At 44.8% G+C, this 72,089-nt stretch overlaps 2 protein-coding genes and 1 long non-coding RNA gene across 9 annotated transcripts; 2 read left to right on the forward strand and 1 right to left on the reverse strand.

Annotated features, from left to right (window-relative positions):
- The first annotated feature begins 10,074 nt into the window (after window positions 1-10,074).
- On the forward strand, window positions 10,075-14,467 carry LOC123165453 (uncharacterized). Of its 6 annotated transcripts, XR_006483005.1 has the most exons (10): window positions 10,078-10,374; window positions 10,512-10,702; window positions 11,383-11,647; window positions 11,751-12,580; window positions 12,666-12,736; window positions 12,816-12,930; window positions 13,020-13,094; window positions 13,181-13,431; window positions 13,519-13,564; window positions 13,666-13,978. It is a non-coding gene; the product is annotated as an uncharacterized lncRNA (long non-coding RNA). The 6 variants fall into 6 exon arrangements; XR_006483006.1 differs by adding an exon at window positions 14,112-14,467 and having other exon boundaries at window positions 10,076-10,374; window positions 11,751-12,930; window positions 13,666-13,759; XR_006483008.1 differs by lacking the exon at window positions 12,666-12,736 and having other exon boundaries at window positions 10,079-10,374; window positions 11,751-12,426.
- Window positions 14,468-27,525: 13,058 nt separating this feature from the next.
- On the forward strand, window positions 27,526-36,278 carry LOC123164927 (centromere/kinetochore protein zw10 homolog). Of its 2 annotated transcripts, none has more exons than XM_044582537.1 (14): window positions 27,526-28,162; window positions 28,254-28,397; window positions 29,059-29,232; window positions 29,906-30,064; window positions 31,058-31,288; window positions 31,362-31,487; window positions 31,698-31,790; window positions 33,399-33,494; window positions 34,030-34,158; window positions 34,291-34,368; window positions 34,557-34,715; window positions 34,787-34,940; window positions 35,028-35,110; window positions 36,025-36,278. In XM_044582537.1, exons 1-14 carry the CDS (start codon window positions 27,626-27,628, stop codon window positions 36,106-36,108), a joined length of 2,247 nt encoding a protein of 748 aa, XP_044438472.1. In that variant the 5' UTR covers window positions 27,526-27,625; the 3' UTR covers window positions 36,109-36,278. The 2 variants fall into 2 exon arrangements, with proteins under 2 accessions (XP_044438472.1, XP_044438473.1); XM_044582538.1 differs by having other exon boundaries at window positions 27,527-28,162; window positions 31,377-31,487.
- A 2,712-nt stretch (window positions 36,279-38,990) lies between these two features.
- LOC123164737 (60S acidic ribosomal protein P2A-like) lies at window positions 38,991-39,329 on the reverse strand. The gene has a single exon (XM_044582284.1). It carries the CDS (start codon window positions 39,327-39,329, stop codon window positions 38,991-38,993), a length of 339 nt encoding a protein of 112 aa, XP_044438219.1.
- Between the last annotated feature and the right edge of the window lie 32,760 nt (window positions 39,330-72,089).

Below are 72,089 nucleotides of genomic sequence, written 5' to 3' on the forward strand. Positions count from 1 at the left end.
AACTTGTTGGAAGTAATACATTTTGATGTGTGCAGTCCAATGAGTGCTGAGGCACGCAGTGGATATCGTTATGTTCTTACTTCACAGATGATTTGAGTAGATGCTGAGTATATTTACTTGATGAAACACAAGTCTGAATTATTGAAAGGTTCAAGTAATTTCAGAGTGAAGTTGAAGATCGTCGTGACAAGAGGATAAAATGTCTATGATATGATCATAGAGATGAATATCTGAGTTACGAGTTTGGCACACAATTAAGACATTGTGGAAATTGTTTCACAACTAATACCGCCTGGAACACCATAGTGTGATGGTGTGTCCGAACATCATAACTGCACCCTATTGGATATGGTGCATACCATGATGTCTCTTATCGAATTACCACTATCGTTTATGGGTTAGGCATTAGAGACAACCGCATTCACTTTAAATAGGGCACCACGCAATTCCGTTGAGACGACACCGTATGAACTATGGTTTAGAGAAACCTAAGCTGTCGTTTCTTAAAAGTTTGGGGCTGCGACGCTTATGTGAAAAAGTTTCAGGCTGATAAGCTCGAACCCAAAGCGGATAAATGCATCTTCATAGAATACCCAAAACAGTTGGGTATACCTCCTATTTCAGATCCGGAAGCAAAAGTGATTGTTTCTAGAAACGGGTCCTTTCTCGAGGAAAAGTTTCTCTCGAAAGAATTGAGTGGGAGGATGGTGGAGACTTGATGAGGTTATTGAACCGTCACTTCAACTAGTGTGTAGCAGGGCACAGGAAGTTGTTCCTGTGGCACCTACACCAATTGAAGTGGAAGCTTATGATAGTGATCATGAAACTTCGGATCAAGTCACTACCAAACCTCGTAGGTCGACAAGGATGCGTACTACTTCAGAGTGGTACGTAATCCTGTCTTGGAAGTCATGTTGCTAGACAACAATGAACCTACGAGCTATGGAGAAGCGATGGTGGGCCCGGATTCCGACGAATGGCTCGAGGCCATAAAATCCGAGAGAGGATCCATGTATAAAAGCAAAGTATAGACTTTGGAAGAACTACTTGATGGTCGTAAGGCTGTTGGGTGCAGATGGATTTTAAAAGGAAGACGGACAATGATGGTAAGTGTCACCATTAAGAAAGCTCGACTTGTCGTTAAGATGTTTTCCGACAAGTTCAAGGAGTTGACTACGATGAGACTTTCTCACTCGTAGCGATGCTAAGAGTCTGTTGGAATTATATTAGCAGTTACTGCATTATTTATGAAATCTTGCAGATAGGATGTCAAAACATTGTTTCCTCGACGATTTTCTTGAGGAAAGGTTGTATGTGATACAACCAGAAGGTTTTGTCAATCCTGAAAGATGCTAACAAGTATGCAAAGCTCCAGCAATCCTTCTAAGGACTGGAGTAAGCATCTCGGAGTTGGAATGTACGCTTTGATGAGATGATCAAAGATTTTGGGTTTATACAAAGTTTATGAGAAACTTGTATTTCCAAAGAAGTGAGTGGGAGCACTATAGAATTTTTGATGAGTATATGTTGTTAACATATTGTTGATCAGAAATGATGTAGAATTTCTGGAAAGCATACAGGGTTATTTGAAAAGTGTTTTTCAATGGAAAACCTGGATTAAGCTACTTGAACATTGAGCATCAAGATCTATAAGGATAGATCAAAAACGCTTAATAGTACTTTCAAATGAATACATACCGTGACAAGATTTTGAAGGAGTTCAAAATAGATCAGCAAAGAAGGAGTTCTTGGCTGTGTTACAAGGTGTGAGTATTGAGTAAGACTCAAGACCTGACCACGGCAGAAGAGAGAGAAAGGACGAAGGTCGTCCCCTATGCTTTAGACGTAGGCTCTACAGTATGCTATGCTGTGTACCGCACCTGAAGTGTGCCTTGCCATGAGTTAGTCAAGGGGTACAAGAGTGATCCAGGAATGGATCACATGACAGCGGTCGAACTTATCCTTAGTAACTAGTGGACTAAGGAATTTTCTCGATTATGGAGGTGGTAAAAGAGTTCGTCGTAAAGGGTTACGTCGATGCAAACTTTGACACTAATCCGGATGACTCTGAGTAGTAAACCGGATTCGTATAGTAGAGCAGTTATTTGGAATAGCTCCAAGTAGCGCGTGGTAGCTGCATCTACAAGATGACATAGAGATTTGTAAAGCACACACGGATCTGAAAGGTTCAGACCCGTTGACTAATAACCTCTCTCACAAGCGAGATATGAACAAACCCCATGGGTGTTGGATTCATTACAATCACATAGTGATGTGAACTAGATTATTGACTCTAGTGCAAGTGGGAGACTGTTGGAAATATGCCCTAGAGGCAATAATAAAATGGTTATTATTGTATTTCCTTGTTCATGATAATTGTCTATTGTTCATGCTATAATTGTATTAACTGGAAACCGTAATACATGTGTGAATACATAGACCACAACATGTCCCTAGTAAGCCTCTAGTTGACTAGCTCGTTGATCAATAGATGGTTATGGTTTCCTGACCATGGACATTGGATGTCATTGATAACGGGATCACATCATTAGGAGAATGATGTGATGGACAAGACCCAATCCTAAGCATAGCACAAGATCGTGTAGTTCGTTTGCTAGAGCTTTTCTAATGTCAAGTATCATTTCCTTAGACCATGAGATTGTGCAACTCCCGGATACCGTAGGAATGCTTTGGGTGTATCAAACGTCACAACGTAACTGGGTGGCTATAAAGGTGCACTACAGGTATCTCCGAAAGTGTCTGTTGGGTTGGCACGAATCGAGACTGGGATTTGTCACTCCGTATGACGGAGAGGTATCTCTGGGCCCACTCGGTAATGCATCATCATAATGAGCTCAATGTGACTAAGGAGTTAGCCACGGGATCATGCGTTACGGAACGAGTAAAGAGACTTGCTGGTAACGAGATTGAACGAGGTATGGGGATACCGACGATCGAATCTCGGGCAAGTAACGTACCGATGGACAAAGGGAATTGTATAAAGGATTGATTGAATCCCCGACATCGTGGTTCATCCGATGAGATCATCGTGGAACATGTGGGAGCCAATATGGGTATCCAGATCCCGCTATTGGTTATTGGCCGGAGGTTGTCTCGGTCATGTCTGCATGGTTCCCGAACCCGTAGGGCCTACACACTTAAGGTTCGGTGACGCTATAGTTGTTATGGGAAATAGTATGTGGTTACCGAAGGTTGTTCGGAGTCCCAGATGAGATCCTGGACATGACGAGGAACTCTGGAATGGTCCGGAGGTGAAGATCGATATATTGGACGAAGGGTATTGGAGTCCGGAATTGTTCTGGGAGTACCGAGTGACGACCAGCGTGACCGAAAGGTGTTTCGGAGGCCCCGGCAAGCGTTGGGGGGCCTTATGGGCCAAGGGGAGGGGGCACACCAGCCCACTAAGGGGCTGTGCGCCCCTCCCAACCCCTCTCACCTAACTTGGAGAGGTGGGGGCGCCTCCCCTAGGGCAGCCACCCCTCCCGGCTTGGGGGGCAAGTTTCCTAGGGGTGGGGGCGCCCAAACCCATCTAGGGTTTCCCCTGTGGCCGCCGCCCCTCCCCTAGGGAACCCTAGGGCGCCTCCTCCACCCCCCTTCCCCCTATATATAGTGAGGGAGAGAGAGGGCAGCCGCACCCCTTCCCTGGCGCAGCCCCTCCCTCCTCCAACTCTTCCTTCTCCTCCGTAGAGCTTGGCGAAGCCCTGCAGGAATACCACAAGCTCCACCACCACACCGTCGTGCTGCCGGAGTCCTCCCTCAACTTCTCCTCTCCCCTTGCTGGATCAAGAAGGAGGAGACGTCCCCGGGCTGTACGTGTGTTGAACGCGGAGGCGCCGTCCGTTCGGCGCTAGGATCGGATCTTCCGTGATTTGAATCGCCGCGAGTACGACTCCATCAACCGCGTTCTTGTAACGCTTCCGCTTAGCGATCTTCAAGGGTATGAAGATGCACTCCCTCTCTCTCATTGCTAGCATCTCCTAGATTGATCTTGGTGACACGTAGGAAAATTTTGAATTATTGCTACGTTCCCCAACAGCCGGCCCCCCTTTCCTTCTCCCTCTCTCCTCCTTCCTTCCTCTCCTACTCCAACTAGGGAAGGGGGAATCCTACTCCCACCGGGAGTAGAACTCCCCCCTTGGGCGCGCCATGAGAGGGCCAGCCCTCCCCTCCTCCACTCCATTATGTACGGGGGAGGGAGGCACCCCATAGACACACAAGTTGATTGTTTAGCCGTGTGCGGTGCCCCCCTCCACAGATTTCCACCTCGGTCATATCGTCGTAGTGCTTAGGCGAAGCACTGCATCGGTAACTTCATCATCACCGTCATCACGCCGTCGTGCTGAAGAAGCTCTCCCTCGATCTCAGCTGGAGCTAGAGTTCGTGGGAAGTCACTGAGCTGAATGTGTGCAGATCGCGGAGGTGCCGTACTTTCGGTACTAGGATCGGTCGGATCGTGAAGACGTACGACTACATCAACCACGTTGTCATAACGCTTCCGCTTTCGGTCTACGAGGGTACGTGGACAACACTCTCCCCTCTCGTTGCTATGCATCACTGCTACCTCTTGAGCACTGCGTTGGTTTTCCCTTGAAGAGGAAAGGGTGATGCAGCAAAGTAGCGTAAGTATTTCCCTCAGTTTTTGAGAACCAAGGTATCAATCCAGTAGGAGGCTACACGCAAATCCCTCGTACCTGCACAAACAAATAAGAACCTTGCAACCAACGCGATAAAGGGGTTGTCAATCCCTTCACGTCCACTTGCAAAAGTGAGATCTGATAGAGATAATAAGATAAATATTTTTGGTATTTTTGTTGTATAGATTGAAAAGTTAAAGATTGCAAAATAAACGGTGCCAGAAATCGCTAGTTGTTGGAAGATTAATATGATGGAAAATAGACCCAGGGGCCATAGGTTTCACTAGTGCCTTCTCCAAAGATAGAATAAATATTACGGTGGGTGAACAAATTACTGTCGAGCAATTGATAGAAAAGTGCATAGTTATGATAATATCTAGGCATGATCATGTATATAGGCATCACATCCGCGACAAGTAGATCGAAACGATTCTACATGTACTACTATTACTCCACACATCGACCGCTATCCAGCATGCATCTAGAGTATTAAGTTCACAAGAACAGAGTAACGCATTAGGCAAGATGACATGATGTAGAGGGATAAACTCAAGCAATATGATATAAACCCCATATTTTTATCCTCAATGGCAACAATACAATACGTGTCAGTTCCCTTTCTGTCACTGGGATCGAACACCGCAAGATTGAACCCAAAGCTAAGCACTTCTCCCATTGCAAGAAAGATCAATATAGTAGGCCAAACCAAACTGATAATTCGAAGAGACTTGCAAAGATAACAAATCATACATAAAAGAATTCAGAGGAGATTCAAATATTGTTCATATATAATCTTGATCATAAACCCACAATTCATCGGATCTCGACAAACACACCGCAAAAAGAATTACATCGAATAGATCTCCAAGAAGATCAAGGAGAACTTTCTATTGAGATCCAAAGAGAGAGAAGAAGCCATCTAGCTAATAACTATGGACCCGAAGGTCTGAGGTAAACTACTCACACATCATCGGAGAGGCTATGGTGTTGATGTAGAAGCCCTCCGTGATCGATTCCCCCTCCGGCGGAGCGCCGGAAAAGGCCCCAAGATGGGATCTCACGGGTACAGAAGGTTGCGGCGGTGGAAATAGGGTTTCGTGGTGCTCTCGGATGTTCACGGGGTATATGAGTATATATAGGCGAAAGAAGTCGGTTGGGGGAGCCACGAGGGTGGGGGCGCGCCTACCCCCCTGGGCGCGGCTCCCTACCTCGTGGCCACCTCGTTGCTTCCTTGACGCCCACTCCGAGTCTCCTGGATTGCGTTTGTTCCAAAAATCACTCTCCCGAAGGTTTCATTCCGTTTGGATTCCGTTTGATATTCCTTTTCTGCGAAACACTGAAATAGGCAAAAAAAACAGCAATTTGGACTGGGCCTCCGGTTAGTAGGTTAGTCCCAAAAATAATATAAAAGTGTATAATAAAGCCCATTAAACATCCAAAACAGATAATATAATAGCATGGCACAATCAAAAATTATAGATACGTTGGAGACGTATCAAACATTCCCAAGCTTAATTCCTGCTCGTCCTCGAGTACGTAAATGATAAAAACAGAATTTTTGATGTGGAATGCTACCTAGCATATTTTCAATGTAATTTTCTTTATTGTGGCATGAATATTCAGATCTGAAAGATTCAAGATAAAAGTTTAATATCGACATAAAAATTAATAATACTTCAAGCATACTAACTAAGCAATTATGTCTTCTCAAAATAACATGGCCAAAGAAAGTTCATCCCTAAAAAATCATATAGTTTGGCTATGTTTCATCTTCGTCACACAAAATATTCAAATCATGCACAACCCCAGTTTCAGCCAAGCAATTGTTTCATACTTTAGAATTTTCAAACTTTTTCAACTTTCACGCAATATATGAGCGTGAGCCATGGACATAGCACTATGGGTGGAATAGAATATGATGATGGGGATTGTGTGAGAAGACAAAAAAGGTGAAAGTCTCACATTGACGCGGCTAATAAACGGGCTAGGGAGATGCCCATCAATTGATTTCAATGCAAGGAGTAGGGATTGCCATGCAACGGATGCACTAGAGCTATAAATGTATGAAAGCTCAACAAAAGAAACTAAGTGGGTGTGCATCCAACTTGCTTTCTCACGAAGACTTAGGGCATTTGAGGAAGCCCATTGTTGGAATATACAAGCCAAGTTCTATAATGAAAAATTCCCACTAGTATATGAAAGTGAAAAAACAAGAGACTCTCTATCATAAAGATCATGGTGCTACTTTGAAGCACAAGTGTGGAAAAAGGATAGTAGCATTGTCCCTTTTTATTTATTTTCTCTTTTTTTGGGGCCTCTTTTTTTGGCCTTTTTTGGAACAATGCTCTATGAATGATGATCATCACACTTCTATTTATTTACAACTCGATACTAGAACAAAATATGACTCTATATGAATGCCTCCGGCGGTGTACCGGGATGGGCAATGACTCAAGAGTGACATGTATGAAAGAATTATGAATGGTGGCTTTGCCACAAATTCGATGTCAACTACATGATCATGCAAGGCAATATGACAATGATGAAGCGTGTCATGGTAAATGAAACGGTGGAAAGTTGCATGGCAATATATCTCGGAATGGCTATGAAAATGCCATAATAGGTAGGTATGGTGGCTATTTTGAGGAAGATATAAGGAGGTTTATGTGTGATAGAGCGTATCATATCACGGGGTTTGGATGCACCGGCGAAGTTTGCACCAACTCTCAAGGTGAGAAAGGGCAATGCACGGTACCGAAGAGGCTAGCAATGATGGAAGGGTAAGAGTGCGTATAATCCATGGACTCAACATTAGTCATAAAGAACTCACATACTTATTGCAAAAATCTACAAGTCATCAAAACCAAGCACTACACGCATGCTCCTAGGGGAAGGGTTGGTAGGAGTTAACCATCGCGCGATCCCGACCTCCACACAAAGGATGACACTCAAGGAACACCGCATGTTTCAAATTTGTTACACAACGGTTACCATACGTGCATGCTACGGGACTTGCAAACTTCAACACAAGTATTTATCAAATTCACAATTACTCAACTAGCACAACTTTAATATCACCATCTTCATATCTCAAAACAATCATCAAGTATCAAACTTCTCATAGTATTCAATGCACTCTATATGGAAGTTTTTATTATATCCATCTTGGATGCCTATCATATTAGGACTAATTTTGTAGCCAAAGCAAATTACCATGCTGTTCTAAAGGGCTCTCAAAATAATTTAAGTGAAGCATGAGAGATCAATAATTTCTATAAAATAAAGCCACCACCGTGCTCTAAAAAGATATAAGTGAAGCACTAGAGCAAAATTATCTAGCTCAAAAGATATAAGTGAAGCACATAGAGTATTCTAATAAATTCCGATTCATGTGTGTCTCTCCCAAAAGGTGTGTACAGCAAAGATGATTGTGGCAAACTAAAAAGCAAATACTCAAATCATACAAGACGCTCCAAGCAAAACACATATCATGTGGTGAATAAAAATATAGCATCAAGTAAAGTTACCGATGGACGAAGGCGAAAGAGGGGATGCCTTCCGGTGCATCCCCAAGCTTAGGCTTTTGGTTGTCCTTTTTTACCTTGGGGTGCCTTGGGCATCCCATGCTTAGGCTCTTACCACTCCTTATTCCATAATCCATCAAATCTTTACCCAAAACTTGAAAACTTCACAACACAAAACTCAACAGAAAATCTCATGAGTTCCGTTAGCGAGATAAAATAAACCACCACTTTAAGGTACTGTAATGAACTCATTCTTTATTTATATTGGTGTTAAACCTACTGTATTCCAACTTCTCTATGGTTCATACCCCCCGATACTAGCCATAGATTCATCAAAATAAGCAAACAACACACGAAAAATAGAATCTGTCAAAAACAGAACAGTCTGTAGTAATCTGTATCAAACGCAAACTTATCTAACTCTAAAATTCAACCAAAATAGGACGACCTAGATAATTTTATTATTGATCTACTGCAATTGGAATCAGTATTTTATCACGTTCTGGTGATTTTTAACAGTTGTTTTCATGAGCAGAAAGTTTCTGATTTTTTCAGCAAGATCAAATAACTATCATCCAAGAAGATCCTATAGGTTTCACTTGGCACAAACACTAATTAAAACACAAAACCACATCTAACCATAGGATAGATGAATTATTTATTACTAAACAGAAACAAAAAGCAAGGAACAAAAATAAAATTGGGTTGCCTCCCAACAAGCGCTGTCGTTTAAAGCCCTAAGCTAGGCATTGAGATTTCGATGATGCTCACATGAAAGACAAGAATTGAAGCGCAAAGAAAGCATCATGAAACACGTGACAAACACATCTAAGTCTAACATACCTCCTATGCATAGGCATTTTATAGGAAAACAAAATTAGCAAGACAAGCAAGATCTAGCATATGCAAGGAAGAAGAAAGAAACAATAGTAATCTCAACATAACGAGAGGAAATTTAGTGACATGAAAATTTCTACAACCATATTTTCCTCTCTCATAATAATTACATGTAGGATTATAAGAAAATTCAGCAATATAGATATCACAAAACATATTCTTAACACGATCCACATGTATGCAAAGTTGTCACTCTTCCAAAATAGTGGCATTAACATTAACTAAAGTCATGACCTCTCCAAACCCACTTTTATCAAAAAAATTATAAGATTGAACATTCTCCAAATATGTGGGATCTAAAGTTGACACTCTTCCAAACCCACTTTCAATATTATTGCAAACACTATTATCAATCTCATATTCATCATGGGGCTTAAATAAATTTTCAAGATCATAAGAAGAATCACCCCAATCATGATCATTGCAACAAGTAGTAGACATAGCAAAACTAGCATCCCCAAGCTTAGGGTTTTCCATATTATTAGCACAATTGACTTCAAGAGAATTTATAATAACATCATTGCAATCACGCTTTTCATCAAAGAAACTATCAAGTATGGGCGCAATAGCAACGATCTCATGTTTAACATAAGGAACTATAGCAAATTCGTCTTCAGAAATATTGGCATCATGGCCACAAGAATAGAAAGCATCATGTGCATCAAGGGAAATTTCAATCAAATCATCGGAATCATCATTATCTATAGATTCATGCATATCATTATTTTCTTCCAAAGCAACGGTCATTCTCTCAATAAATTCTTTCACATAGACATTATGAGCATAGTTTTCATAGGAATATTTAAGTATGTCAAAACTTTCAGATTCGTAGAGAGTAATATCATATTTTTCAATCAAAGAAGCAACTTCATAAGCACCCTTAAAAGCAACAAATTCTTCAATTTGCTCGATATCATAGTAACTATAAACAGGACGTGGTTGTTCTGGTCGCGAGCACATGTGCTCCTGTTATCAGGACGGCTCGATGGGGCTTGGAGATTTGTGGCTCGCCAGCTGTTCGTTCCTTTTTAATTCACGCGAAGAAGGAATACCGTATGGGGCTGCGGCGTACGAACCGCCGGTGATGGAGGCCGCGGTTGGGGGCTGTGACGGGAGATTCCCTGAGCCGTGGCTCGGGTCTGCCTTCTACTCCCGATCCGTGGCTCAAGAGGTCTCTCCCACCCGTGGCCCTGTTTTCTTGCATCGCCATTGACGCCCACTGAGATCTGCGGCGGAAGGAATACACGGTGGCGATCCCCGGAGGCCGGGATGGAGTTCCTCATGCAACCGATTAGGAGGTAAACCAAATCCCCTGCCCGGTCCCCCCCCCCCCCCCCCCCCCCCCCCCCCCCCCGCCCCCCGTCTCAAGAGAGTTCCTGCTTGTGGATTCTGCAATGGATCCGTGCCTCTGATCCATGGATTTGGTGGACTGCAGGACCGTGGTGATGAAAGAGGTGAACGACAACGAGCTACCATTGGAGCCGCAGCTCTACCCAGCTTTGGCGACAGGAACCGAAGAACTGCCCCCAATGGCCACCGGTAGCATTGGCGGGCAGATATGTGCGGCGGATGTGGTAGCCGGAGCCGAGGGGGATGATGAACCGCAAGCATCTGAGCAATCTATAGGTCAAATTGATCCAAAAACTCCTGGCTGGTCTCGCAAGTAATCTATTGGCTAATGGTGTTTGTCCGCTTTTGAGTGTACTATACAAATTCCACAGTCTAACTTGTGTGCCGTCAGGCCAGTTTAGTAGCAGGCTGTATATGATTTTTTTTGGAATGAGTAGATAATGGGAAAATTGGAATAGTTGTATACAACATTTTTTGGAAACGCTTGTGTTCCCTCTTAGGCAGTACTTTGCAAACTAGCAGGAATAGATGGTTAACAGAAAGCATATCAGTGTTAGTATTTCTTTATGGATACTGGATTCTGATAGTAGGGGATAGATAGCGGAAATGAGCTGGAAACTATTAGTTAGAAACTTAGATCATGGAATACAGGGAAAGTAAGAATATAAGTTAGAGCGTGGACTAAAAGGCGGGCTTGTTTGACATGGTGAATAAAAATTGGTCATTCATGAAACACGAGAGAGCAAAGCAGTCCTATATCAGGATACCAAAATTTAGTTGGGAAGGTTTCTGATATGCAGCTTGAGGGGAACAAAACAATGCTAGGGGTCGTGGCTTGTGGATAAAGCGAAAGAATGTGAGATCGAAAAGGATGGTCCACTGAATGTAGAAAGAAAATAGCATCAATCAGTTTGTTCAGCAAGACATGCATGACAGATTGAGTAATCAAACTGCAGGGTCAGAATTGGAGCTGTTGCTCCGGAGAGGGCACCTTGCCATGGACGGCCCAGCGCCCTTGAGAAGACAATTCACGGATTCACTCAGAAGCGAGGTGACATTGTAATTGTGCCTGCATTGGGCACAAGCTTTGATACACTCGGTGAAGCCTATGATTTCTACAACCTTTACTCGTGGGAGAAGGGGTTTGGAATAAGGTACGGGAAGAGTAGACTGAATGTGGAGAGTACAAAGGGCATGCAAGAAACTGTTTGTGGCTAAGCGGTACGCATTGATATAACCTTCCTGGACTGATTTGTATTCAGCAGTTTGCCCCTGGATTTTGTTAAACCTGACACGTGGTACTTGTTTGATTATGATTTTACAGGGAAAAGCTGGAGTTGAGAACAGTAGAGCTTGCCAATGCGAGTGCCCTGCACTGATAATGTTGCTCCGTTCAAAGGACAATGGTTGGTACATAGCTGAGCATCACGAGCATCACAGCCTTCACACAAGCACATCACTGTCTACGACATGGGCAGACAATACACTGGCCTTCACACAAGCACATCGACGTCTACAACAGAGGCTTGGTTGAGCAATTGCATCAGAACAATGTGAATCTAGCCAAAGTATATAGCATTGTCGGAAGTTTTTTTTGGCTCAATGGAGAAGGCGCCTTTCACAAAACGAGCTCTGAAGAATTTGTGTGGTAAAATCAGCAGAGAGCAAAGCAGAAGATGATGCGAGGAAAACTATGGAGGTTTTCGCAGAACTCGGCTCAAGATATCCACACTTCACCTATCGTGTACAAGCGGACAAGGATGATCGGATAACAACTTTGATGTGGGCAAAAGGGAGCAGCAGGTTGCAGTACACATTCTTTGGAGATGTTGTCAGCTTCGACGTGACATACAGAGGTGTGAATAATCATTTTCAGAGCATCTTCCTGGCTGGGGTTTTGGTCCATGATGAGAAGGTGGAGACATATTTGAGTGGGTTTTCAGTTTTCACAAAGTTCATCTGGATGATGGGAGGGAGTGCACCAAAAACAATTCTAACAGGTCTGAAGCGGAAGAATAAAACCATTTGTGTAACTGGCTGTACTTCGGCGCTGCAAACCGTAGATCAAATCTAATTCCAAGGATCTCTGCGTATAGTTCTCTAATGGTGAAGAAATTAATCCAAATGTTAAGAGATAACCCAGGGTTCTGTAGGGTAAGCACCACTACTAGTGTGGTTTAAAAAAATGAGTGGTTGGGTGAGATACTAACATGGTTGAGGACTGGATGTGAAAATGCAGACTAGGCCCGGGGTTACATGGACTCGTGACATTAGGAATTGCATCCTCTGATGGCGGATAATGCATGCACAGTCAGTGTGTTCGCCTTAGATGTACGTTAGTCTCAGTTTGTCTAATTCCGGTACTAACTAATTGTAATCTTGATACCAGCTTTTTTGGAGCCCCCCAGCTGATATTCCTCGGACTGACATGGCAAACATTGATAGTGTTGCAAACATGGCAAATACTGAGCCCAAGCAGCAGCCCCACGGCACGGGTGATATGGGTTAGTACAAGCAAATGAATCTTGATGCATATTTGAATATGACTTCTTCAGTTAAATTCATTAGTAACGTGTGCCATCTATCTATGCAGATGTGGTGCCAAATGCTGAACAAGAGACTGTCAAAACGGAACGTGAGCAAACTGTGTTAGCACCCCAAGCCAACAGTAAGTTCCTATTATATAATCCTCACGCGTCAGAGGGTAACTTTTTTTTATTTTGTAACTTTGTTGCTTGTGTACAATTTCTGTAGATGTGAATCATGTGATGCAGAGAATGGAAGTGGAGCCTGAGCGTGGAGTTTGCATAGATGTAACTGGCAAGGAGGCATTCCGTCGCAGGCCAAGATTTCAAATTGCTCCAAACGATAAGGGATAGGGTCCAATGGAGGAAAGTGATCTAGAGTCTTCGGACAGTGATGAAGACATGCCAACCAGGTTTGCTAGGATATCTAGGAAGATGCAAGAGTGTTAAGGCAGCATGAAAGAGTCCAACAAATGAATGGTATGCACTTGTGCTGGTCATTCGTATAAGCCAGTAATTTCAGTGACGAATTTTGCTGGCTTAATAGTTTGTGGTTTTCTCGTCCAGGTAACCGGCAAGAAGGGTTCCCGTCATAAGTGTCAAAGTGTGCGAGGTGCGTGTCCGATGTGGAGCAGAAAGTGATTTACTAAAATTCAATTTCTGCAGTGAAAAGTGATGTGTGGTTAACACTAACAAAACTGGTTCTGTGGACAGGGGTTGAAGTTTCAATGCCCCAATTGCAACAGTGGAACCTGAATATTTACATGTAGTTGAACCTTACATCATTCATATGCAAGTCCAGCAGCAGGTATGGTGAAAAAGAGAGAGAATAAGTTTGCACCGAATACAAGAGGCACATCATGATTGTAGTGTGTGTGTGTGTGGTACAAAAATATATGTGTACATGCTGAGCTGATTACTCCCTCAAATGTAAATGATGAACTGCAGGAGTTGTAGCTTGTAAGCACACATGAACCAGAGCGTGCAGGCAGCAGGAAAATAATAATAATAAACGCTGTCGTGGGAACTGATTTATTGGTGCTGATTGATTTCCATTAGTCACAGATTACATGCCACAGCACATTTGATCTTTACTAGTACATCACACCACGTGGCTTAATAAACAAAACAGAGCTTAACTAACCATACGAACGTGGCAGGACACCAAATTTGATCTTCGGTACGACAGGACACCACAAGTGGTTTGACTAGCAAAATCACGAGGCTTGCGCTAAGACAGAGTACAGATTGAGAGACCAACTCATCCACGTGATGGTCCGGTAAGATTGTGTGCGCAACAGTAAATTAGACAGCCGCTGATACGTCTTCAATGTATCTATAATTTATGAAGTATTCATACTATTATATTATTCTTCTAGGATATTTTATATGCATTTATATGCTATTTTATATGATTTTTGGGACTAACCTATTAACCTAGAGCGCAGTGCCAGTTTCTGTTTTTTCCTTGTTTTTAAGTTTTGCAGAAAAGGAAAATCAAACGGAGTCCAATTGACGTGCCAATTTTTGATGATTTTTTCTGGACCAAAAGAAGCCCCCGGAGTAAAAGAGTTGGGACAGGAGAGTCCGGGGCTGGCCACGAGGGTGGGGGGCGCGCCCACCCCCTTGGGCGTGGGCCCCTGCCTCGTGGACAACCCGGAGACCCCCCTGATGTGAGACCTACGCCAAAAAATCCTATAAATACTGAAACCTCCAGAAAGCAGAATAGATCAGGAGTTCCGCCGCCGCAAGCCTCTATAGCCACCACAAACCAATCGGGACCCTGCTCCGGCACCCTGCCAGAGGGGGGATCCCTCACCGGTGGCCATCTTCATCATCCCGGCGCGCGCTCTCCATGACGAGGAGGGAGTAGTTCACCCTCGGGGCTGAGGGTATGTACCTGTAGCTATGTGTTTGATCTCTCCCTCTTGTGTTCTTGATTTGCCACGATCTTGATGTATCGCGAGCTTTGCTATTATAGTTGGATCTTATAATGTTTCTCCCCCTCTACTCTCTTGTAATGGATTGAGTTTTCCCTTTGAAGTTATCTTATCGGATTGAGTCTTTAAGGATTTGAGAACACTTGATGTATATCTTGCCATGCTTATCTGTGGTGACAATGGGATATTCACGTGATCCACTTGATGTATGTTTTGGTGATCAACTTGCGGGTTCCGCCCATGAACCTATGCATAGGGGTTGGCACACGTTTTCGTCTTGACTCTCCGATAGAAACTTTGGGGCACTCTTTGAAGTTCTTTGTGTTGGTTGAATAGATGAATCTGAGATTGTGTGATGCATATCGTATAATCATACCCACGGATACTTGAGGTGACATTGGAGTATCTAGGTGACATTAGGGTTTTGGTTGATTTGTGTCTTAAGGTGTTATTCTAGTATGTTGTTGGGCCTCGTACCCTACCATAATATCTTCATTTGTTCTCCGCTATTAGTGACTTTGGAGTGACTCTTTGTTGCATGTTGAGGGATAGTTATATGATCCAATTATGTTATTATTGTTGAGAGAACTTGCACTAGTGAAAGTATGAACCCTAGGCCTTGTTTCAACGCATTGCAATACCGTTTACGCTCACTTTTACCACTTGTTACCTTGCTGTTTTTATATTTTCAGATTACAAAAACCTATATCTATCATCCATATTGCACTTGTATCACCATCTCTTCGCCGAACTAGTGCACCTATACAATTTACCATTTTATTGGGTGTGTTGGGGACACAAGAGACTCTTTGTTATTTGGTTGCAGGGTTGTTTGAAATCGACCATCTTCAACCTACGCCTCCCACGGATTGATAAACCTTAGGTCATCCACTTGAGGGAAATTTGTTACTGTCCTACAAACCTCTGCACTTGGAGGCCCAACAACTTCTACAAGAAGAAGGTTGCATAGTAGACATCGGCCGCCGCCGTTGTTGGTCCAGAATCCGAGCCGTAATAGCCCACCCCGTTGTAGATCGGCTGAGCCGGAGCCCAGGTAGCTCACGGCGTTGGGCAGAAGTGGGCCAGTTGGATTGTTCATTTAATCACATACGGGTGGAATACCTGGGCCGATACCAGTGGGATTGTGGATCTCGAAGATGACGGGCGGGAGGGATACCGCGCTCACTTGTGCTCGCGCACAGAAGAGCACTTTCGCTATAAACACCCTTTGCATAAGAAGATAAGATTCATTATCATTAAACTCACATAGGTAGGGAAGGTGTTTTTAGGGTTCTTAGAGCAACAAGTAAAATCATAAATTTCACAAAGATTCCAAGCATAACACAACAATCTGTTTATTTGATCCCATAAGAGTCTCCCTTTTTCAGACAAACGGTGACGCATAAAATGAGCATGCTCATCTAAAGGTTTCCCATCAACTAGACTAGTTGGGGTTTCAGCACGAGCGCATAAGGATCGAAGATGATCCAAGTAGAACACTTTAAGTGGGTCCATATCAATAGATTTTTAGCAAGCAAAGATGGAAGCAAATAGAAGGCACATGGAAACACAACCAAAGATACATACGGGAGGAAGGCGAACGGAAAGGGCGAATAAAACGGCAAAGGTGAAGTGGGGGAGAGGAAAACGAGAGGCAAATGGCAAATAATGTAATGTGAGGGATAAGAGTTTGTGATGGGTACTTGGTATGTCTTGACTTGTGCGTAGACTCCCCGGCAACGGCGCCAGAAATCCTTCTTGCTACCTCTTGAGCACTGCGTTGGTTTTCCCTTGAAGAGGAAAGGGTGATGCAGCAAAGTAGCGTAAGTATTTCCCTCAGTTTTTGAGAACCAAGGTATCAATTCAGTAGGAGGCTACACGCAAATCCCTCGTACCTGCACAAACAAATAAGAACCTTGCAACCAATGCGATAAAGGGGTTGTCAATCCCTTCACGACCACTTGCAAAAGTGAGATCTGATAGAGATAATAAGATAAATATTTTTGGTATTTTTGTTGTATAGATTGAAAAGTTAAAGATTGCAAAATAAACGGCGCCAGAAATCGCTAGTTGTTGGAAGATTAATATGATGGAAAATAGACCCGGGGGCCATAGGTTTCACTAGTGGCTTCTCTCAAGATAGCATAAATATTACAATGGGTGAACAAATCACTGTTGAGCAATTGATAGAAAAGTGCATAGTTATGAGAATATCTAGGCATGATCATGTATATAGGCATCACGTCTGCGACAAGTAGATCGAAACGATTCTGCATGTACTACTATTACTCCACACATCGACCGCTATCCAGCATGCATCTAGAGTATTAAGTTCATAAGAACAGAGTAACGCATTAGGCAAGATGACATGATGTAGAGGGATAAACTCAAGCAATATGATATAAACCCCATATTTTTATCCTCAATGGCAACAATACAATACGTGTCAGTTCCCTTTCTGTCACTGGGATCGAACACCGCAAGATTGAACCCAAAGCTAAGCACTTCTCCCATTGCAAGAAAGATCAATATAGTAGGCCAAACCAAACTGATGATTCGAAGAGACTTGCAAAGATAACAAATCATACATAAAAGAATTCAGAGGAAATTCAAATATTGTTCATATATAATCTTGATCATAAACCCACAATTCATCGGATCTCGACAAACACACCGCAAAAAGAATTACATCGAATAGATCTCCAAGAAGATCAAGGAGAACTTTCTATTGAGATCCAAAGAGAGAGAAGAAGCCATCTAGCTAATAACTATGGACCCGAAGGTCTGAGGTAAACTACTCACACATCATCGGAGAGGCTATGGTGTTGATGTAGAAGCCCTCCGTGATCGATTCCCCCTCCGGCGGAGCGCCGGAAAAGGCCCCAAGATGGGATCTCACGGGTACAGAAGGTTGCGGCGGTGGAAATAGGGTTTCGTGGTGCTCTCGGATGTTCACGGGGTATATGAGTATATATAGGCGAAAGAAGTCGGTTGGGGGAGCCACGAGGGGCCCACGAGGGTGGGGCGCGCCTCCCTACCTCGTGGCCGCCTCGTTGCTTCCTTGATGTCCACGCAAAGTCTCCTGGATTGCGTTTGTTCCAAAAATCACTCTCCCGAAGGTTTCATTCCGTTTGGATTCCGTTTGATATTCCTTTTCTGCGAAACACTGAAATAAGCAAAAAACAGCAATTTGGACTGGGCCTCCGGTTAGTAGGTTAGTCCCAAAAATAATATAAAAGTGTATAATAAAGCTCATTAAACATCCAAAATAGATAATATAATAGCATGGAACAATAAAAAATTATAGATACGTTGGAGACGTATCAATCACCTAGATGGATCTTGCGTGTGCGTAGGAATTTTTTGAAATAACTGCGTTCCCCAACAGTGGTATCCGAGCCAGGTCTATGAGTAGATGTTATATGCACGAGTAGAACACAAAGAGTTGTGGGCGATAATAGTCATACTGCTTACCAACATGTCATACTCTGATTCGGCGGTATTGTTGGATGAAGCGGCCCGGACCGACATTACGCCTACGCTTACGCGAGACTGGTTCTCCCGACGTGCTTTGCACATAAGTGGCTGGCGGGTGTCAGTTTCTCCAACTTTAGTTGAATCGAGTGTGACTACGCCCGGTCCTTGTTGAAAGTTAAAACAGCACACTTGACAAAAAATCGTTGTGGTTTTGATGCGTAGGTAAGAACGGTTCTTGCTCAGCCCGTAGCAGCCACGTAAAACTTGCAACAACAAAGTAGAGGACGTCTAACTTGTTTTTGCAGGGGCATGTTGTGATGTGATATGGTCAAGACATGATGCTAAATTTTATTGTATGAGATGATCATGTTTTGTAATAGAGTTATCGGCAACTGGCAGGAGCCATATGGTTGTCGCTTTATTCTATGCAATGCAATCACCCTGTAATTATTTTTACTTTATCACTAAGCGGTAGCGATAGTCGTAGAAGCAATAGTTGGCGAGACGACAACGATGCTACGACGGAGATCAAGGTGTCGCGCCGGTGACGATGGAGATCAAAGGCACAGATGATGACGGCCATATCATATCACTCATATTGATTGCATGTGATGTTTATCCTTTATGCATCTTATTTTGCTTAGTTCGGCGGTAGCATTATAAGATGATCTCTCACTAAATTTCAAGGTACAAGTGTTCTCCCTGAGTATGCACCGTTGCAAAAGTTCATCGTGCCGAGATACCACGTGATGATCGGGTGTGACAAGCTCTACGTTCACATACAATGGGTGCAAGCCAGATTTGCACACGCAGAATACTTGGGTTAAACTCGACGAGCCTAGCATATGCAGATATGGCCTCGGAACACTAAGACCGAAAGGTCGAGCGTGAATCATATAGTAGATATGATCAACATAGTGATGTTCACCATTGAAAACTACTCCATCTCACATGATGATCGGATATGGTTTAGTTGATTTGGATCACGTGATCACTTAGATGATTAGAGGGATGTCTATCTAAGTGGGAGTTCTTAAGTAATATGATTAATTGAACTTTAATTTATCATGAACTTAGTACCTGATAGTATTTTGCATGTCCATGTTGTTGTAGATCAATGGCCCGTGCTACTGCTCCTTTGAATTTTAATGCGTTCCTAGAGAAAGCTAAGTTGAAAGATGATGGTAGAAACTACACGGACTGGGTCTGTAACTTGAGGATTGTCCTCATTGCTGCACAGAAGAATTACGTCCTGGAAGCACCGCTAGGTGCCAGGCCTACTGCAGATGCTGCTGATGACGTTAAGAACGTCTGGCAAAGCAAAGCTGATGACTACTCGATAGTTCAATGTGCCATGATTTACGGCTTAGAACCAGGACTTCAACGTCGTTTTGAACGTCATGGAGCATATGAGATGTTCCAGGAGTTGAAGTTAATATTTCAAGCAAATGCCCGGATTGAGAGATATGAAGTCTCCAATAAGTTCTACAGCTACAAAATGGAGGAGAATAGTTCTGTCAGTGAACATATACTCAGAATGTCTGGGTACCACAACCACTTGACTCAGCTGGGAGTTAATCTTCCTGATGATAGTGTCATTGACAGAGTTCTTCAATCACTGCCACCATGCTACAAGAGCTTCGTGATGAACTTTAACATGCAAGGGACGGATAAGACGATTCCCGAGCTCTTCGCAATGCTAAAGGCTGCGGAGATAGAAATCAAGAAGCAGCATCAAGTGTTGATGGTCAACAAGACCACCGGTTTTAAGAAAAAGGGTAAAGGGAAGAAGGGGAACTTCAAGAAGAACGGCAAGCAAGTTGCTGCTCAAGTGAAGAAGCCCAAGTCTGGACCTAAGCCTGAGACTGAGTGCTTCTACTGCAAAGGCACTGGTCACTGGAAGCGGAACTGCCCCAAGTATTTGGCGGATAAGAAGGATGGCAAGATGAACAAAGGTATATGTGATATACATGTTATTGATGTGTACCTTACTAATGCTCGCACTAGTGCCTGGGTATTTGTTACTGGTTCTGTTGCTAATATTTGCAACTCGAAACAGGGACTACGGATTAAGCAAAGATTGGCTAAGGACGAGGTGACGATGCGCGTGGGAAATGGTTCCAAAGTCGATGTGATCGCCGTCGGCACGCTACCTCTACATCGACCTTCGGGATTAGTTTTAGACCTGAATAATTGTTATTTGGTGCCAGCGTTAAGCATGAACATTATATCTGGATCTTGTTTGATGCTAGACGATTATTCATTTGAATCAGAGAATAATGGTTGTTCTATTTATATGAGTAATATCTTTTATGGTCATGCACCCTTGAAGAGTGCTCTATTTTTGTTGAATCTCGATAGTAGTGACACACATATTCATAATATTGAAGCCAAAAGATGCAGAGTTGATAATGATAGTGCAACTTATTTGTGGCACTACCGTTTGGGTCATATTGGTGTAAAGCGCATGAAGAAACTCCATTCTGATGGACTTTTGGAATCACTTGATTATGAATCACTTCGTACTTGTGAACCATGCCTCATGGGCAAGATGACTAAAACTCCGTTCTCCGGAACAATGGAGCGAGCAACAGATTTATTGGAAATCATATGTACTGATGTATGTAGTCCGATGAACATTGAGGCTCGCGGCGGGTATCGTTATTTTCTGACCTTCACAGATGATTTGAGCAGATGTGGGTATATCTACTTGATGAAACATAAGTCTGAAACATTTGAAAAGTTCAAAGAATTTTAGAGTGAAGTGGAAAATCATCGTAACAAGAAAATAAAGTTTCTACGATCTGATCATGGAGGAGAATATTTGAGTTACGAGTTTGGTCTTCATTTGAAACAATGTGGAATAGTTCCGCAACTCACGCCATCCGGAACACCACAACGTAATGGTGTGTCCGAACGTCGTAATCGTACTTTATTAGATATGGTGCGATCTATGATGTCTCTTACTGATTTACCACTATCGTTTTGGGGTTATGCTGTAGAGACAGCTGCATTCACGTTAAATAGGGCACCATCTAATTCCGTTGAGACGACACCTTATGAACTGTGGTTTGGCAAGAAACCCAAGTTGTCGTTTCTTAAAGTTTGGGGCTGCGATGCTTATGTGAAAAAGCTTCAACCTGATAAGCTCTAACCCAAATCGGAGAAATGTGTCTTCATAGGATACCCAAAGGAGACTGTTGGGTATACCTTCTATCACAGATCCGAAGGCAAGACATTCGTTGCTAAGAATGGATCCTTTCTAGAGAAGGATTTTCTCTCGAAAGAAGTGAGTGGGAGGAAGGTAGAACTTGATGAGGTAACTGTACCTGCTCCCTTATTGGAAAGTAGTTCATCACAGAAATCAGTTCCTGTGACTACTACACAAATTAGTGAGGAAGCTAATGATGATGATCATGTAACTTCAAATCAAGTTACTATTGAACCTCGTAGGTCAACCAGAGTAAGATCCACACGAGAGTGGTACGGTAATCCAGTTTTGGAGGTCATGTTACTTGACCATGACGAACCTACGAACTATGAGGAAGTGATGATGAGCCCAGATTCTGTGAAATGGCTTGAGGCCATGAAATCTGAGATGTGATCCATGTATGAGAACAAAGTGTGGACTTTAGTTGACTTGCCCGATGATCGGCAAGCCATCGAGAATAAATGGATCTTCAAGAAGAAGACTGACGCTGACGGTAATGTTACTGTCTAATAAGCTCGACTTGTTGCAAAAGGTTTTCGACAAGTTCAAGGAGTTGACTACGATGAGACCTTCTCACCCGTAGTGATGCTTAAGTCCGTCCGAATCATGTTAGCAATTGCTGCATTTTATGATTATGAAATTTGGCAAATGGATGTAAAGACTGCATTCCTGAATGGATTTCTGGAAGAAGAGTTGTATATGATGCAACCCGAAGGTTTTATCAATCCAAAGGATGCTAACAAAGTGTGCAAGCTCCAGCGATCCATTTATGGACTGGCGCAAGCATCTCGGAGTTGGAATAAACGTTTTGATAGTGTGATCAAAGCATATGGTTTTATACAGACTTTTGGAGAAGCCTGTATTTACAAGAAAGTGAGTGGGAGCTCTGTAGCATTTCTAATATTATATGTGGATGACATATTGTTGATTGGAAATGATATAGAATTTCTGGATAGCATAAAAGGATGCTTGAATAAGAGTTTTTCAATGAAATACCTCGGTGAAGCTGCTTATATATCGGGCATCAAGATCTATAGAGATAGATCAAGACGCTTAATTGGACTTTCACAAAGCACATACTGTTGTAGGATGAAACCCTAGGGGGGATCTTTTCACACTTGGAGGGGGAAAAGGAGGAAGAAAACTCAAGAACACAAGGCACAAATCACTCAAACAAACCCAAATATCACATCCACTAGAGAGAGTAGCATACATGAGATCCACAAGATTACATGAACAATTCAAGGAAAATAGCACTAGGTAAGTTCTTCCCACTAGGTGAGGTCTTGATCTTGATCTCCTTCAAGAGGAGGGCTTGATAATCCCAAGGATTCTTCCCAAAGAGGGGTCTTGATCTCCAAGAGGAGGAGGATACAAGGAGCAAAGCTCTCTTTGGTGTTCTAAAATACTTTGCTAACCCATAAATGACCTAGGAGATAGATACTTATAGTCTAGGGACGGACTAGGAGGGGGAGAGGGGTTACATGGGCAAAACCCAAAAAAACACGAGCTGTCCCGGAGGGGTCCGGGCACCCGGGGCACTTGGGGCCGGGCACCCGGCCTACACAGAGGTGCGGCTGGGAGAGGCCGGGCACCCGAGGGCCCAAGGCCCGGGCACCCGGGGGTGCAGCAGGAGGTCGGCTGGGGCGTGGGCCGGGCACCCGGGGCCTCAAGCCCGGGCACCTGGGGTGGCACCCAGCGGCTGGCGGGGCGACGGCCGGGCACCCGAGGGCCCAAGTCCCGGGCACCCGGGGAGGGGTGGCAGGCGGCTGGCGAGGGGCCCGGGCACCCGGAGCCCAAGTGGCCGGGCACCCGGGGCGGGTGTAGCAGCGCCCAGGGGAGGAGGGACCGTGCACCCGGTGTTGGGGGGCCGGGCAACCGGGGTGTCCAGGGGGTTTCGCCTCCTTGCTCTCTTCTTCACTCTTCTCCTTCTTCTCTTCTTTCCCTTGCTCCGTGGTCGCTAGAGTCTCCTTCCTCTCCTTCTCACGGTCATCTTCCTCGTACCTAAGAATGAACAATGTTTCCGTTTGAGGTAGAATCCAATTCTCACATGAATCCAAATGAGACTTGAGTAGGAAAGAGTTCACCTCGTTCTCGATGTTGCGTGCGCGTGCTCTTGTCATTGGCCCTCTTGGTGCTTGCGGTGGTGATGGAGTGTCGGTGCGGGTAGTCGAGGGATGCTCCGCATCACATACCTTGATAAAGTTTTGAAGAAGTTCAAAATGGATCAAGCAAAGAAAGGGTTCTTGCCTGTGTTACAAGGTGTGAAGTTGAGTCAGACTCAATGCCCGACCACTGCAGAAGATAGAGAGAAAATGAAGGTCATTCCCTATGCTTCAGCCATAGGTTCTATCATGTATGCAATGCTGTGTACCAGACCTGATGTGTGCCTTACTATTAGTTTTAGCAGGGAGGTACCAAAGTAATCCAAGAGTGGATCACTGGACAGCGGTGAAGAACATCCTGAAATACCTGAAAAGGACTAAGGATATGTTTCTCGTTTATGGAGGTGACAAAGAGCTCGTCGTAAATGGTTACGTCGATGCAAGCTTTGACACTGATCCGGATGACTCTAAGTCACAAACCGGATACGTATTTATATTGAACGGTGGAGTTGTAAGTTGGTGCAGTTCTAAGCAAAGCGTCGTGGCGGGATCTACGTGTGAAGCGGAGTACATAGCTGCTTTGGAAGCAGCAAATGAAGGAGTCTGGATGAAGGAGTTCATATCCGATCTAGGTGTCATACCTAGTGCATCGGGTCCAATGAAAATCTTTTGTGACAATACTGGTGCAATTGCCTTGGCAAAGGAATCCAGATTTCACAAGAGAACCAGGCACATCAAGAGACGCTTCAATTCCATCCGCGATCAAGTCAAGGAGGGAGACATAGAGATTTGTAAGATACATACGGATCTAAATGTTGCAGACCCCGTTGACTAAGCCTCTCTCACGAGCAAAACATGATCAGCATCAAGACTCCATGGGTGTTAGAATCATTCTGTGTAATCTAGATTATTGACTCTAGTGCAAGTGGGAGACCGAAGGAAATATGCCCTAGAGGCAATAATAAAGTTGTTATTTATATTTCCTTATATCATGATAAATGTTTATTATTCATGCTAGAATTGTATTAACCGGAAACTTAATACATGTGTGAATACATAGACAAACAGAGTGTCACTAGTATGCCTCTACTTGACTAGCTCGTTGAATCAAAGATGGTTAAGTTTCCTAGCCATAGACATGAGTTGTCATTTGATTAACGGGATCACATCATTAGAGAATGATGTGATTGACTTGACCCACCTGTTAGCTTAGCACGATGATCGTTTAGTTTGTTGCTATTGCTTTCTTCATGACTTATACAAGTTCCTATGACTATGAGATTATGCAACTCCCAAATACCGGAGGAACACTTTGTGTGCTATCAAACGTCACAACGTAACCGGGTGATTATAAAGATGCTCTACAGGTGTCTCCAATGGTGTTTGTTGAGTTGGCATAAATCGAGATTGGGATTTGTCACTCCGATTGTCGGAGAGGTATCTCTAGGCCCTCTCGGTAATGCACATCACTATAAGCCTTGCAAGCAATGTGACTAATGAGTTAGTTGCGGGATGATGCATTACGAAACGAGTAAAGAGACTTGCCGGTAACGAGATTGAACTAGGTATTGAGATACCGACGATCGAATCTCGGGCAAGTAACATACTGATGACAAAGAGAACAACGTATGTTGTTATGCGGTTTGACCGATAAAGATCTTCGTAGAATATGTAGGAACCGATATGAGCATCCAGGTTCCGCTATTGGTTATTGACCAGAGACGAGTCTCGGTCATGTCTACATAGTTCTCGAACCCGTAGGGTCCGCACGCTTAATGTTCGATGACGATTAGTATTATGAGTTTATGTGTTTTGATGTACCGAAGGTTGTTCGGAGTCCCGGATGCGATCACGGACATGACGAGGAGTCTCGAAATGGTCGAGACATAAAGATCGATATATTGGAATGCTATGTTTGGACATCGGAATGGTTCCGGATGAGTTTGGGCATTTACCGGAGTACCGGGGGGTTACCGGAACCCCCCGGGGAGTATATGGGCCTTATTGGGCCTTAGTGGGAGAGAGGAGGAGGCGGCCAAGGTGGGGGCGCGCCCCCCCAAGCCCAATCCGAATTGGGGTGGGGGGCCAGCCCCCCTTTTCTTCTCCCTCTCTCCTCCTTCCTTCCTCTCCTACTCCAACTAGGGAAGGGGGAATCCTACTCCCACCGGGAGTAGGACTCCCCCCTTGGGTGCGCCATGAGAGGGCCGGCCCTCCCCTCCTCCACTCCTTTATATACGGGGGAGGGGGCACCCCATAGACACACAAGTTGATTGTTTAGCCGTGTGCGGTGCCCCCCTCCACAGATTTCACCTCGGTCATATCGTTGTAGTGCTTAGGCAAAGTCCTGCGTTGGTAACTTCATCATCACCGTCATCACGCCGTCGTGCTGACGAAGCTCTCCCTCAACCTCAGCTGGACCTAGAATTCGTGGGACGTCACCGAGCTGAACGTGTGCAGATCGCGGAGGTCCCGTACTTTCGGTACTAGGATCGGTCAAATCGTGAAGACGTACGACTACATCAACCGCGTTGTCATAACGCTTCCGCTTTTGGTCTACGAGGGTACGTGGACAACACTCTCCCCTCTCGTTGCTATGCATCACCTAGATGGATCTTGCGTGTGCGTAGGATTTTTTTTAAATTACTGCGTTCCTCAACAACTGAAAACGAAGACAAGCAGAGAGGGGTGGTGGAACGAGGCCGAGGGCTCATCCACGGGGCAGAACAGCAGAATTTGGAGCACTATATGGCATATCCAGGTACCCTCAAAGCTTCGTATGTTCCTCTGACGACTCGCAAGGCATTCGATGCCTAGCGGAGAAGTTCTCCATCACCGCCATATGGCCGATACAGATTCATGCTGCTTGTGTGGAGCTAGGGACACATGGAGACATGCCCTTCTCTCCTGTGCTTTATCTAGGAGCGTGTGGGCTCTCGCACCCGAGGAGTTGGTCGAGAAAATCATCATACACCAAGAGGAAAACGTAAAGGACTGGTTATTTGCTCTACATGAAATACTAGATGCTCCTGAGTTCATTCGTGTTGTGGTAACCATATGGGCAATTTGGGCTGCACGAAGAAAGGCAATTCATGAAGATATCTTTCAGTATCCACACGCTACAGCTGCGTTTATTAATAAGTTTCTGTCAGAGTTGGAGATAGTCAACAGAAGGGAGATGCAAGAGGTACCACGGAGAGCTATACGGAGTGCAACTTGGGTACCGCCAAATCAGGGTTGTGTTAAGATCAATGTCGACGGTGCAGTGGCCGTGAGGAGGAGACATGGTGCAGTGGGTGCGGTCTGCAGAGACCAACAGGGCACTTTTCTGGAGGCCTCGGCGATCGTTTTCAAGCACATCACAGATCCTCAAACGCTCAAGGCTCTAGCTATAAGAGAAGCACTCTCCTTAGTGGATGATCTATATGCACGACATATACAAGTTGCCTCTGACTGCAAGGTGGTTGTTGATGATCTGCATCATGGCAAGCTAGCCACTTATGGAGCAGTTCTTCGTGAGATATCGGACCGTTCTTCTAGTTTTTTGTCATATAATATAGGTCATGAATTTAGGAGCTCAAACTATGAAGCTCACAATCTAGCGAAACATTCTCTCTCGCTCGCGGTTGGCCGCCATGTTTGTAGGCCAGCCGGGAGATCTTCATTTTGTCCCTGTAAACACTGTGTTGGTTGGTGTGGGTTGTAACCTTGTAGGAATGTTTGCATCCGCGCAAGTTTTTGTAAATGCTTTTTCTACCTTTTATAAAAGTAAGGTATGCCTTTGGCATACTCTTGAAAAAAAACACTGTGACGGGTTAATAAAGGTTGGCGAGATTGCTAAAAAAAAAGCGCTGAAGCCGCAGCAGATCCGAACGGGCCCAAAAGTCATCAACAGCTCAACTCCTCCCACGAGTTCCCGGATCCCTGTCGTCGGCGAGCCGGCAATGGCCGACGACGTTCGCGAGCTCCTTCTCTCGACCACCGCCGACGCCGACCCCTCCACCCCGCTATCCGCGCCCGACCTCCGCCTCCTCATCGACCACCTTCGCCACCGCTCCGACCACCTGCACGCCTCCGCCCTCTCCTTCGCCGCATCCAACCGCGAGCCGCTCGCCTCCGCGCTCCTCCGAGCCGCCAGCTCCGCGGCCTCGTCAGCGTCCCTCCAGTCCTCCCTGCAGTCGGCGCTCTCCCCGCTCTCATCCTCCCCGGACCTGTCCGACCTCAGGTCCCTCTCTGATCGCCTCGTAGCGGCCCGCCGCGAGCTCCGCGAGCGCCAGGAGCACCTCGCTGCCGCATCCTCCGTAGCTTCTCTCTCTGCGCGGCTTCGCGCCGCTCGCGCCTCAGCCAACCCCCTTGATGCTGCCGCTGCCGCCGCCGAGCTCAAGCCCCTCCTGGTGAATCCTGAGGGATCTGGATCCGGTGGGGACGAGCCAGTCGTGTTTGGGCTTCTTCGGGGCGAATGGGAGCAGCTCGTCGACGAGGTGAGGGGTGTGCTGGTTCGAGGTGCCTTTTGCATCCTAGGATTTGTGTTTGTGCTAACTGCTGTGCTGGTTGTTTCCGATGATGATGCAGCTGCAAGTAGGACTTTCGAAGAATGTGGAGGAGTGCGTCGAGTTTGCACCGGATGGAGGGAAGGTAGCGGTGAGGGCTGGACCGAGCGGCAGTTCAAGTGGAACGCCCGGTGTTGAGCTTCGTGTGGCGCTGCAGGCATTGGAAGTAAGGTTTACTTGTCTTCAGTCTACAATTTTGGAAGACAGTGGATTGATTAGGCAAAATTTAGTGATCAACAGAACATTATCGCCTTACATATGCTATATGCCTTGGACTTTTTAGTTAGTCTGTACGGGCATTTTTCTTATGATCGTTAAATAGTGTACAAAACTATCGCCAAGGGTATCATCGGCCAAGGATTTATGCATTAAAGGATATGGTGGACACTTTTGGAGTCCTGACATAGTGATATATCACATTCAGCAGCTAAAGGCCCTTGCAGCTTTTAAAATATGCTTACCCCATGAGTTACGTTCTTCCTACGTGCCATCACAAGTTTATCATTTGGCCTTCTCATACCCCACCAAAGATTAGCTGCTAATTCTTCGGTGCGCTGAACTATTTTTTATTTTTGTGCTGTCTTCTTAAGAATCCATAGAACATTGTGATTGGCCATATGTTACATATTACTAGACCAAACAAACCAAACCAGTTTATTCCATGCAGGGGGTGCTTCTCTATATGTATTAGGAAGCTCTATCAAATTCTCTGGTTGTTATTATCTCTACCAATAAATGGTTCAGTGAGCTTGGTCAAATGCCTTCGTACAAACGCTTGGGTAATAAATGAACCACTTTCTCATACCTTTGTGTTGTTGGATATGCAGATAATTGATTCTCTAGACTATGGGATGGCAAAAGTCGCAGACTTGATGATAAAGCATGTTTTTGTTCCAGCAATCAGCAACATATCTGTCACAGTTTCTGTAGAAGTGCTTGAGAAAAGTGGCTCCACATACCCAGCATCAGTCTTGAATATAGTCCCCTCAGAGGAACTACAGGTAAGCGCTCCGTAGTGTTTACTGGTTCATCAGAGCTGTCTCTTCTGAACTATCTTTATATATATTGGTTATGTTTTGTTTTCTAAGGCCTCTTTGATTCAAAGGATTTTTGAAGGTTCTAGTCCTTTAAGAATTTTCAATATCTGAATTGTTTGATTTGTTGAATTGAAATCCACATGATTTTTTCCCTAGAATTTCCCATGCACTACATATCATAGGAAATTTCCATTCACTCCAATCTCTTGGGAAGATTCCTATGTTTTTCTGGGGTAAGCAATCGCCCTTTGGTGAAAATTCTTGCAGCGTTCAATCTTATATGGGATTCAAAAATGCATGGGATTGCACTCCTATGTTTTCCCTACTCATGCGTTCTTTTAATTCTGTGAACCAAAGAGGCCTGTATCTGCTTTATTCCCAGTGGTTTACTGATTATAATTCCAAGTTATTGCTGCAATATGAATGCTAAATAAGAGCTCAGTTGAAGATGCCATTTCTAACAGCACTAAGCTGTTTTTGCGGAGTAGGTGTAAAATTATGTCTTTGCACATCTAGAATTATGAGCCATCAAGTAATCAATATGATTTCATGACAAAACACTGCCATGTAAGCTTAATTCTTGTTTTATTTTTGGGTTGTTTTGGGTAATCATGTAACTGCTTTGTTATTATTCAAGGGCTACAAAGATGGTTCAGTCCTTTACTCAAGAATAATTGATGTCATCAAGTTTGCTCGCAAGTTCATTTGTGTGGAAAATATCACATGGACGCAGTCCTTTGCAAAGTTAACCTGGTCAAGAATTTCTGATCTGGTTATCACACATTTTCTCTCTGAGGTATGCTTATATTTATCCTATATACCTAAGAGAGTGATCCCCACTACTTCTAATTATCTCAACATGTGTGCTTCCACATCATCAAAATTGTCGTAGCCGTTAGATTTACTAGGTTGATCCACTAGCATCTGTCCGATCTACTCATGAGAATCCTCTACCATTCAACATGCATTAGAGCATTCTAAGTGAGTTTTAAATCACATTGCATTTAATTGTGACATGCATAACTTTTCATTTTAAGATATATTTTTTGCTTATGCAGAGATTTCTCACATAGTTTAAATTGTAATGACTGAATTAGTAGTCTACACAATATTTAGAAACTCTATATCCAACTCCGCAGCAACGCGCGGGGTATCGTCTAGTTTAACAAATAAAAGTTTGACAATTGTTAATTTGCTGTTTTTCTTCTTGCGAGCAGCCCTTCAGCTGACACACATGCTTGTCTCTATTTGATCCTCTTTGTTCAGTGCCCATTGAACTGGCAATATTTCTTGTATTTCATCAACTATAGTTCAATTTATTGACTTGTGAGTTGTGACTGGGTTGTTTGAGGAAAACAATTTACTATCAACACTGACCACTTCTCCCTTGTATATATGATGAGAACTTGACAAGACAAGAATAGTACGCTAGAATTACTACAACACATAATTTCCCTCTAATTTCTATTCCTCAGTATAAAGTATAAACTGATCACAAAGATGAGAATGTGACGGCAGATTGAATTTTTCATCCCATGCTGAAAACAATTTGGAATTTCATCATAAAAATGGAAACGATCAGACTGAACTGATCTAATTGTCATTACAGCTTCTAAGCAACTCAGCTTCCTTGCTTCAGTTGTCTTGTTTGTGGGCATGTGCTTGGTAATCTCCATTTGTAGAAGGAAACAGATGCCACCAGATTTATTCTATAATGACAATGATTCCCAAAAATAGTGCTGTTATATACGTCAGAATAACTGGTCTGGTCATTGGGTTATGTTTTCAGGCTGTTCCGGATGAGGCCTCCAAGCTGATTGGGTTCCAAGATGTTATAAGGAGTACAACTGAATTTGAGAATACCCTTAGGGGTATGATGTTTATTTCGCCTGACAGAAAGGATGGCAAGTTAACCCAATTTGTTGATGATGTTGAAGTTCATTTTGCTGTAAGGAAGAGGAATGAGATCTTAGTGAAAGCAAGATACATTCTTGTACAATATGACTACAAGAATCCTCTTGTGAGTACCAAAATTTATGTTTTGCCATTGGAAAATTACTTAGCAGGATAATGTGGGATTCATTGTAGTGAAGTGCTTGCTATTGCAGGCATCAGATGACCATGGAGATTCTGTTGTTGATTTACTTTTCCAGCCAGAGAAGTGTTTTATATCTAAATCAGCACTTCAGTTAATGAAATTGGTCCATGGAGCCCTCAAGGTATGCCTGCCTCTACAATCGTTTTTATAGATTCGCTGGATCTATTAGCATAACTGCTTGTTGCTTGTACTACTGTAACATGTCATTATCGTTTCTCATCATAACCACCTTTCCTTTTCAAATACCGCCTCCCACTTTTCAGTATTTGCATGTTATAAAATTTCTCAATCATTTGATGTACCCATTTCTGTTGTTGTATAATCAGTGCAGGATGCTTGTTTGTCGTCCGCAAGAGTCGCAAAGGAGTTTTGCTATGCTGCTAGGGATGCCTTGCTCTTGTATAAGGCTATTGTGCCAGTTCAGGTTTGTGCATGTACTAACTTTGCATGATAATTTGGTATAGTGTCATGAGATTTACATTTGAACCAAATCTCCAGTGATGGCAATGTATATAATACAATCATGTGTCTGGGAGCATCTAGGATATTCCTGAGAGCATTATTAAGTTGTGCATTTTATTTAGACGTGCTAACTAGTAGCCAAATGCAATGTATTTTATTACAATTTTGCAACAGTTCCGCTATTCTTCAGATTTCAGATAACTAGTTCTTTACATTGTGTTGTTGCAGCGGTCGGGTGTACTTGGTATCATCTTGATATTAACATATTATTACCCTTTTTGAAAAAATGAATTTCTGATGATGAACATATAACTCAGGTGCATAAAATCCACATTATTTCAATAGAGGCATCCTTAGAATACTATTAGAAGCAGGTGCTGTTCCTTTCTAGGGTTTATCTGTTGGTTGTTTATTCTTTATCTGTTGGTTGTTTATTCGCTTGTGGCCCTTCCGTATTGCTGTTTTCCGGTTTTGGTTGGGGTGGCCATGTTGCGGGATCCATCGTAAGCGTAGACATGGTTGAAGAGCCCACACTTCCACACGCGGACAGCTGTCACCAGCTTTGGCCAGTAGATACAACTGGTTTGACTCAACAAACACTATATACAGATGATTTTGCTCTACCTTGCTTGTGCCATTTAGTCTTCGTGTTGTGTCCTCTTCCATAAAGATCCAGGCGCCCCTGGTTCTTAGGTCTGAGGCGATAGTGTCCTCTCTGCACTCTGATGCGTCTGACAACCCACCAGCGGCAAGAGGGCAACACCACTATTTTAGACACCGTTCTGGAGTTAACCTCAAATGCTAGCATAGCAGTGAGAGGAAACATAGACATCACTCTACACACGCAGCCCACAGCGCCAGTCTCTCCCCCGCCCCAATCTGCAATGCAGCAGCACAGTGGCATGTGAGCCAGAACACCGTGAACGAATGCTCACAATTAACCGAGGTGTAGGCCAAGGTGGTAAAAAATGTTGTTAGGTCGATGATGCATGGGGCCCACAATGAACCCACAGCCCGGCTGAGAGCTCCATATTTCTAGGAAGCTTACAATTGAAGATATGTGATGATTCCCTTTTTTATCTGCTGAGAGTATTTTGGTATCAAGGATCTGTATTTATGTTATATTTAGTTTTAGTGAAAGGCGAACTTACGGGAAATAACTTTTGCCTTATACTATATCGTTTGATGATTTCCCTTAGCATGCGTGGTTTACTTAGACTATAAATTACACCTTTAATCATGGGATTGCAAGCCCTAATTCTTATTTTTACCGCAATGCTGCACCAGTAGGGGTGTTCCTGATGTACTTAGTCGATGTAAACTATTTCATACATCATGTGCCTGTTGTGCTCTTATGCGATAGCACTTATGAGATCTTACATTCTTACTCAATGTGCTCTTATGGTTTCAAATATTTTAGATAAACTTACTCCAGTAATTCTGTCGTTGATTTGCATTATGAAGTTGTCCCATTACGAGATCCCACTGTATTCTACTCTTCAGTTATTTGTTTTCGTTACTGTCAGTTTACTTAATACCATTGTGATTAAATTTAGTGTTTTTTTTAAAGCTAGAGAAGCAACTCAATAGTATCAGTCCGGTGGCTGCCATCATTCACAATGACTTCTACCATTTGTCCCAAGAAATTCTTGGTCTTGCATTTGAGGTTTGTATGTCCTGCTATTTGTTCTTTAGTATCATTTATCTCAGTTGCTGATTAACGTGAAAATGATTGCCTCCCATGTGCATGCTTAGGGTCTGTCTGGTCAGCCTAAGCTTAGGCATGCCACAAATTGTTCGGTGGGTGTTTGGTTGGTTGCCATAGCTGTGGCTGGTAACCCACGCATTATAGATTTTCAGCTTTTTGCCACAAGAGTGTTGGTGATTTGTTTTAGCAACACTTCGCCTAACCTTAGTTGTGGCTAGGATAACCTCAAACCAAACAGCCCCCTTTTGTTCTCTATACTAACTTTATCTTCAAATTTTCTTTATGTGGTCGTTTAAAAAAAAAACTGTTCGATGAGAGAACTCAGATTTGTGTTTTTGCATCCTAGATTAATGTTCCATTATGATTCACATAAATTTTAAAACCAACTGCACTTCTGTTTAGATATCTGATAGAAAATTTCTTCTTTGGAGCTATCTGCATGTCTTTAAGGCGGCAATGCGTTTTTCTAACCTTTCTTGATGCTTTTGTCCAGTACCGTGCAGATTTTCCTAGTGGTCAACAAAAACTAGTTGTTTTTGTGGATTTAGCTCCAATCTTCTCCCAGATGGCAGATGGTATACTGAGAAGACAAATACAGCTTGCAGCGGCTAACTTAAGCGAGGTATTTCCCTATACCTTTTATGGCATCCTTGAAGGGATAAAATGATCATCGGTGAAAACTGTGGAATTCACATAATTTATTTCTGGTCGTAAGTAGTCAAGCCGATTTCAAGTTTGTCACATTATTTTTCAGGCTATAGATGGCGCTGATGGTTTTCAGAACACGCACCAATCTCAGCATTGTGAATCAGCAAAATTTAGTATTGAGCAGGTATGTCTCGTTGCCAAAGAATATGAGCTGTGCCTAGAAGAAATATGGCAAAGAGAAGTCTACTATAATTTCTCTTCATATATTATTCAGGACCTTCAATTTGTTTGTATTATTTATATAGTGCCCAAATCCTCAACAATGATAAATTATAGATTGTCAACTAATGATATATATTGACCTCCTTCCAGGTGGTGTTCATTTTAGAGAAGATACACATTATGTGGGAATCGGTACTGCCTAGGTCAATTTACAGGAGAAGTATGTTTCATGTCCTTGGACCTGTCTTTTCTAGAATTACAAAGGACATGCTTCTGATAGATGACATGGCAGCAGAGGAGACCTTACAGGTAATAATATTCTGCTTGAAAGGTTTGAGCTGATCACTATCGATGTTTATTAATATGTGATACACTTCCAGCTTCAAGGCCTTATACATTTGGCTCTTGAAAACCTCTCCTCACTATTTCTGTCCCTGGTTGAGAACGATGATGATGAGAAGTTCTTGGATCATCATACCTGGGTCCAGCTGGATGAGAGTATACCATCGTTGAAGAAGTTCCGAAAACTAGCAGGTAATTTTCTCTTAGTTTCGAACTTATTTAACATGTCACATTATTATGTTCGCTCCAATAATACTGAAAAACGTTGATGTTGCTCAGAGTTGCTTGATATGTCATTGAAGTCCATCACAGCTGCTTGGGAAAGCGGGGAGCTAGCTAACTGTGGTTTCACATCATCTGAGGTGAGCAAGTTCCCCCTTTCCTTTTCTTTTTACCTTTAAATGGAGTTTTGATAGTGCTCGGTCATCTGTTTTTTTTTGAGGGACGGTCATCTGTTGTTGGTACAACCTGTTACTGTTATACTCCCTCCGTCCGAGAGTACTTGTCATCAAAATGGACAAAAAGGGATGTATCTACAACTAAAATACATCTAGATACATCCCCTTTTATTCATTTTGATGACAAGTATTTCCGGACGGAGGGAGTACCAGCCATCATATTGTTGTGCATGGTGTTCTTTGGTGTGTATCCTACTTGCTAAGTTAATACTTATCAAAATGTAAGATGTTTTTTGGTTTTGCATAGGGCATAAAAACACCTTACATTTTTTTCGGAGGGAGTATTATTTTAGCACATTTTAGAGGCCTACTGGTAAACAACACGACAAGGAACTAAATTAAGCTTTTAGAGTAAGTGGTTACATGAATGAGATGGAAGGCTTGCTATCAGGATTTTTTTTAAAAATGGACAATATCATGTGAAAACCGTGGTCAACCTTGGCAGAACAACGTGCACTTTTGTCTCTGTTACAGCCACTAGGTAGTTTGTTTGCTTCAAAGCTCTCGAAAATAATTATAACCAACGTAACAGTTTTTTCCCAGGCGTCAATTGACCCTGTTGTATTTGTTCCTTCAATGCTGTCTAGGAGCAGCAGTCCAGTTATAATCAATATTGTGTGCCTTTGCCCACAGCCAGACTTATTATACCTCACTAATTCAAGTTTGATCCATTTTTAGTTTTGAATATTTTGTTTCTGGTTCTCTTTTCAGACATCAGTTGACCCTGTTGTATCTGTTGGCCTTATTTGTTCAGCATCCATCGAAGCCGAAACTTTTTACTATTGTTAATTTGTAACTGATCCGTTTTCTTTATGCAGATGCGGAATTTCATCAAAGCAATTTTCGCCGATTCGCCTCTTCGAAAGGAGTGCTTAGGCTGGATCGTCGCGACCCCAGCTTAGGATGCAGAGTGCTGTTGTTGATTAGTTGGTGCCCTCATTATGGCCCTTTCTCCCCATGGGATTCTGTGTAGACACCTTTACTGACTGTATATCAATCGACATAGGGTTCAGTTTGCACTGAAGCTACAGGGCTTGCGGTTTATTTTTATAGAAGAAACAACCTGATCACAGAGCGCAGAGTCCAGGACCCGAACTCCGGTGGGCAGTGTCCAGTGTAGAGTCACATTTAAATTGATCTGGAGGATGAGGGGCGTGGCGCGAGCGCGGCACCATGGCCAGAGCATGTGGCAGATGCGGACCTGTTTCGGCACTTGCATCACACTGCAGCGCTGACGCGATGCCCCGCTCATGTCGAGCAATCGGAAACGCCCAGAGTCGTGAAAGTTGCGAACGAACAAGCAGCAAAATATAGTTTGGTTTTGGATTGAGCAGATTTAGCTAGGCCTGCAGCAAAATATAGTTTGGCTTTGGGATTGAGCACTCCAGATTTATAGCTAGGCATCGTCCGCTTTCACCAACTTACGGCCGTCCTCGCCGTCTTTGGTCTGCACCTACAGTTGTGCCTCTGCATAACCAAGCCTAGAAGCCAGTGCCACTGAATTCCCAGATATATATTTAACCCCTGAATTACTGCATATATTCGCTTAAAAGCATATTGCAGGAGTTACAACACAAGCTCCTTTAAGCAAACTTTGCAAAGTGCAGGTTTGCTCTTGCAAAAGAAAGATGCACCAAGCAGGATAGCATACGATGCATAGAGGAGCTAATTTTTTTTAAATAATACATTTTTTTTATTAATTTTCATAAATATTACGCTGGGTAAATTTTTTCAAAAACAATACACCGTCGGCCCGCTGCAGGCCGACTGGGCCTAGTCGGCCCACAGCAGGCCGATTGGATTCCAGTCGGCCTACAGCTGGCCGACTGTCCCCTGTCGGCCCATTCCTGTCGGCCCACTGTGGGCCGACTGGAGCTAATTAGCTCGCTGTGGGCTAATTGTTTTTGCAAAAAAAGTAGGCATAAAAAAATATGTTTAAAAAATGTTAATTATGTAATTAAAAAATGTTAAACGTGTATAAAAAAAATGTTCCTGATGTATACAAAAATGTATAATATATATGCAAAAAAGTTGACATAAAAAATATGTTTTAAAAAGTGTTAAGCATGTATTTAAAAATTGTTAAATGTGTGTATATAAAATGTTCCTTATTTATACAAAAAATATAGAATGTGTATGAAAAAAAGTTGACACCAAAAAAATATGTTTGGAAAATATGTTTGAAAAGTTGACATTTTTTCAAATACATGATTAAAAATTGTTAAATGTGTGTATAAAAAATGTTTCTTATCTATTAAAAAAATATAGAATGTGTATGAAAAAAAGTTGACACCAAAAAAATATGTTTGAAAAAAATGTTCCAGTTCCATAAAAAAAGAGCAACCAATCATACTTAGGTCCGTGATGCTCCCATACCGGATCCGGAGCTGGAACATTTTTTTATACACGTTTAACCTTTCATTTCAATACATGAAACATTTTTGTGTACTCATTGAACATTTTTTCAAATACATGATTAACATTTTTTTCAAACATATTTTTTTGGTGTCAACTTTTTTTCATACACATTCTATATTTTTTGTATAGATAAGGAACATTTTTTCAAATACATGATTAACATTTTTTTCAAACATATTTTTTTGGTGTCAACTTTTTTTCATACACATTCTATATTTTTTGTATAAATAAGGAACATTTTTATACACACATTTAACAATTTTTAAATACATGCTTAACACTTTTTAAAACATATTTTTTATGTAAAATTTTTGCATATATATATTGTATATTTTTTGTATACATCAGAAACATTTTTTTATACACGTTTAACATTTTTTAATTACATAATTAACATTTTTTTAAACATATATTTTTATGCCTACTTTTTTTGCAAAAACAATTAGCCCACAGCGAGCCAATTAGCTCCAGTCGGCCGACAGCTGGCCGACAGGACCCAATCAGCCCACAGTGGGCCGACAAGGGCCAGTCGGCCAGCTGTAGGCCGACTGGAGTCCAATCGGCTTGCTGTGGGCCGACTAGGGCCAGTCGGCCTACAACAGGCCGACGGTGTATTATTTTTAATTTTTTTTATCCAGCGTAATATTTATGAAAATTAATTTAAAAATGTATTATTTAAAAAAATAGCCATAGAGGACACTAAAAAACTAAGGGAAACACTTGGCTTCAGCCGCGGATCGCACGCGGATGTCTGCTGCCTCGTTCAAGCAACATATGTCAGGCTCACCTAGCATTATCGTCCATGCAACGCTTGTTCTGCGTGGGCTCACAACTGAGCCCTTGTTGCAGGATCTGGATCCTCAAGGGCAGTCGTCTCCCGTGCTCCTCCCAAGCTAATGGACCAGATAAAACGAATATCCAACAATTCAAGAAATACCCAGCTGTACTTAGGGGGAAGAATAGTTATGTCACGTGAATGTCAGGAATACTTCTCCAAATTACTCTGGCAGCCGCATTGTGCCGTGATGTTTCAAAACTTGATCACGAGTACGAGCGGTGAGAACGTCTTTGAACATAAAAAGTAGCAAACGAAGTTAAGATCAGTGGCATAATACGTATCATAAGATTTAATCAACACTCAAAACAGCCATCAGGACACTGTTATATATGTTTCTAATCTCAACAACATCTAAAATCTCCCAATACATATATTACGCTCCTAATAAAAAAAAGTACTACCACCAAACAAAATACAGCAAATTACGCCCTAAAAAAAAGCACATCAGACTACGGATACACAGATACTACTAGCTACGGTAAATAGCCGGTGTCGGTGCAGATCGATCGGCACGGCGCGGTGGGTCGTTCAGTCGAAGAGGCTGAACATGTCCAGGTCCTCCTCCTCCTCGTCCTCTTCCTTCTTCTCCTCGGCCTTCTCCTTCTTCTCCTCGGCGGCGTCACCGGCGGCGGCGGGGGACGCGCCCATGGCCGCACCGGCGCCGCCACTGGGTGCGAAGGCGAACTTCTCCCTGCCGGCGGCGAGGAGCTCGGCCAGGTCCTTGCCCTCCACCTCCTTGAAGAGGGCGTCGAGCTTGCCCTCCTCCACCTCGGCGCCCACGGAGCCGAGGATGGCGCGGACGTCGTCCTTGGTCGGGCTCGGGTTGCCGCCCAGGGTGGCGAGCAGGTACGCGGCGACGAACCTCATCTCGAACTCGAAGCAAAGGCGCCGGCGCGCGGGCTAATTTTTTTAAATAATACATTTTTTTTATTAATTTTCATAAATATTAAGCTGGGTAATTTTTTTTCAAAAATAATACACCGTCGGCCCGTTGTAGGCTGACTGGGCCTAGTCGGCCCACAACAGGCCGATTGGACTCCAGTCGGCCTACAGCTGGCCGACTGGCCCCTGTCGGCCCACTGTGGGCTGATTGGGGCTAATTGGCTCGCTGTGGGCTAATTGTTTTTGCAAAAAAGTAGGCATAAAAAATATATGTTTAAAAAAATGTTAATCATGTAATTAAAAATGTTAAACATGTATTAAAAAATGTTCCTGATGTATACAAAAAATGTACAATATATATGCAAAAAAGTTAGACTAAAAATATGTTTTAAAAAGTCTTAATCATGTATTTAAAAATTGTTAAATGTGTGTATAAAAAATGTTCCTTATCTATACAAAAAATATAGAATGTGTATGAAAAAAAGTTGACACCAAAAAAATATGTTTGAAAAAAATGTTAATCATGTATTTGAAAAAATATTCCTTATCTATACAAAAAATATAGAATATGTATGAAAAAAAGTTGACACCAAAAAAATATGTTTGAAAAAAATGTTAATCATGTATTTGAAAAAATGTTCAACGAGTACACAAAAATGTTTCATGTACTAGAATGAAAGGTTAAACGTGTATAAAAAAATGTTCCAGCTCCAGATCCGGTATGGGAGCATCACGGACCTAAGTATGATTGGTTGCTCTTTTTTTATGGAACTGGAACATTTTTTTCAAACATATTTTTTTGGTGTCAACTTTTTTTCATACACATTCTATATTTTTTGTATAGATAAGAAACATTTTTTATACACATATTTAACAATTTTTAATCATGTATTTGAAAAATGTCAACTTTTCAAATATATTTTTCAAACATATTTTTTGGTGTCAACTTTTTTTCATACACATTCTATATTTTTTTGTATAAATAAGGAACATTTTTATACACACATTTAACAATTTTTAAATACATGCTTAACACTTTCTAAAACATATTTTTTATGTCAACTTTTTTGCATATATATTGTACATTTTTTGTATACATCAGGAACATTTTTTTATACACGTTTAACATTTTTAATTACATGATTAACATTTTTTTAAACATATATTTTTTATGCCTACTTTTTTTGCAAAAACAATTAGCTCACAGCGAGCCAATTAGCTTCAGTCGACCCATAGTGGGCCGACAGGACGCAATCAGCCCACAGTGGGCTGACAGGACGCAATCAGCCCACAGTGGGCTGACAGGACGCAATCAGCCCATAGTGGGCCGACAGGGGCCAGTCGGCCAGCTGTAGGCCGACTGGAATCCAATCGGCCTGCTGTGGGCCGACTAGGCCCAGTCGGCCTGCAGCGGGCCGACGGTGTATTATTTTTGAAATTTTTTATCCAGCATAATATTTATGACAGTTACTTAAAAAATGTATTATTTTAAAAAAAATAGCGGCGCGCGGCTGCGTTGGGGTTGGTGGGCTCGATGGATCGGGGACAAGGATTGAATTGCGTCTGCCCTGCCCGCAGGGTCGTGTATAAATAGTGTAGAGGTGGTTTCTTGTGCGCTGCGAAACCGACCTGGAGAAGCTTTCATGGGCGCAGCGGAAACGAACTAGTTTTTTTAGGATCCGGAAACGAACTAGGACTCATGCTGCTTTTTTTCAAGCAAGCCAAGCCCAAGGATCGACTATCACGCGGGTCAGGGCGCGGCTATGTGCCGCCCGCAGCGACCCGAAATGGCCGGCCCAGTAACCGCTTGATTCTTTTTCTATTTTAATAAACTATTTTACCTTTTATTTTTAGTTCTGTTTTAATTCTACCTTTTTTTTCCTCATTTTATATTTATTAAAAAACATTTACATGCATTTTTTTCGAATATTCGATGAACAAACTGTTATAAACAATTTTTTAAATTACACTATAGATATTTTTAAATAAACATGACAAACAGTAAATATGTCATGAAAATCTTCTAAAAATATTCTTTTCTTCTGTTATTTCCATTCTAGTTTTATTTATTTATTTTTCTTATTCTTTTAATTTCTTCCTTTTATTTCTTATTTATTTTTCCTTTATAGTTCTTTTTCTTTGTCATGTTATTTGAAAATGTTCATAGTGTTTTAAAATTTTGTTTGTGGTATAGTTTTAAAATGTTCACCATGTATTTTTTTAAATACTCAGTGTGTATTCAAAAATATATTCATCATTTATTTTAAAAAGAACCATCATGTGGAGAGTTGTCGGTGTTTCGTCCTAGCAAGTCCCACGATCTCTTGGCGTCAGCAACCTCTAAGAAAGTGGCAGACACGAGGGTGGATCTAGAGCAATTTTTCCATGGTGTTGTCACACTTCACTTGGGGTAGGCGTCGTGTATCGCTCCAATTTCTCCTACAATCACGGGTGTGATTAATTTTAGCACCGCTTTGTCCTCCTGTGCTTTGCCATCCAAACCAGGTGTGTCCATTCCAGACAAAATTTCGAGAGTGTGGGTCATGCTCTTCCTTTGTTTGAAGGGGGAAATCCCAAGCTATGGAAGACTTTGTGTGAGCAGTACTTCACATTGTACATGATTCATTAGTCGAGATAATCACAAATGTGGGGAAGGCACGATGACTTTATAATGAAGGTCATCATACATAAATAAAATTGATGCTTTGTGATGTAGGGTGGAACCATACGGGCCGATCTTTCACGATTTGGAGGGGATCCCGCGAAGAACACGGGTCACGAGAGGAACACTCAAGACCAAGTCCAATCACATATCCACTAGACAATCAAACACACAAGATCCACAAGGGTACATGAACAACAAAGAGAAAGATACAAGGTAGAGTTCATCCCAAATCCAAAGGAGATGGGGTCTTGATGATCTAGATGATCCTTCCCCGATGGGGGGGGGGGTCTTGATATCCCTCGGGATCTTCTCCTAGATGGCGGTCTTGGCTCCAATGGAGTGGTCTCTCTCTCTCAAGAGAACAGTAGTAGGATCAAAGCTCACATACAAATGAGCTATCACTTTGCTAACCCTAAAAATGGGGAGGAGGTCTATTTATAGTCTAAGCCACGAAGGGGTAAGTGAGGGGGGTGGAATGGGTACATGGGCCTCGGCCCGAAACATGCACGCAGGCAAAGGCCGGATGATCCGGGTGGGCATCCGGATGATCTGGGTGCTCATCCGGATGATCCGGCTGGTTCGTAGCCGCATGGAACAGTCAGACGTCTGGGGCTCCGTCCGGACGGTTCGGGCATCTTCTGGATGATACGGCTTCATCCGAGATGGTGTTGTTGTCTTCGTGCGTGTAGCCAGATCGTCCGGGCCGGGGGCCGACTCATTCGATCGTCGTCCGGATCGTCCGGGTGGAGGTCCGGACATCCGGGCAACTGCTGGCTGCCACTTATTCTTTCTTCTGCCTTCTCTTCCATGCTTCCCTCGCGTACGGTGTAGTCGTTCCTTGGCGCTTGCACTCCTCCTCGACATTCGCGAAGCTCGGACAATACCTATGCATGCACAATGGAGGCTCAAGTAGTATACCATCCTCGAAGGGGTCAAGTGAACATGTGTAAAGGAGATGATTCACCTTTGTGTATGTGAAGTAGATGTCGCATGTGTCATTTGCCAAATGGACTCTTGACATGGTGATGTCCGTAGGATGCTCTGCATCATCCCCTCCCCCTTGGGAAAGATCCGACCTTGGATCGAAAACCAAATCACCATGGGAAAGAGATGGCGTCGCCGTGTAGAAGTTGATGATCACCAAACATTCATCATCTTGAAGCTCGAAATGGGCACTCTCCAATGTCGCACCATCTTAGGATTCCTTCAAAAGGAGCAAGAACAACAAACACTTGGAAAAACAAATGTGGTTAGCGTTAGTGCAAAACCAAGCATTCAAGCGGTGATTCACCCAACAAGTGTCGTCATCAAGCATAGCTTATGGCGTGACAAAGGATTGTGGCATGGCATGTAAGCATATCAATCGAGCAAAATCAAGGTCATCATGGAAACAAGCATCTAAATGTGAGGTAGCAATGCAAATATGTGTGACAAGAGAATAGGCATCTACCTCAAGTTCATAGCAAGCATGCATCAAGTGTTCAATGAAAGGTCTATGTTAGGCATATGATAAATTCACAACACTAAAGAAGATGAAATGTCTAAACACATGGGGTAAGACAATCCAAGCATAATGTGTATAGGGTGTAGTGAAAATCGAGTGGCACTCAACACAATGGAAAGAGGAATTGTTCAACATGCGTGAGGCAATCAAGGCAAGCATGTAGCAATCAATGAGACATGGAATATGTGAAGTGATGACATTGTTGCAACCAAACATGTGATAGGAGCAAGTAATCCAAGAATTGGATGCAACACACAAGGTATATATTTCATGAGGCATGGTAATGTGGCAATGATAAGTCGAAGCAAGATCTCTAGCATGTGTGCAATATGGCAAGGTGCAAGCAACACATGAAGTACGATCCACAATAGTCATGCTCATGGTTTGGGGGTTCTTGAAAGAGAATGATATCACCATGAAAGCATGTCCTTGTGTGTCCTTCACAATGCCGAAGCACAAGCAAGTGCGACGTAGAAGCAAGTCGGTCGCAAGTGGTTCGCTCTCAAGAGCTCGAATGGTCAACTCACGGGAAGTGGAAGTTGACACCAAATCGAAGTATCCTACACATGCACAAAAGAAAGCAAACAATGTATGTGCATGGTAGATAAACACATCATCCATCATGATGGTTCTCCTCTCTTGCACATAACCCTTAGAAGCACAAGTGCATGAATAATATGATGCAACAATGGCGATATTCATGGCACTAGGTATATGGTGCAAAGAATTAAGACAAGCATGCTTCACAAGAAATATGTCAAAATCTCCAAATATACGTGAGAATGCTATCGGGGCCATCTCATAAGCAAGACTTAAAGCATTGTTGCACTCAATACATGGCAAATCATCTAGCATGAGAGAGGCAACACGTGGAGATATATGACAAGAAGCAATAGCAATCATGTGCAAAGAATGGCAATGGTTGTCATCAACCGCATGAAACGAGCAAGTATGAATCAATGGTGATGCAACATAATCAAGCATAGAAATCATGTCGTGCAAACCAGTGGAGCGAACATGCAACATACTAGAAGAAATCATGGCAATCATGTCATGTGGGCAAATAGTAGGCATATACAATGCACATGACATATCGCAAGCACGGAAGCAAATCATGGTCAAAGTATCATCATAGGTATGGGTCATAAGTGGAACTTGGCAATAACAAGGCATTTAATAGCAAGCTTGCAAATACACATATAGGTACTAGAATCATGGATCATGTGATATGCAAAGCATGTCATCCAAATGGAAATGAGCATCATGCAACGTGAACCTGACAAGATGGGCATAGAATATGCAAAGGACAATAACCCATAACCATGTGAGGGCCATATAGAATAAATGCGTGAAGTCCTTGTGCAATGGAAATGGTGTGAAAACCAATCCACGGGATCCCAAGTCATCGTTGCTCTCTAGAGCTCGTTTCGTCAACTCATGGGATTGTGAGTTTTACAAGTGTTCATTGATACCTACACAAAAGAGACACAAACCAAAGAAAGTGTGTGCGTGGTAAATGTATACATCATCCATCATGATGTGTATGTGCATGTGAGAGTTAGCACAAAATAAGCATTGCTCAAAGAAATTAGAAGCATGGTATAGGAACATGTCATCCATCATAAAAGAATGGTTGTTATGTATGGTACGATGGGGACACAAATTAAGCAATGACACATCAATAGAATTTTTATTCATGGGGAGCATATGGTGCACACAATTATTAGGATCATGCAATGGATGGGATTGATCAAAATATCCTAACATGTATGAGGAAACTATGGGGGTCTCCTCATGAGCAATATCGGAAACATCATATGGAGAAAATGGACAACATCCAAAACAATGCATATCCGAAGCTAGGTGGTCATGGCATGGCATGTGATTGAAATGATGCAAAGGGAGCATATCAATATCATCACAAGAGAAACAAATGCCAATAAACACTTATTATTTTTGTGTCAAAAGGCAAAAGAGGTGTGGGAGAAACTGGGATTGCACGAAGCCATTAAAAAAGCTTCCACGGTTGATCGTGCGGGAGAGGCAGTACTCGAATTTCTACTTCTTATGCCAGAACACGAGCTATCTACAGTGGGCATACAGAATGTTCGCGAACTGATCGCTATAATAGCCTGGTATTTATGGTGGGAAAGACGTTCGCTAGTTCATCATGGGAAGACCCAAGATGCATACCAAATTTCGATGGGAGTCCGTGCTATAACAACAAACTATGTTATTGCCCAATCCTCCAAGGCAACAAATAGAATAGAGGGATGGACGAGACCCCCTCTAGGTTTTGTGAAATTAAATGTCGATGCTTCTTTCGATCAAGACATGCTTAGAGGCACAGCGGGAGCTGTACTTAGAGATGATAAAGGAAGATTTATTGTTGGAGGGAATTGGAAGATGGATTGGTATGCAGATGTCTTAACAGCGGAAGCCATGGCACTACGTTTTGGCTTATTACTTGCACAAAAGGCGGGAAGCAACCAACTTGTTGTTAACTCTGACAATATGGAAGTAATTGACACGATGAAGAATGGAGGACATACAGCGGGAGCGGCGGCAGCTGTGTTTGATGATTGTTATTTTATGGCTTGTGATTTTCCGTTAGTTAGATTTGAACATTGTAATAGGAAGGCAAATAAATTAGCTCATGAAATTGCTAGAGTAGCTAAATTTTCTGAGACAAGGGATTGGTTTGAGGAACCTTTGAACGATATTGTAAATTTTCTTATCGACAATGTAACCATTATTACTAATAAATAAAGAGGATGTTTTACTTAAAAAATGCCAATAACCATGGGCTTGTCATCTATGCCATAAGTGCAAATTGGGTGTATTTTAATGGCATATGCATAGTTACTACAAAGAGATTGTAAATTGGACATATTGTTGATCTCATGCATAGCATATGACAAGTCAAGTGGATTGTCAACCATGATGTGACCAAGAGAATTATCACAAGGAATCGTATGCAACATGGCATCACAACTAATAGACTCCACACGACAATCATCAAACTCATCCTAAATGGGTAAATCATGGCATGGGGAAATCATACTAGCATGAAGCATGGTAATAGGTGGATCAACATCATGCAAGCAATCAATGTCAAGATACTCCACTGTGTTGGGGAACGTAGCATGCAATTTAAAAAAATTCCTACAATCATGCAAGATCTATCTAGGAGATGGATAGCAACGAGACGGGAGAGTGTGTCTACGTACCCTCGTAGACCGAAAGCGGAAGCGTTTAGAAAAACGGTTGATGTACTCGAACGTCTTCACGATCCAACCGATCCAAGTACCGAACGTACGACAACTCCGTGTTCAGCACACGTTCAGCACGATGACGTCCCTCGAGCTCTTGATCCAGTAGAGGGTCGAGGAAGAGTTCCGTCAGCACGTCGGCGTGGCGATGGTGTTGGTGATGTGATCCGCGTAGGGCTTCGCCTAAGCACTACGACGCTATGACCGGAGGAGTAAACTATGGAGGGGGGAACCACACACGGCTAAGACAAACCTTGGTGTGCCTTTGGGGTGCCCCCCGCCCACGTATATAAAGGGGGGAGGAGGAGGCCAGCGGCCTAGGAGGGGCGCGCCAAGGGGGGAGTCCTACTTAGACTCCTAGTCCAAGTAGGATTCGCCCCCCTCCTTCCTTCCAACGGAGGGGGAAAGGGGAAAGAGGTGGAGAGGGAGAAGGAAAGGGGGGCCGCGCCCCCACCCCTTGTCCAATTCAGTTTGAGCTTGGGGGGGAGGGGCGCCACCTCCTGTGGCTGCCTCCTCCTCTCCACTATGGCCCATGAGGCCCATTAACTTTCCCGGGGGGTTCCGGTAACCTCCCGGTACTCTGAAAAATCCTCGATCTTCTTTGGAACCATTCCGGTGTCCATATATAACCTTCCAATATATGAATCTTTACCTCTCGACCATTTCGAGACTCCTCATCATGTCCGTGATCTCATCCGGGACTCCGAACAAACTTCGGTCACCAAAACACATAACTCATAATATAAATCGCCATCGAACGTTAAGCGTGCAGACCCTACGGGTTCAAGAACTATGTAGACATGACCGGGACACATCTCAGGTCAATAACCAATAGCGGAACCTGGATGCTTGTATTGGCTCCTACATATTCTACGAAGATCTTTCTCGGTCAAACCGCATAACAACATACGTCATTCCCTTTGTCATCAGTATGTTACTTGCCCGAGATTCGATCGTCGGTATCCTCATACCTAGTTCAATCTCGTTACCGGCAAGTCTCTTTACTCGTTCGGTAATGCATCGTCCCGTAACCAACTCATTAGTCACATTGCTTGCAAGGCTTATAGTGATGTGCATTATCGAGAGGGCCCAGAGATACCTCTCCGATACACGGAGTGACAAATCCTAATCTTGATCTATGCCAACTCAACAAACACCTTCGGAGACACCTGTAGAGCGTCTTTATAATCACCTAGTTACGTTGTGACGTTTGATAGCACACAAAGTGTTCCTCCGGTATTAGGGAGTTGCATAATCTCATAGACAGAGGAATATGTATAAGTCATGAAGAAAGCAATAGCAATAAAACTAAACGATCATAATGCTAAGCTAACGATGGGTCTTGTCCATCACATCATTCTCTAATGATGTGATCCCGTTCATCAAATGACAACTCATGTCTATGGTCAGGAAACTTAACCATCTTTGATTAACGAGCTAGTCAAGTAGAGGCATACTAGGGACACTCTGTTTGTCTGTGTATTCACACATGTAGTAAGTTTCCGGTTAATACAATTCTAGCCTGAATAATAAACATTTATCATGATATAAGGAAATATAAATAACAACTTTATTATTCTCTCTAGGGCATATTTCCTTCAGTCTCCCACTTGCACTAGAGTCAATAATTTAGATTACATAGTAATTATTCTAACACCCATGGAGTCTTGGTGATGATCATGTTTTGCTCGTGGAAGAGGCTTAGTCAACGGGTCTGCAACATTCAGATCCGTATGTATTTTGCAAATCTCTATGTCTCCCTCCTTGACTTGATCGCAGATGGAATTGAAGCGTCTCCTGATGTGGTTGGTTCTCTTGTGAAATCTGGATTCTTTCGCCAAGGCAATTGCTCCAGTATTGTCACAAAAGATTTTCATTGGACCCGATGCACTAGGTATTACACCTAGATCGGATATGAACTCCTTCATCCAGACTCCTTCATTTGCTACTTCCGAAGCAGCTATGTACTCCGCTTCACACGTAGATCCCGCCACGACGCTTTGCTTGGAACTGCACCAACTGACAGCTCCACCATTCAATATAAATACGTATCCAGTTTGTGACTTAGAGTCATTCGGATCAGTGTCAAAGCTTGCATCGACGTAACCATTTACTATGAGCTCTTTGTCACCTCCATAAACGAGAAACATATCCTTAGTCCTTTTCAGGTATTTCAGGATGTTCTTGGCCGCTGTCCAGTGATCCACTCCTGGATTACTTTGGTACCGCCCTGCTAAACTTATAGCAAGGCACACATCAGGTCTGGTACACAACATTGCATACATGATAGAACCTATGGCTGAGGCATAGGAAATGACTTTCATTTTCTCTCTATCTTCTACAGTGGTCGGGCATTGAGTCTGACTCAACTTCACACCTTGTAACACAGGCAAGAACCCTTTCTTTGACTGATCCATTTTGAACTTCTTCAAAACTTTATCAAGGTATGTGCTTTGTGAAAGTCCAATTAAGCGTCTTGATCTATCTCTATAGATCTTGATGCCCAATATATAAGCAGCTTCACCGAGGTCTTTCATTGAAAAATTCTTATTCAAGTATCCTTTTATGCTATCCAGAAATTTTGTATTATTTCCAATCAACAATATGTCATCTACATATAATATTAGAAATGCTACAGAGCTCCCACTCACTTTCTTGTAAATACAGGCTTCTCCAAAAGTCTGTATAAAACCATATGCTATGATCACACTATCAAAGCGTATATTCCAACTCTGAGAGGCTTGCACCAGTCCATAAATGGTTCGCTGAACTTGCATACTTTTGTTAGCACCTTTGGATCGACAAAACCTTCTGGTTGCATCATATACAACTCTTCTTTAAGATATCCATTAAGGAATGCAGTTTTGACATCCATTTGCCAAATTTCATAATCATAAAATGCAGCAATTGCTAACATGATTCGGACAGACTTAAGCATCGGTACGGGTGAGAAGGTCTCATCGTAGTCAACTCCTTGGAACTTGTCGAAAACCTTTCGCAACAAGTCGAGCTTTGTAGACAGTAACATTACCGTCAACATCAGTCTTCTTCTTGAAGACCCATTTGTTCTCTATGGCTTGCCGATCATCGGTCAAGTCAACCAAAGTCCATACTTTGTTCTCATACATGGATCCCATCTCAGATTTCATGTCCTCAAGCCATTTCGCGGAATCTGGGCTCATCATCGCTTCCTCATAGTTCGTAGGTTCATCAGGGTCAAGTAAGATGACCTCCAGAACAGGATTACGGTGCCACTCTAGTGCGGATCTTACTCTGGTTGACCTACGAGGTTCGGTAGTAACTTGATCTGAAGTTTCATGATCATCATCATTAGCTTCCTCACTGATTGGTGTAGGAATCACTGGAACTGATTTCTGTGATGAACTACTTTCCAATTCGGGAGAAGTTACAATTACCTCATCAAGTTCTACTTTCCTCCCACTCACTTCTTTCGAGAGAAACTCCTTCTCTAGAAAGGATCCATTCTTAGCAATGAATATCTTGCCTTCGGATATGTGATAGAAGGTGTACCCAACAGTCTCCTTTGGGTATCCTATGAACGACAACTTAGGTTTCTTGCCAAACCACAGTTCATATGGTGTCGTCTCAACGGATTTAGATGGTGCCCTATTTAACGTGAATGCAACCGTCTCTAAAGCATAACCCCAAAATGATAGCGGTAAATTAGTAAGAGACATCATAGATCGCACCATATCGAATAAAGTACAGTTACGACATTCGGACACACCATTATGCTATGGTGTTCCAGGTGGCGTGAGTTGCGAAACTATTCCACATTGTTTCAAATGAAGACCAAACTCATAACTCAAATATTCACCTCCATGATCAGTTCATAGAAACTTTATTTTCTTGTTACGATGATTTTCCACTTCACTCTGAAATTCTTTGAACTTTTCAAATGTTTCAGACTTATGTTTCATTAAGTAGATATACCCATATCTGCTTAAATCATCTGTGAAGGTCAGAAAATAATGATACCCGTCGCGAGCCTCAACACTCATTGGACCGCATACATCAGTATATATTATTTCCAATAAGTCAGTTGCTCGCTCCATTGTTCCGGAGAACGGAGTCTTAGTCATCTTGCCCATGAGGCATGGTTCGCAAGCATCAAGTGATTCATAATCAAGTGATTCCAAAAGCCCATCAGCATGGAGTTTCTTCATGCGCTTTACACCAATATGGCCTAAACGGCAGTGCCACAAATAAGTTGCACTATCATTATTAACCTTGCATCTTTTGGCTTCAATATTATGAATATGTGTATCACTACAATCGAGATTCAACAAAAATAGACCACTCATCTAGGGCGCATAAGCATAAAAGATATTACTCATATAAATAGAACAACCATTATTCTCTGATTTAAATGAATAACCGTCTCGCATCAAACAAGATCCAGATATAATGTTCATGCTTAACACTGGCACCAAATAACAATTATTCAGGTCTAAAACTAATCCCGAAGGTAGATGTAGAGGTAGCGTGCCGACGGCGATCACATCGACTTTGGAACCATTTCCCATGCGCATCGTCACCTCTTCCTTAGCCAATCTTCGTTTAATCTGTAGCCCCTGTTTCGAGTTGCAAATATGAGCAACAGAACCAGTATCAAATACCCAGGCGCTACTACGAGCATTAGTAAGGTACACATCAATAACATGTATATCAAATATACCTTTCACTTTGCCATCCTTCTTATCCGCCAAATACTTGGGGTAGTTCCGCTTCCAGTGGCCAGTCCCTTTGTAGTAGAAGCACTCAGTTTCAGGCTTAGGTCCAAACTTGGGCTTCTTCACTTGAGCAGCAACTTGCTTGCCGTTCTTCTTGAAGTTCCCCTTCTTCCCTTTGCCCTTTTTCTTGAAACTAGTGGTCTTGTTAACCATCAACACTTGATGCTCCTTCTTGATTTCTACCTCTGCAGCCTTTAGCATTGCGAAGAGCTCAGGAATTGTCTTATCCATCCTTTGGATATTATAGTTCATCACGAAGCTTTTATAGCTTGGCGTTAGTGATTGAAGAACTCTGTCAATGACACTATCATTAGGAAGATTAACTCCCAGTTGAGTCAAGTGGTTGTGGTACCCAGACATTCTGAGTATATGTTCACTGACAGAACTATTCTCCTCTTGCAGCTATAGAACTTATTAGGGACTTCATATCTCTCAATTCGAGCATTTGCTTGAAATATTAACTTTAACTCTTGGAACATCTCATATGCTCCATGATGTTCAAAACGTCTTTGAAGTCCTGATTCTAAGCCGTAAAGCATGGCACACTGAACTATCGAGTAGTCATCAGATTTGCTCTGCCAGACGTTCACAACGTCCGCAGTTTCTCCTGCAGCGGGCTTTGCACTTAGCGGTGCTTCCAGGACGTAATTCTTCTGTGCAGCAATGAGGATAATCCTCAAGTTACGGACCAAGTCTGTATCATTGCTACTATCATCTTTCAACTTATTTTTCTCTAGGAACATATCAAAAAATAAACGGGGAACTATATCGCGAGCTATTGATCTACAACATAATTTGCAAATACTATCAGGACTAAGTTCATGATAAATTAAAGTTCAATTAATCATATTACTTAAGAACTCCCACTTAGGTAGACATCCCTCGAGTCATCTAAATGATCACGTGATCCATATCAACTAAACCATGTCCGATCATCACGTGAGATGGAGTAGTTTTCAATGGTGAACATCTCTATGTTGATAATATCTACTCTATGATTCACGTTCGACCTTTCGGTCTCAGTGTTCCGAGGCGATATCTGCATATGCTAGGCTCGTCAAGTTTAACCCGAGTATTCTGCACGTGCAAAACTGGCTTGCACCTGTTGTATGTGAACGTAGAGCTTATCACACACGATCATCACGTGGTGTCTCGACACGACGAAATGTCGCAATGGTGCATACTCAGGGAGAACACTTATACCTTGAAATTTAGTGAGGGATCATCTTATAATGCTATGGCCGTACTAAGCAAAATAAGATGCATAAAAGATAAACATCACATGCAATCAAAATATGTGACATGATATGGCCATCATCATCTTGTGCCTTTGATCTCCATCTCCAAAGCACCGTCATGATCTCCATCGTCACCGGCTTGACACCTTGATCTCCATCATAGCGTCATTGTCGTCTCGCCAACTATTGCTTCTACAACTATCGCTACCGCATAGTGATAAAGTAAAGCAATTACATGGCGATTGCATTTCATACAATAAAGCGACAACCATAAGGCTCCTGCCAGTTGCCAATAACTTTTACAAAACATGATCATCTCATACAATAACTTATATCACATCATGTCTTGACCATATCACATCACAACATGCCCTGCAAAAACAAGTTAGCTGTCCTCTACTTTGTTGTTGCAAGTTTTACGTGGCTGCTACGGGCTTCTAACAAGAATCGTTCTTACCTACGCATTAAAACCACAATGATTTTCGTCAAGTGTGCTGTTTTAACCTTCAACAAGGACCGGCCGTAGTCAAATTCGATTCAACTAAAGTTGGAGAAATAGACACCCGCCAGCCACCTGTGTGCAAAAGCACGTCGGTAGAACTGGTCTCATGAACGTGGTCATATAATGTTGGTCCGGGCCGCTTCATCCAACAATACCACTGAATCAAAATAAGACGTTGGTGGTAAGCAGTTTGACTATTATCGCCCAGAACTCTTTGTGTTCTACTCGTGCATATCATCTACGCATAGACCTGGCTCGGATGCCACTGTTGGGGAATGTAGCATGCAATTTAAATATTTTCCTACAATCACGCAAGATCTATCTAGGAGATGCATAGCAACGAGACGGGAGAGTGTCTACGTACCCTCGTAGACCGAAAGCGGAAGCGTTTAGTAACACGGTTGATGTAGTCGAATGTCTTCACAATCCAACCGATCCAAGTACCGAACATACGGCACCTCCGTGTTCAGCACACGTTTAGCACGATGACGTCCCTCGAGCTCTTGATCCAGTAGAGGGTCGAGGAAGAGTTCCATCAGCACGACGGCGTGGCGACGGTGTTGGTGATGTGATCCGCTTAGGGCTTCGCCTAAGCACTACGACGCTATGACCGGAGGAGTAAACTGTGGAGGGGGGCACCTCACACGGCTGAGACAAATCTTGGTGTGCCTTTGGGGTGCCCCCCGCCCCCGTATATAAAGGGGGGAGGAGGAGGCCGGCGGCCTAGGAGGGGCGCGCCAAGGGGGGAGTCCTACTTGGACTCCTAGCCCAAGTAGGATTCGGCCCCCTCCTTCCTTCCAACGGAGGTGGAAAGGGGAAAGAGATGGAGAGGGAGAAGGAAAGGGGGGCCGCGCCCCCACCCCTTGTCCAATTCAGTTTGGGCTTGGGGGGGAGGGCACCTCCTGTGGCTGCCTCCTCCTCTCCACTATGGCCCATGAGGCCCATTAACTTTCCCGGGGGTTTTTCGGAACCATTCCGGTGTCCATATATAACCTTCCAATATATGAATCTTTACCTCTCGACCATTTCGAGACTCCTCGTCATGTCCGTGATCTCATCCGGGACTCTGAACAAACTTCGGTCACCAAAACACATAACTCATAATATAAATCGTCATCGAACGTTAAGCGTGCGGACCCTACGGGTTCAAGAACTATGTAGACATGACCGGGAAACATCTCAGGTCAATAACCAATAGCGGAACCTGGATGCTCGTATTGTCTCCTACATATTCTACGAAGATCTTTCTCGGTCAAACCGCATAACAACATACGTTATTCCCTTTGTCATCGGTATGTTACTTGCCCGAGATTCGATCGTCGGTATCCTCATACCTAGTTCAATCTCGTTACCGGCAAGTCTCTTTACTCGTTCGGTAATGCATCGTCCCATAACTAACTCATTAGTCACATTGCTTGCAAGGCTTATAGTGATGTGCATTACCGAGAGGGCCCAGAGATACCTCTCCGATACACGGAGTGACAAATCCTAATCTTGATCTATGCCAACTCAACAAACACCTTCGAAGACACCTGTAGAGCATCTTTATAATCACCCAGTTATGTTGTGACGTTAGATAGCACACAAAGTGTTCCTTCGGTATTCGGGAGTTGCATAATCTCATAGTCAGAGGAATATGTATAAGTCATGAAGAAAGCAACAGCAATAAAACTAAACGATCATAATGCTAAGCTAACGGATGGGTCTTGTCTATCAAATCATTCTCTAATGATGTGATCCCGTTCATCAAATGACAACTCATGTCTATGGTCAGGAAAACTTAACCATCTTTGATTAACGAGCTAGTCAAGTAGAGGCATACTAGAGACACTCTGTTTGTCTATGTATTCACACATGTACTAAGTTTCCGTTTAATACAATTCTAGCATGAATAATAAACATTTATCATGATATAAGGAAATATAAATAATAACTTTATTATTGCCTCTAGGGCATATTTCCTTCACACTGGTGGGACAAGAGCATCACCGTCACCTATGTTACCTTTGTCATTCCACTCATGTGTTGTAGGTGAGGTGGAAAAGACCAAATGATGGTCATCATCATCAACTTGACGGAACCATGTGGGGGATGTATCATATTCCTCCATGGCCATCGTCTTGTCCAAAGGAAGGACGAAGTCGTCGAGTATCAGCGCATCATCTTATATGGGACCTAGTGTTGGAGAACGTAGTATTTGAATTTTTTTGCCTACGATCATGCAAGATCTATCTAGGAGAAGCATAGCAACGAGCGGGGAGAGTCAGTCCACGTACCCTCGTAGACCAAAAGCGGAAGATTTTTATCAACGCGGTTGATGTAGTCGTACGTCTTCACGATCCGACCGATCTTAGCACCGAACGTACGGCACCTCCGTGTTCAGCACACATTCAGCTCGATGACGTCCCTCATACTCTTGATCCAGTTGAGGCCAAGGGAGAGTTCCGTCAGCACGACGGCGTGGCGACGGTGATGATGAAGTTACCGGCGCAGGGCTTTGCCGAAGCACTACGACGATATGACCGAGGTGTGTAACTATGGAGGGGGGCACCGCACACAGCTAAGACAAATCTTGAGTGCCTTTGGGGTGCTCCCCTCCCCCGTATATAAAGGAGGGAGGGAGGAGGCGGCCGGCCTAGGGGGCGCGCCAAGCATAGGGAGTCCTACTAGGACTCCCAAGTCCTAGTAGGATTCCCTTTCCTATTCGGAGTAGGAGAGAAGGAAAGAGAGGGAGAGGGAGAAGGAAAGGGGGGCCGCGCCCGCACCCCTCGTCTAATTCGGTTTGGGCAGGGGGGAGGCGCGCGCCACCTCTTAGCCTTCTCCCCTCTCTCCACAAAGCCCAATAAGGCCCATTACTTCTCCCGGCGAATTCCCGTAACTCCCCGGTACTCCGAAAAATACCCGAATCACTCGGAACCTTTTCGATGTTCGAATATAGCCTTCCTGTTGAGGATATAGACCTTAGAGTCACCCGCCAAGAGGGGCCGGGTTACTCTTCGGATGGTCATTGCCAGCAGCCCGGAGCCAAGTTTCAAGATGATGGGCCAGAGATGGGCTGAGACCCGGATATGGCTTAGGGCCTATAGTTATAATCATTATTATGGCAGAACTTGTAGTGTAAGGTAAGTATAGTTTAGAGTCCGAGCCGGACACTCTTATGAGCCGGCCGGGACTCTAAGGGCTGCTGGGCATCAGCCTCCCTATATAAAGGGACGACCCGGCAACGGTTTAAGGGTGACAACAATCTCATCGAGAGCGGGATATAGCTGTTTAGCTCCCTGGCGATCATAACCCTAATCAATAACACCTCAAACTGGACGTAGGCTTTTACCTTCACCGTAAGGGGCCGAACCAGTATAAATCCTCGTGTTCCTTGTCCCGCATAACCCCTTCAAGCTTCCTAGTTGCGATGGCTTCACGACTAAGTCCTAGCTCGAGGACATTTGCCGTGACAATTCCACGACAGTTGGCGCCCACCGTGGGGCTAGCGCACGGTGGATTTGAGTTCTTGAAGGGCAGCTTCGAAGGGCTCAAGGCATACGCTGTGGGCCGGATGACCAAGAGTCGTCGCGGCAAGCTCTACATCGACGATGCGGACTGGGGCCCCGACGCCGGCTCAATTGAGTACGGGTACCGGGTCCCCTTTGGCGGAGTTCATGTCTTCATTGGCAAGATTGGTGAGCCGGGCCCCGAGCTGGATCTCTGCGCCGATCTCATCGAAACGGCTCAGCGCGCACGACCCGCCCGGGCCCGGCCTGCCTTAAGGCGCGTTTTTGTGGGATGCATCCATGGAGGGCCCTCTGATCCATCTGGGTCCGGTGATGAGGCGGCCGCCGGCTCTGACGGCGAGTCGGCCACCGATGAGTCAAACTCGTTGTACCAACTTCAAGATGGCAGGCTCATGGGTTGTTCCGATGGCGACAGTATTCCGGACCTTTTTGAGCCGCCAAGTCAGGTTGGAGTTTTTATGGCTGGTGCGCAGCCTGTTCAGAACCCCGCTGCTGGATCGGGAAACCCGGTGCCTTCTCCGGCTCAGGTGCTGATGGATCTCACGGACAAGATGACGGCCCTGTTAACCGCCACGGTTGACCCGGCGGATCAAGCTCAGCATGATGCGGAGGTGGCACAGTTAAAATTGGATCTGATAAAAGCTAAAGAGGATCTTGCAGCAGAAGGAATCAGGCTGGCTGCAGAGCGGGCGGCTCTCGACGCCCGGACTCAGCTGATTCAGGCGCAGTCCTTCCAACTCACGATGGATCAGAACGCGGCCAACGAGGTCATGAGAAGGAGGCATCAGAAGGCCCAGTCTCGACTCCCACCGGTTTACGATCCACGCAATCTTTTCAACACGCCGGGTGCGGGGTCTAGTAACCCGCCAGGGGTCATTGCGCCCGGGTCTGGACCCCTTATTCAGCCACGAGTGATGGGGCCTCCCCAGGTGCCCCCTGCCCCGCCTCAGTACGTGCCAATACCCCCGGGTCATTATAACAACCCGCTGGAGGACATGGTCGCTGCGGCAGCCCGGCTGGCGGCCCTACCAGTTGACGGTGACTCTCCGACGACTATCGAGACCCGCCGGGTCAGGGAACTCCTTCAAACAGCACTGGCGCAGCAAGAGGCGTACTCCTACAGCCGGGACAGGATCCACTCGACCCCTCGTCCAGGCCAGAGCCCGAGTTACAGCCGGCACATGGTTTCAGCAACCGGCTCAAGTAATGTCCGACGCCATGACCCGCCCCCTGGCCATGGCCCGGTTCATAATGGAGCCTTTTATGCAGCAGACCAAGCATGGCAAGAGGCAGAGCAGGCGCCTCAATTGACGGCTTACCAGACCCCCCGGCGCATCCAGTGACTTCCATTGATGTGGGTATCCCTACCAGGACTGGGGGTGTCCCTTGTTTGGTGCCAACCATCCGTAATGAACGTCTACCTAAGGACTTCAAGGGCCCTAGGAAGGTGCCTAACTATACAGCGGACTTACAGCCTGCAGCCTGGATTGAGAGTTATGAGATGGCCATGGAATTGCTGGAGGTCAGTGAGGCGGCCATGGCCAAATATTTCACCATGATGTTAGATGGAACTGCCCGCACGTGGTTGAAAGGGTTACCACCGAACTCCATTGGGTCTTGGGCTGAGCTGAAAGCCCGGTTCATTCAAAACTTCAAAGATACCTGCAGGCAGTCTATGTCAATTGTGGATTTGACTAACTGTAAGCAGCAGGAGGGTGAGTCCACGACCCATTGGGTTCGCCGGGTCAAGGAGATCATACATTCATCAGATAAGATGGATGCCGGCTCTGCAGTCTTAATGTTGGAACAGAACTGTCGCTTTGTGCCCCTTAAGATGAAGCTTGGGCGGCTCAAGCGCGACTGCACCGATATGGGTACCCTAATGGCGGCTCTTGTCAAGTACGCCGATTCCGATGGTACCAAGGATCCCCCTTCAGACGATGAAAGGGCAGGGAAGGGAAAGAAGAATGGCAACGGCAAGGGTCCTCAGTTTAACCCGGGGAACCAAGGAGGAGGCAAGCGTAAGGCCGATGGCAGCCTAGAGTTTGTAGCCAACGCCAACTCCCAAGGTAATAACCAGCGACGCAAGGGGAGGCCCCCTCCCCGAGGCGGCGGGTCAGGTCCAACGCTGGAGCAGCTGTTAAATGAACCTTGTCCAAGGCATGGCTCTAGAGAGAAGCCAGCGACTCACCTGTGGAAGGATTGCGCGATCATGAAGGCCTTTAAGAGTTACAATGGCCCGGGCGGCGGCTCAGGCGCCGGCGGCTTTCATGGCCCGGGCGGCGGCTCAAATTCCGGTCCTCAGAACGGTCAAGGGGGCTTTAATCAACAGTCTGGTCAGGGTCATCAACAGCAGCAGGGGGGTTATCAGACCAACCCAAAGCAGCTTAGCGGTGGACAGTATCATGTGTTCACCACCAGTTTGTGCAAACGAGAGGAGAAGCTTCACAAGAGGGCTGTTAATGCTATTGAGCCGGCGGTTCCACGTTACTTGTGGTGGTCTGAGCAGCCTATAGTGTGGAGTAGGGAGGATCACCCTCCCCGGGTGGATAACCCGGGCCACTTGGCCTTAGTGGTGGCTCCTCAGGTGGGAGGCTATAAGTTCACAAAGGTACTCATGGATGGAGGCAGCAGCATCAATATCCTCTATTATGAGACTTTCCGTCGTATGGGGCTAGTCGATAAGAACCTCAGCCAGTCAAACACTATCTTCCATGGTGTGGTACCCGGTAAGTCGGCTTATCCAGTCGGCAAGATCGAACTGGAAGTGGTTTTTGGTGATGAGAACAACTACAGGGTGGAGAAGCTGACCTTTGAGGTGGTCAAGATAAGAAGTCCATACCATGCTATATTTGGACGGCCGGCTTATGCCAAGTTCATGGCACGGCCGTGTTATGTGTACTTACAGCTCAAATGCCGGGTCACAACGGGACTATTACGGTTCACGGCAGCCGAAAGGTGGCTCTGGAGTGCGAGGAAGGTGATGCGGCTTATGCAGAGTCTGTTTGTGCTACAGAGGAGTTGAAGTTTTACAAAGACAATGTTGACCCAACAGATATGACCTCTCTGAAAAAGCCAACCACGGAGAATGAACCAGCAATGAAATTTAAATCAGCTGATGAGACTAAACTTGTTGATTTTGTTCCAGGTGACTCGTCTCAGCAGTTTAGCATCAGTGCAAATCTGGACCCGAAATAGGAAAGCGCGCTCATCGAGTTCATCCGTGAGAATAGGGACATCTTCGCGTGGAAACCTTCTGACATGCCAGGTGTACCTAGAGAACTCGCTGAGCACACTCTCAATGTTGATCCAAAATTTAAGCCGGTCAGACAGTTCCTTCGACGGTTTAACGAAGAGAGGCGGAAAGCTATTGGTGAAGAAGTGGCCCGGCTCTTGGCGGCCGGGTTCATTGTTGAAGTTTTTCACCCGGAGTGGTTGGCTAACCCGGTGCTCGTACTCAAGAAGAACGGCACCTGGCGGATGTGTGTGGACTACACGGACTTGAACAAGGCGTGTCCGGCTGATCCTTTTGCTCTCCCCCGTATTGATCAAATCATTGATGCTACGGCAGGTTGTGCACGCTTAAGTTTCTTGGATGCCTATTCCGGGTATCATCAGATTAAGATGGCAGTTAAGGACCAGGAGAAGACGGCGTTCATCACTCCCTTTGGAGCCTTCTGCTATGTGTCTATGCCCTTTGGACTCAAGTGTGCACAGGCGACTTACCAGCGTTGTGTACAGAATTGTTCACGCTTACGTGGATGATATTGTGGTTAAATCCATCAAGGAGGAAACCCTGATAGATGACTTAAGGGAAACCTTCGATAATCTCCGGGTCTACAAGATGATGCTTAACCCGGCCAAGTGTGTTTTTGGTGTTCCTGCAGGCAAACTATTGGGCTTCTTGGTTTCTGACAGAGGCATTGAGGCTAACCCGGAGAAGATCAAGGCCATCACCTCCCTAGCTAAGCCGGCGTGTATAAATGACGTTCAGCGTTTGGCGGGTCGCATCGCTGCTTTAAGCCGGTTTATAAGCCGTTTGGGTGAGAAGGCTATGCCCTTATATCAGTTGATGAAGAAAACTGATAACTTTGTCTGGAATGATGCAGCTAATACCGCTTTTGAGGATTTGAAAAAGCAACTGGCAGAGCCCCCCGTCCTTGCTGCTCCGGTTGATAAGGAGCCCTTGCTACTGTATGTGGCGGCAAACGCACGAGCCGTCAGCGTGGCTATTGTGGTGGAGCGCAAGGAGGCGGGTAAGGAGCATCCGGTTCAGCGGCCGGTTTATTATGTCAGCGAGGTGCTCATTGAGTCCAAGCAGCGGTACCCGCATTGGCAGAAGCTCGTATATGGTGTGTTCATGGCGAGCCGGAAGCTCAAGCATTATTTTCAGGGTCATCCCATCACTGTGGTCAGTTCTGCCCCTCTTGGTGATATTATCCAGAACAGAGAGGCTACAGGGAGAATTGCTAAGTGGGCTATAGAACTTGGACCTCATGGCCTCAAATATGTGCCACGCACTGCTGTTAAATCTCAGGCTTTGGTGGATTTCATCAATGATTGGACGGAGTCTCAAGTGCCTGAGCAAAAGCTGGATAACACTTATTGGACTATCCACTTTGATGGGTCCAGACAGTTGGAGGGCTCGGGGGCTGGTGTTGTATTGGCTTCCCCTAAAGGTGACAAGTTCCATTATGTGCTACGGTTGATGTTTCCTTGCACTAACAATGCGGCTGAATACGAGGCTTTGCTCCACGGTCTTCGGGTGGCTAAGGAGATGAGCTTAAGCCGGGTAAGGTGCTTTGGTGACTCAGACTTGGTGGCTCAACAAGTATCAGGCACCTGGGATTCTAAGGATCCTCTCATGGCGGCTTATCGCCGCGAGGTTGATGCCATTGCTGGGCACTTTCAGGGATACCAAGTGGAGCACATTGATCGCAGGAAGAACGAGGCGGCTGATGCTTTAAGCCGGCTAGGCTCTCAGCGAAAGCCGGTGCCGCCTAACACTTTCCTGGATGTCCTGTATAACCCTTCGGTTAAGTTGCCTACAGAGGAGGACTTGGCTATCCCTGACCCGGAGGCACGACTGGTGGCGGCTCTTCATGTCATACCAGACTGGACAATGCCATATCTGGCTTATATAACCCGGGGAGAGTTGCCTGAGGATGAAACTCTGGCCAGGCAAATAACCCGGCGGGCTAAGTCAATGATTGTTATCGATGGCGAGTTGCATCATCGCAGTGTTTCAGGGGCATTTCAGCGTTGTATCTCCCCTGAGGAAGGTCAAGAGATCTTGCGCGAGATCCATGAAGGGGATTGTGGCCATCATGCCGGTTCAAAATCTCTTGTGGCCAAGGCTTTCCGTCATGGTTTTTATTGGCTGACGGCTCACGCTGATGCAGAGGACTTGGTCAGTAAATGTGATGGTTGCCAAAGGTTCTCACGACGGGCTCATGTGCCGGCTCAGGAGTTGAGGATGATCCCAATCACTTGGCCCTTTGCGGTCTGGGGGCTTGATATGGTTGGGCCTTTTAAACGGTCCAAGGATAAGAAGACCCACCTCTTGGTGGCAGTTGACAAATTCACGAAGTGGGTGGAGGCTGAGCCAGTTAGCAAGTGCGATGCAGCCACGGCGGTTCAATTTATGAAAAAGGTGATTTTCCGCTTCGGCTTTCCGCACAGCATCATAACTGACAATGGCACCAATCTATCCAAGGGCGCTATGGAAGAGTTTTGTCAACGAGAGCATATCCGACTTGATGTTTCCTCAGTGGCTCATCCCCAATCCAATGGTCAAGCTGAGAGAGCTAACCAGGAGATTCTGAAGGGCATCAAGCCCCGGCTTTTGGTCCCTTTGCAACGGACGCCGGGTTGTTGGGTGGAGGAGTTGCCCTCCGTCTTATGGAGCATCAACACTACTCCTAACAGGTCTACAGGCTTCACGCCTTTCTTCATGGTTTATGGAGCAGAAGCAGTCCTCCCCAGCGACATCCGTCACGATTCACCTCGTGTGGCGGCTTATGTTGAGACGGATAATGAACAGGCGCGCCAAGATGCTCTGGACTTGTTGGACGAACAGCGTGATGTGGCAGCAGCCCGTTCAGCGATTTACCAACAAGACCTGCGCCGTTATCATAGCCGCCGGGTCAAATCCCGGGTCTTCCAGGAAGGCGACCTTGTGCTCCGGCTCATCCAGGATCAAACAGATGCACACAAGTTATCCCCACCTTGGGAAGGGCCCTTTGTGGTCAGTAAGAACTTGCACAACGGGTCATATTACCTCATTGATATTCGGGAACATAAAGATTCGCGTAAATCTGAGGAGGAGACCCGTCGGCCGTGGAATATAGCTCAGCTTCGGCCTTACTACACTTGAGCTACCGGCTCTCGTGGTGTACATATTTATCTCAGACATGTATATATTATGATAAGCAATAAAGCAGGACCTCTGTCCTTTTTTCTCCTCCAATTATGCGTGTGTTATTTTTACATGCTGATTTAAAGGAGGATCCGGCTTATGATCGTATTCGAGTCTAGCCGTAAGCAGTAAGGTCACTTGGGGGCTTCCTGTTCAAACATGGGTCGTATTCGAACCAAAGAGAACATAGCTGTCGATACCCACTTGATTGGCAAAGTGCCGAGCTCATTGGGAAGTTAACTTTGGTCATATTTGAATCACAGTTTAACCCCTCTGAGAACCGACGTGGATCGTATTCGAATCAGCGTCATTAAACAATTTTAAGAATCACTTGGGGGCTTCCTGTTCAAACATGGGTCGTATTCGAACCAAAGAGAACATAGCTGTCGGTACCCTCTTGATTGGCATCGCCACACCCACTGGGGGCTATATGATCGTATCCGAATCTTGGCTGAACCCCTTTTTTTGGGCCGGGTCTCTGGTCGTATTCGAACTGGAAGCCCCTAAGTTCTGATTTTTCACAAGTTTATTCTGATTATGACAAAGTGTGCATGGCCGGGTTTCACTTGCCGGTTTAATTTTGGTTTATCTTGCTAGTTGAACATCATGGATGTCATCAAGGCAAGTAAGTCAGAGTTAAGATACCAACCGTGCTATCCGGGTTATTTAATCCGGAAGTATGCTTACAGACCGTTAAGTGTATTATCACGGCTATATTCAGAGTATAACTAAGGACCAGTCTTTTTTCCGGGTTATCCATCTTAGACACCTGGTTCTCAGGGTGGTAAGCCGCCTTGAGGCTTGTGATTTGCCTTTCTACGCAGATACTTGAAGGCACCTTTTAAGGTTGAGAAGGACAAAGGGATAATTATGACCCGGAGGAACACCAAAAGGATAATTTCAAGGGATTTCAGCATTCATTACGTGCACGATGGCACGGCAGAGATAAATTGTTGCACCTAGTCTATTACAAAATTCCTCAAGTCTCAAGGTTGGAGCGTTGTTTGGTGAACCGCCAGCCGCTTTATGATGCCTGCTGGGTTGAAGTCCCCGGCTCGTTCCGTCTTCTGCTCCGGCTGATCCCAAGACCTCGAAGGTTGACGACTTCCAGTCGATGCCGCTGAGAGCTTCGAACTGGGCTTCTTCGTCAATTAACCCGGCCGGGTCAATCTCCGGGGCGAAGGTGTGCTGGCGAGCCGGAGGAATCAGATTGAGAGCTTCATAGCGAGGGGTTGGAATCCTCTGATTCTCCGCGTTGTACCCCGGCTGATACTTGGTTAAGTCGGTGTCGTTCCCGATGATGGTGGCCACCGGGCGTACAGCCTTCACACACGCCGCGAAATCCTTCTGGTCGAACGCTGAGCCGTCTTCCTTCAGGCTTGGGTAACCCAGGGCGATGTCTGCCGGGTCTAGCTCCGGCAGGAATGCTTTGGCCCGGCTCAGCGCGGCGATTGCTCCGGCTCTTGCGGATGCTCGTCGTAGCTCCTGGATCCGCTGCGGCAGAACTGCGAGCCGGCGCAGGACTTCGGCCAGATGAGTTGGCACCTCGTTGGATAGGGCCACCACAGCTAAGGCGCGCTATGACCCGGTGTAGAGGTGTTCCACCAGGGTGTACACGACCTTTAACTTGGTGACCATGCTCTGGTTGAGGTTGGCACTCCTGGGACCTGTTTAATAAAGATCAGATAAGCCGGTGACAAGGGTGAATCATAACATATACAGACTTGATGAAAGCCGGCGAGGCGACTTACCGAAGATGGCGGCTACCATTTGGGAAACCTGGCGCTTTAGGCCGGAGAGCTCGGCGGTTTTCTCAGAGAGCGTTTTCTCCGCCTGTTCCGCCCGGGTCACCAGTGCGGCTTTCTCCTCAGCCCAGGCCTTCCGCTCAGCATCAAATTCGGTCTTTAGCTTCTCTTGAGCGGCGATGCTGGAGACAAACTTGGCGTTTGCCTTCCGGGTCTCCATTTCCTGTGTTTTCAGCCGGCTCTTGAGATCCGCAAGGTCCGACTCTAATTTCTTGCTAACAGCCTGCATATATTTCCGGGTTATTAACAGTCATTATATAAGTCCCAAGCGCTTTCCAAGCAAAGACACTCGGCACTTGGGGGCTAATGCATATTGAACGTATCTATCTGCGTACTACTGGCTCAGTTGAGTAAGCCGGAACCTAAGTCTACAACATATTCAAGTATAAGTCATCGACTTGGGGGCTAGCATGACAAAGGTCACTATGCAGGAAAGTAAGAAGACAGCAGAAGGATACCTCAGATTTTGTTGGATCTGGTTGACCATGGCGATCTCGGCGTCCCGGCTCTTGTGAACTTGGCTGATGTAGCCAGAGACGAGCTCTCCAATGCTCAAGTCGGTGTAGCTGGAGAGGTCCAGATTCACCCGGTGGGGCTGCAGCAACTCCCCCTTCGCGGAGCATTTGGCCAGCACGGTCGGTCTCCCCGGCTCAACATACTCCGTCCGGGTAATTACCACGTCCGGGTCGTCAGCTGGTGGGGCTGAGCCGGAGGCCTCCGGGTTAACCGACGCTTCGGTCGTTGTCTTGGTAGTCGGGGCAGGGGCTTCAGGCGCCGTGTCCATGGGAATGGTGGCTTCGGGGGCGGAGGCAGCTGGCGGCTCTTGAGCCGTCGCCTCCGGCTCAGGCAAGTCTGGCACTCCGGCTGACCTGGTCTTCTTTGCTCTTTTGGTGAGCTTTGCCTGGGCACTGAAAAGGCAGAAGTGTTAGGCATACAAAGAGTAAATACAGACAGATAATGTAAGGAGATTGTTATTACCCGGGTGCAGTCTTGAAGGCCGGCAGACTTGACTGCATGGAGTCACCCGAAGAGGGGGAGGTCTCCTGATAATTGGAGTCAGAAGAGTTGAGTGGCTGACGGATGACACCCGCCAACGGATGAAAAGGGTACAGGTGAGAAAAAACCTCAGTGCGACGCTTCCTTGTTGCGTCGGGTAACCCGGCGGAGAGGTCGGTGTCCTTGCGGGCCCGGGTGTGACGCCGGCTTTCGTGAACCTGCTGCTTCAAAAGAAATTGAGGGTCTTGATGAGCTAATGGATGTGAAAAGCTTACTTTCCGGGTTACTCTTCGGACTTTCAGCTGTGGCAAAGGCTCCGAGTCGGAGGAAAGTGACATTACCTCTTCAACCACCGGGTTACTGGCGCCGGTGTCATCCTGTCAATAAGCAAAATGTTGATAAGGCGGACAGCAACAAACAACAAATATGGCAAGAGTTTAAAGGTTTAAGGGTTACCTCTGACTCGGAGCTGTCGCTTAATTGCAGTAGCTCCGAAGCAGTGGGTCTGCTTCCCTTTTTGCGAGGGGCGGCTTTCTTGGCGGCTTTCTTCGCCTTCCTGGCCTTCTTGGCCGCCTCATGGTCATACTTGACCCGCCAGAATTTATCATCAGCCTGAGAAATACAGTAATGAATTCTTAAAATGGTTCAGAGCAAGGTGACATGCAAAAGAAGTTGAAAGGTTAAAGTCAGCGGCTTACCGCTGGGGCTGGATTGGTCTTGCAGAACGGGGCTAGCCCGGTTCTTCCACAGTCTGCCAGGCTCTCGTTTAACAGAGCCTTGGTCTCTTCTTCAGCAACGTCTTCTGGAAGATCATTGCGACTGTGCCTCTGCGGGTCATCCTTTCGCCCGGTGTACTCACACATTAAGCCGGGGCGGCGGCTCAATGGGATCACCCGCCATGAGATCCAGACCCGGACCAGGTCTATTCCGTTCAGACCGTTGCCTAGCAGGGCCTTGATCTTATTGATCGTTGGAAGCAGAGGCTGGCGTTCCGCGGCAGTCAGTTTGTCGGATAGCGGATGAGTCGGCTCTAGGCGTGTTGGGAGAAAGCCGGGCAGCGGGTTCTCGTCAGCCGGGGACGTATCTTGGCAGTAGAACCAAGTCATATTCCAGTCCTTGGGGTGGCTTGGCGGCTCTGCGTAAGGGAATAGACAGTCCCTGCGCCGTTGGATGGAGATGCCGCCTAATTCCAGACTTGGCCCGTTCGCACACTCGTTTTGGCGGTTTAAGTAGAACAGTTCTCTGAAAAGCAGCAAACTGGGCTCCTCTCCAAGGTACACTTCGCAAAAGACTTGGAAGTTGCAGATGTTGGATACGGAGTTGGGTCCTATATCCTAAGGCCGAAGGTCAAAGAAGTTGAGCACGTCCCGGAAGAATTTTGAGCCGGGCGGTGCAAAGCCCCGGCTCATATGGTCCGCAAAGATCACTACCTCCCCGTCCCTCGGCTGTGGTCTTTCTTCGGACGGATCAGGGGCACGGTAGGACATCACTTCCTTCTTGGGCAGATATCCGGACTTAACGAAGTTGGCCAAGGTGTCGTCAGGTACGTTGGATCTCATCTAGTTGCAAGTGATGGGAGCCTTGGGAGGCATGGTGAAGGTTGGTGGTCTATGGTAAAGAGAAAAGTGTCCGGGTTAATTGAAAGCCGGAGATTATCATTCAAACTACAATGGCGGCTTATGAAGGGGACTAATGATATATATTCAAGATATGGTGGGTTATCTAAGCCGTAGGGGCATTCAGAATAAGTTGGTCATCTACGGCTTACCGCAGTTAAGCCGGAGGATTCTACAGAGCATGGTTTTCTTTAAACCGAAAAGTTTTACGGCGCGTGTTTTCTTTAAGTCGGAAATATAAGCCGCCAAGATTCAAGGGCTGCAGTTTTTACTAAGTGTGGTAAAACAGATTTCACATATCGCAGTAACTTTTTCGGATCAAAATGGTCGGGTGAAATGAAAATTTTCTAGACCTAAAAAACAGAGGCAGGAGAAGTTCTTGAGGTGGAACATGGTTCTTATGCAGTAAAAGGAGGGTTTTTTTTTGCAGGTGAAATGGATCTCAAACATCTACCGCACTGACTCTATGTGAGGTTAAAGATCAACCGAGTGCGGTGACTACAAGAGCTACTGAGGTTTGCGGCAATGGTGATGAACGCGAAGAACACATGATGAACCCTACAGTAGATCTATCTGACAGGGCAAAGGAGACTCACCGGAGTTGGAAAGAGCGGAGGTTGCTGCCGTGAATCTGGTCCGAATCAGGGTGATGCAGCGGCCGGGTTGATGAAGACCAGGGGCGCGACGGCGGCGGCAGTGGCGGAGCTCGGGCAGAGGAGCGACGGCGCGAGGAGGAAGAAGGAGAGCGTGAGAAGAAAGCGTTGGGCCGGCCTATTTATAAGGCAGAGTCATAAGTGGGCGCGAGATTCAAGGAGACCACGGCGTGGTTATCTCCCCCTCACGGCGCCTCGATTTTCGGAATGACAGTAAAAGCAAAGATCCGTTGCGGATCTGGCGGAGTAAAAAACGGACTTAATGGAGGATGACGTCACGGCGGATTATCCGGAGTCCAGAGGATGACGTCACTCCGGGTTATGGCTTCATATGAATGGTAAGCCGAAGATTTTTTTCTTTCGGCAGAAGTTGAAGATTGACGTGAGCCGGCTCAAGTCAATCTGGGGCCTAATGTTGAGGATATAGACCTTAGAGTCACCCGCCAAGAGGGGCCGGGTTACTCTTCGGATGGTCATTGCCAGAAGCCCGGAGCCAAGTTTCAAGATGATGGGCCAGAGATGGGCTGAGACCCGGATATGGCTTAGGGCCTATAGTTACAATCATTATTATGGCAGAACTTGTAGTGTAAGGTAAGTATAGTTTAGAGTCCGAGCCGGACACTCTTATGAGCCGGCCGGGACTCTAAGGGCTGCTGGGCGTCAGCCTCCCTATATAAAGGGACGACCCGGCAGCGGTTTAAGGGTGACAACAATCTCATCGAGAGCGGGATATAGCTGTTTAGCTCCCTGGCGATCGTAACCCTAATCAATAACACCTCAAACTGGACGTAGGCTTTTACCTTCACCGTAAGGGGCCGAACCAGTATAAATCCTCGTGTTCCTTGTCCCGCATAACCCCTTCAAGCTTCCTAGTTGCGATGGCTTCACGACTAAGTCCTAGCTCGAGGACATCTGCCGTGACAATTCCACGACACTTACAATATATGAATCTTTACCTCTCGACCATTTCGAGACTCCTCGTCATGTCCGTGATCTCACGCGGGACTCCGAACAACCTTCGGTCATCAAATCACATAAACTCATAATACAAATCGTCATCGAATGTTAAGCGTGCGGACCCTACGGGTTCGAGAACTATGTAGACATGACTGAGACTCATCTCCGGTCAATAACCAATAGTGGAACCTGGATGCTCATGTTGGCTCCTACATATTCTACAAAGATCTTTATCGGTCAAACCGCATTACAACATACGTTGTTCCCTTTGTCATCGGTATGTTACTTGCCCGAGAATTGATCGTCGGTATCACCATACCTAGTTCAATCTCGTTACTGGCAAGTCTCTTTACTCGTTCCGTAATGCATCATCCCGCAACTAACTCATTAGTCACATTGCTTGCAAGGCTTATAGTGATGTGCATTGCCGAGAGGGCCTAGAGATACCTCTCCGATACACGGAGTGACAAATCCTAATCTTGATCTATGCCAACCCAACAAACACCTTCGGAGACACCTATAGAGCATCTTTATAATCACCCAGTTATGTTGTGACGTTTGATAGCACACAAGGTGTTCCTCCGGTATTCGGGAGTTGCATAATCTCATAGTCTGAGGAACATGTATAAGTCATGAAGAAAGCAGTAGCAATGAAACTGCAACGATCATAATGCTAAGCTAATGAATGGGTCTTGTTCATCACATAATTCTCCTAATGATGTGACCCGGTTCATCAAATGACAACACATGTCTATGGTCAGGAAACTTAACCATCTTTGATTAACGAGCTAGTCTAGTAGAGGCATACTAGGGACACTTTGTTTTGTCTATGTATTCACACATGTACTAAGTTTCCGGTTAATACAATTCTAGCATGAATAATAAACATTTATCATGAAATAAGGAAATAAATAATAATTTTATTATTGCCTCCAGGGCATATTTCCTTCACCTAGCACCAAAGGAGAAGACACAATAGAGGTAGAGGTTAATTCGTTAGAGTTCAAAATGCCCTCACATGACCTATCAACTATCACACTCTCTCTATGTGGTGGCTCACTCACTCCCTCAAAATTGGTGCACTCAAAGTCACATATGGTGGAGTCACTCATCTCACTCAAGTGGTGGGGGTCGTGGAACTCCTCACATGGGAATTGGGGCAACTCATCATATATGGGGCTAGTGGTGAAGTCACTCTCACTCTCAGTATGGTGGCATAAGTCACTCAACTCATCTCCAAACGCCGCCGTGGTCGAAGGGAAAATCACGTGCTCAAACATCTCGTCGCCGTCGCCGTGGATGAAGGCCGAAGATGGCACATCATCACTCTCACCTCCAAAGGTGAAAGCTTCATCCTTGCTTGTCACCATGTCCATCGCCTCCAAAGCTTGTTCCTTGAGAGTTTCCGTAGTCGTAGCATCATTGCATCGTCTTCAAAAAGAGTCGTGGGAGACTCGGCATCATCAATGCCACAAAGAGGGATGGCGGTGAAGTCAAACTTGGGAGCGTCGTCTTGGAGCTCATCGGGCTTGGACATCTTGGTGGTACTATCCTCATGCTCATTGTCATGGAGCTTGGTCGTCACGAAGTGTGCTTGGGTGGAGAAGCCTTGGCCTTCATGAGTTCTTGTTGCGCCTTGAGAGCACCAATGTAGTTGTCGTCGAGGGACTTGTAGTTCTCGAGGAAGATAGTCTTGGAAATGTTGTTGTTCAATCCCATCATGAAGTGGACCTTCATCTAAATGGGGTCGTGCACGTCGGCTCGTCACAAGGCTTTCTTCATCTCCTTGAAGTACTCGTCGATAGACTTTGATCCTTGGATCGTGTTCTCCAATTGGCATTGAAGTTGTTCCGTGTAGGTGGAAGGAAACAACTCTCGCCGCATAGCTCTCTTCGTCTTGGGCCAACTCATGTTGAAGCTTGTTGAAGGTGTGTAAAGCCACCATGTGGACGCATAGTCGTGGAAGTTTCTTGTGGTGCACTGTAGCGAGCCGACCTCATACGGTCAAATCTCTGTGCTTAAGTGTCATCCCTGGATCGGTAATGCTGACACACACAATACTCGAGGATTTATAACAGAGTTCAATCACACTTATTACATCGAATATCTCAAAGAGAGTACTAATTACAATAATATGGCTGAAGGCCATCTAAATAAGATAACTGCGGAAGCTTCGAAGATAAATGAGTCCATCAACTCCAACGGCATAGCTGAGTGCAAGGCAACGACCTAGCGCACCTTACTCTTCGTCTGAAAATTCTGCAACATAATATGTTGCAGCCCGAATGGGTCAGCACATGGAATGTGCTGGCAAAATAACACTATAGAGCAATGAACAATGTAACAACTATAACTATATGCATATTTGGCTGGTGGAGGCTCTATGGTTATTTTTGCAGAAAGCTAGTTTTTCCTTACAACAAAGGAATAGATTTTATTTAACTACAAAGTTGGTTGATAAATATTGAGAAGGTTCCTCCAACTCAATCCCAATTAAACAGTATTAACAACCCAACAAATTAATTAAGTAGAGTGATGAGATCAAATCAATAATTCAAGTACCAGATACTCAAGATGTCCATAACCGGGGACACGGCTAACTATGATTAGTTTGTACACTCTGCAGAGGTTTGCGCACTTTTCCTCACAAGACTCGATCTCCTCCGTTGAATTTCTCGCACTGCATGATGTTTGAGAAACGGATGACCGAGACACAGTCTTTCCGAAGAGGTCCCCTTAACCAATAGATAGGCCGGTACACCTACAATCCCCTACATCTGCTAGCCCATCATGGAAAGAATTCCCACAACTTACTCAACTACGCCAGAGCCCATAATGGCTTGTGGCTGCACACGG

The sequence above is a fragment of the Triticum aestivum genome, chromosome 7D, assembly GCF_018294505.1.
Source record: "Triticum aestivum cultivar Chinese Spring chromosome 7D, IWGSC CS RefSeq v2.1, whole genome shotgun sequence".
NCBI classification, from domain to species: domain Eukaryota; kingdom Viridiplantae; phylum Streptophyta; class Magnoliopsida; order Poales; family Poaceae; genus Triticum; species Triticum aestivum.

Bases quoted from the DNA above. Each gene is read 5' to 3' on its own strand.
- LOC123164927 (XM_044582537.1), top strand. From the start codon at position 27,626: ATGGCCGACGACGTTCGCGAGCTCCTTCTCTCGACCACCGCCGACGCC. The intron at 31,289-31,361 runs GTGAGTACCAAA...ATTGTAGTGAAG, and splicing joins ATGACTACAAGAATCCTCTT to TGCTTGCTATTGCAGGCATC. The intron at 34,159-34,290 runs GTATTTCCCTAT...ATTATTTTTCAG, and splicing joins CAGCGGCTAACTTAAGCGAG to GCTATAGATGGCGCTGATGG.
- LOC123164737 (XM_044582284.1), bottom strand. From the start codon at position 39,329: ATGAGGTTCGTCGCCGCGTACCTGCTCGCCACCCTGGGCGGCAACCCG.